The 70,992-nt window shown below is 43.0% G+C and overlaps 5 protein-coding genes and 1 long non-coding RNA gene across 8 annotated transcripts; 4 read left to right on the top strand and 2 right to left on the bottom strand.

Moving 5' to 3' along the window:
• Nucleotides 1-20,749: 20,749 nt before the first annotated feature.
• LOC311113322 lies at nt 20,750-23,372 on the top strand. Its single transcript, XR_014611006.1, has 2 exons — nt 20,750-20,899; nt 21,557-23,372. It is a non-coding gene; the product is annotated as an uncharacterized lncRNA (long non-coding RNA).
• A 2,466-nt stretch (nt 23,373-25,838) lies between these two features.
• On the bottom strand, nt 25,839-38,001 carry LOC311113291 (U3 small nucleolar RNA-associated protein 6 homolog). The gene is made up of 19 exons (XM_084156510.1): nt 37,780-38,001; nt 37,602-37,686; nt 35,699-35,740; nt 34,543-34,635; nt 34,369-34,416; nt 34,209-34,272; nt 33,272-33,390; nt 33,008-33,085; nt 32,846-32,927; nt 32,630-32,711; nt 32,248-32,423; nt 29,964-30,043; nt 29,725-29,802; nt 29,395-29,574; nt 27,934-28,014; nt 27,446-27,555; nt 27,123-27,189; nt 26,771-26,843; nt 25,839-26,427 (listed from the first exon to the last, which is right to left on the bottom strand). The coding sequence occupies exons 1-19, from the start codon at nt 37,869-37,871 to the stop codon at nt 26,273-26,275; spliced, it is 1,785 nt and encodes a 594-aa protein (XP_084012636.1). The 5' UTR covers nt 37,872-38,001; the 3' UTR covers nt 25,839-26,272.
• A 476-nt stretch (nt 38,002-38,477) lies between these two features.
• On the top strand, nt 38,478-49,574 carry LOC311113458 (polycomb protein suz12-B-like; the record flags this gene model as incomplete). 3 transcript variants are annotated; one of them, XM_084156674.1, is made up of 17 exons in its annotated part: nt 38,478-38,749; nt 39,236-39,380; nt 39,726-39,772; nt 41,827-41,891; nt 42,297-42,365; nt 42,676-42,725; nt 42,875-42,960; nt 43,081-43,315; nt 44,014-44,119; nt 44,375-44,480; nt 44,727-44,904; nt 45,395-45,483; nt 45,728-45,871; nt 46,123-46,280; nt 46,645-46,843; nt 47,185-47,285; nt 47,624-49,574. In XM_084156674.1, 16 exons carry the CDS (start codon nt 39,251-39,253, stop codon nt 47,949-47,951), a joined length of 2,091 nt encoding a protein of 696 aa, XP_084012800.1. In that variant the 3' UTR covers nt 47,952-49,574. The 3 variants fall into 3 exon arrangements, with proteins under 3 accessions (XP_084012800.1, XP_084012801.1, XP_084012799.1); XM_084156675.1 differs by having other exon boundaries at nt 38,482-38,749; nt 47,185-47,264; XM_084156673.1 differs by lacking the exon at nt 38,478-38,749 and having other exon boundaries at nt 39,221-39,380; nt 47,185-47,264.
• Nucleotides 49,575-51,269: 1,695 nt separating this feature from the next.
• On the top strand, nt 51,270-56,412 carry LOC311113349 (ATPase family AAA domain-containing protein 5-like; the record flags this gene model as incomplete). Its single annotated transcript, XM_084156564.1, has 14 exons — nt 51,270-51,444; nt 51,632-51,728; nt 51,810-51,898; nt 52,017-52,165; nt 52,480-52,651; nt 52,805-52,990; nt 53,257-53,402; nt 53,520-53,613; nt 53,699-53,763; nt 53,870-54,074; nt 54,218-54,360; nt 54,512-55,338; nt 55,536-55,688; nt 55,853-56,412. Coding segments are annotated over 14 exons (2,580 nt in total), but the record flags the coding sequence as incomplete, so codon positions are not given.
• Nucleotides 56,406-58,607, bottom strand: LOC311113426 (transcription elongation factor, mitochondrial-like). Its single transcript, XM_084156637.1, has 4 exons — nt 58,476-58,607; nt 57,829-58,304; nt 57,506-57,655; nt 56,406-57,310 (listed from the first exon to the last, which is right to left on the bottom strand). Exons 1-4 carry the CDS (start codon nt 58,516-58,518, stop codon nt 56,870-56,872), a joined length of 1,110 nt encoding a protein of 369 aa, XP_084012763.1. The 5' UTR covers nt 58,519-58,607; the 3' UTR covers nt 56,406-56,869.
• A 385-nt stretch (nt 58,608-58,992) lies between these two features.
• On the top strand, nt 58,993-68,543 carry LOC311113581 (arf-GAP with dual PH domain-containing protein 2-like). Its single transcript, XM_084156833.1, has 11 exons — nt 58,993-59,289; nt 59,951-60,081; nt 60,262-60,353; nt 60,629-60,717; nt 60,897-61,009; nt 64,641-64,787; nt 64,882-64,965; nt 65,097-65,159; nt 65,293-65,370; nt 65,524-65,752; nt 65,912-68,543. The coding sequence occupies exons 1-11, from the start codon at nt 59,202-59,204 to the stop codon at nt 65,941-65,943; spliced, it is 1,146 nt and encodes a 381-aa protein (XP_084012959.1). The 5' UTR covers nt 58,993-59,201; the 3' UTR covers nt 65,944-68,543.
• Nucleotides 68,544-70,992: the final 2,449 nt, after the last annotated feature.

Raw genomic sequence — 70,992 nt, 5'->3', positions numbered from 1 at the left:
GACTTCCCCCCTAAGTGAACAAAAATAATGACTCCCACACACTATATACTTGCAAATCAATCATTTTATTGACAAACGCAACATTTCAGTCACATTTTCGGTCAAGACATACAGAAAAGGAAGTGAATTTGTGGGGTCACATAAACAGTGTGTGTGTGGAAATAACTTGTCTGGACTTCCTCAACTCAAAGCAAAAGGGGTACTCCCGGGGCGAATGGCATTGATTTACGCAGTCCCGTTCCTGTGTGTGTGTGTTGTGACTCTTGACTGTGTGTGAGGGTGGTTTTAGCTCCAGCTCAAAGTTTTTATGGCCTTTTCCCCACGGGACTCGGCGTGTCGAACGGGATGGAGAACTCATGACTGCAGTCTGGGGCGGCACATCCCCTTCCTCTCCCCTCCTCCTCCCCCTTACACTCCCTTCTCCTCTCCTCCCCTCTCGTCCTCCTCTCCCCCTCCCATCCTTCTCTCCCCCCTCCTCTCTGTGTATCTCCTTTGTCTGATAAGAGGTTGAGCTCCACGCCCCATTCATGTCATGTGCTGCTCATCACCATCGCATGGCAACAACACACACACAAGAACGTGTGTTTATGTCTCTGACTGACTGGTAGTCTGTGTCTCGGGAATGTATTTTGAATGTGCTTGGAACTTCACATTTAGCATTTTGCCATCTTTGTGTGTGTGTATTGTATGTAAGTGTTTTAGCATGTGGGAGCAGTGGACCAGGGAGCAATCCTGTGAGTGGTGTTAGGTCCCTGTGAGTGGGTGTGTATGGTCTGGGTCGCCGGCTTTTAGTACTGCAGGGCCTCCGCTCACCTCCCTGGGACCATTCATCCACACCCACGCCTCTCTCCATCCATCCTTTCTCCATCCATCTCTAGTCTTTATCCTCCATCCATCCATCTTTAGTCTCCATCCATCCTCTCTCCATCCATCCTCTCTCCATCCATCCTCTCTCCATCCAGCCTCTCTCCATCCAGCCTCTCTCCATCCAGCCTCTCTCCATCCATCCTCTCTCCATCCATCCTCTCTCCATCCAGCCTCTCTCCATCCAGCCTCTCTCCATCCAGCCTCTCTCCATCCAGCCTCTCTCCATCCATCCTCTCCTGTGGACCAAGGAGCATTCCATCCTGTGATTGTTGCATGAGATACTGTATTACATTCAGACACACACAAATACACATTGGCACACAACAACCGCGACTACACTAAAAACACATATACACCTTCAGGGGATTTTCTCCTTGCTGTAGAACAAACAACAAGACAATTGCATTGATTTAATTAGCAAAAGCTTACGTTTTAAAGTAAAGCATTTCAGAGAGGGAGAGAGAGAGAGAGAGAGAGCTTTGTTGATCTGTCAGGTAAAGGTCGGGCTGCTGCTGGATCAGCTGGATTGATCTGTGGACATAAACATGTATGCTGGGCCTGTACACGCCTGTGATTAAGGGCTTTGGGAGTGGGAGTTTGTGTGTGTGTCCTCTGTTAAGGATCATTCATCTATGTGTGTCTGGCCCCTGGTGGGGGTTATTCAGTGTGTGTGTGTGTGTGTGTAAATGCACAGAGAGCTATTAGCTACACATTACATTGCCCCTGTATTTGATGTGTGGGATTTAAATGTGCTCTTTCTACATGGCCTGTCTTTAACAAGCCCAGTGGGAATGGGCTTTCTCAGAGAGGGCTTAAGCTCCTGGTAGGAGTATGTCTCGCCTCAGCGTGTGTGTGTCTGCGGTGTGTATGGCTGCTAGTAGGGGGGGCCATTCGCCTCTGTGTGTGTGTATGCGACTGTCAGCGTGTATCTTGTGTGTGTGTGTGTGTATGTGTGTGTGTGTGTGTGTGTGTGTGAGTGAGTGAGGAGCAATGGTCGTAACTCACAGTGACTGTAAGCAGAGGCCCTGGCAGGGTGGCCTCAGTGGTGCTGCTGCGGTGCCGGTGGGCCCTTCTCCATGTCACACACAGACCACCAAGCCTCCCTCCAACCTGATACTGCTGCCTGCCAGAGACCTGCCACAGGCCCACAGCACAGACCAGCTCAGGTAGCACATAGTCAAAACATATGGAGAAACTAACCGCCAGGCTGTGTGTGTGTGTGTGTGTGTGTGTGAGAGATGCAAATAAGGAAATAGTGGGGTAGAGGGAAGGAGAAAGGTGAGAGTGGGGGAGAGGGAGAGAGTTCAGCCTTTGACCTATGACCCACAAGTTCAATATGTCCTCCCTCTTCAACTTGATCTCATCAGGCTGTGTGGTCTTCATTTCCACCTGTCACTGGATGCTTTATGACCTTTAACCCAGCCTATACGGATAATATGTATACAGTGAGAATACATTCATTCAATGTTAATTCAACATTTGGGATAAGGATTGTAAGAGTTGAGTTTGGGTTGTGAAAGAGTTTGAGAGGTAGTGTAAGGAGGATGTCGTTTTTACCTGATAACTGCATCCGTAGTTTTGAATGTAGCAGAGACACTTGCTACCAAAGATAGCTCCTACCTTAAGATGTTCACATTGGCGGCAGTTGGTGTTCTGGTTGTTTACTTGCTGTCAATGGCAATTCCCTATTTGGTGGAGGCTGAGAAACTCCATGGAAGCCATCTGGCAAACAACTCTAAACAGGGCAGATGACATTGTTATGGCATTGTTCAAAAATACATACAGCACGGTGAGTTTCCCTACCATATTCATAGTACTTTGTAGTCGACCGAGAATACAGTACATGAGCACCACAACTTGATGACTTTAAAGTCCATCCAAACATCTCAATACATACTGTAAGTTAAAATGATGTACTCAAAACTAAGTAGGGAATAAATGTAGTGAAACTTTAGGAAGGGAAAGCAAGTGTCACTGTGTACATTGCCTTCAATAAGTATTGACACCCCTTGAATCTTTTCACATTTTCTTGTGTTACAGCCTGAATTTAAAATGGATTAAATTTAGATTTTGTGTCACTGGCCTACACAATAGCCCATAATGTCGAAGTGGAATTATGTTTTTAGACATTTTTACAAATTAATTTAAAATGAAAAGCTGAAATGTCTTGAGCTGAAAAGTCTCAACCCCTTTTATGGCAAGCCTACATAAATTCAGGAGTAAAAATATGCTTACCAAGTCACATAATAAGTTGCATGGACTCACACTGTGTGCAATAATAGTGTTTAACATGATTTTTGAATAACTACTTCATCTCTGTACCCCACACATAGAATTATCTGTAAGGTCCCAAAGTCGAGCAGTCAATCTCAACCACAAAGACCAGGGAGGTTTTCCAATGCCTCCCAAAGAAGGGTAGCTATTGGCAGAAAAGAAAAGCCGACATTGAATATCCCTTTCAGCAGGGTGAAGTTATGAATTATACTTTGGATGGTGTATCGATACACCCAGTCACTACAAAGATACAGGCGTCCTTCCTAACTCAGTAGCCGGAGAGAAAGGAAACGGCTCAGGGATTTCACCATGAGGCATATGGTAACATTAAAACAGTTACAGAGTTTAATGGCTGTGATAGGAGAAAACTGAGGATGGATCAACAACATTGTACACTACATATCCAAAAGTATGTGGACACCTGCTCGTCAAACATCTCATTCCAAATTCATGGGCATTAATATGGAGTTGGTCCCCCATTATCTGTTATAACAGCCTCCACTCTTCCGGGAAGGCTTTCCACTAGATGTTGGAACATTGCTGCAGGGACTTGCTTCCATTTAGCCACGAGCATTAGTGAAGTCGGGCACTAATGTTGGGCGATTAGGCCTGGCTCGCAGTCGGCGTTCCAATTCATCCCAAAGGTGTTTGATGGGGTTGAGGTCAGGGCTCTGGGCAGGTCAGTTGATTTTATACACCTGTCAGCAATGGGTGTGGCTGAAATAGCTGAATCCACCAATTTGAAGGTGTGTCCACATACTTTTGTATATATAGTGTAGTTACTCCACAATACTAACCTGAATGACAGAGTGAAAAGAAGGAAGCCTGTACAGAATAAAAATAGTCCAAAACATGCATACTGTTTGCAATAAGGCACTAAAGTAAATCTGCAAAAAAGATCCTGAATACAAAGCGTTATGTTTGAGTCAAATCCAACACAACACATCACTGAGTACCACTCTTCATATTTTCAAGCATGGTGGTGGCTGCATCATGTTATGGATATGCTTGTCATCAGCAAGGACTAGGGAGTTTTTTAGGATAAAAATAAACTGAATAGAGCTAAGCACAGGCAAAATTCTAGAGGAATACCTGGTTCAGTCTGCTTTCCAATTCACCTTTCAGCAGGACAATAACCTAAAACACAAGGCCAAATATACACTGGAGTTGCTTACCAGGACTATATTGAATGTTCCTGAGTGGCCTAGTTACAGGTTTGACTTAAATTGGCTTGAAAATCTATGGCAAGACTTGAAAATGGCTGTCAAGTAATGATCAACAACCAACTTGACAGAGCTTGAAGAATTTAAAAAAGAATGATGTGCAAATATTGTACAATCCCGGTGTGCAAAGCTCTTAAAGACCTAACCAGAAAAACACACAGCTGTAATCACTACCAACGGTGATTCTAACATGCATTTCATTTTCAATAAATTTGCTAACATTTCTAAAAACATGTTTTCACTTTGTAATTATGGGGTATTGTGTGTAGATCGGTGAGAAGAAAATCGATTTAATCCATTTTAAATTCAGGCTGTAACACAACAAATGTGGAATAAGTCGAGGGGTATGAATACTTTCTAAAGGCACTGCGTATATTTACTGGGCTCAGCTCAAAGCAACCTGAACCTAGGAGGGAGGGAGTAAACACGGACACACACTTCCTCAGGGCAGCACACTGCACAGTGATCTATTGGAGTTGGGTGACAGATACTGAGAATGCCTGGGCCTAAATTCAGCCCTCCACTTCATCAAAAACATCCTCCCTCCCTAGCCTGGATGAGGGATGTGTACACTTCTCCTGATGGCTGGGAGCAAGGCAAACATGCCAAGCAGCGTGTCACACTGAAATATCTCCCCGTCTGGCGAGAGGTACATACACATATAGGAACACACAGACAGACAGACAGATACACACAGGTGCACACCGAGGTACACACACGGACACACACAAATAGAAGTGCATACACACAGGTGTGTGAAAACACACACACACACAAAATCATGGTGTGACCCACATACCAGGCAACTGCATTAATAAGCAGAGAAAAAGGGATGAGAGGAGAGCAGAGAGAACCACTTCACTCCAGCCCCTTGTGACTCTACTAGTGTAGTAAATCTCACCCATCCATCCCATCCCATGTCCCACTCCACACCATTGTAAACCGCAGCCTGCGTGAGGTGAAAGTTCCGCCTTTATTTATTTGATCTATCCTTTGTTTAACCAGGCGAGTCCCACTCAGATGGTAATCTGGTTTACAAGGGAGTTGAGAGAGTTGATTCTCTAAGCTCAGTGGGCCATGACCACATAATGCTCTGTACAGTACAACAGACCTATACAGATGGCTATTTAACACATATGACCGGCCTAGATGCAGTTTCTAATGGGAAATGTCAAGCATTCACTTTACTTCTCTCTCACCTCTGCTGCTAATACTGTTCTATTCCCGCCTCTAATTACTACGCCTTTTAAACAAACCAGAAATGAATCCATTTCATTCCCTTCGCCCAATTAAACCATCCATCCTCTTACTTACGCCCACCACAGGGTTATCTTTCTCTCTCTCTTTCTCTGAATGAGACTTGACTCATTGTCCCCAGTGGGAGAGAAGAGTAGTTTAAAGATTCTCACTACTCCAGTTGACTTCCTGGAAAACTAGACCCACCGTGACTGTCTCATTATCTTTATGCTGGAGTCCTAGACTATCCCACAAAGCCAGGGCTCAGTCGGATCACAAGGCCTCTAGACGGTCTGAACCTGCGGAGGAAGAGAGAGAAAGAGGGGAGGAAGAGAGAGTGAAAAGGGAAGACAGATTAAGAGATAGACAGAGAGAAGAGAGAGTGCGGTGTGTTCATGCTATCCTCTCTGTTAACCGGAGGGCATTCGAGGCTACATCACACATCACTACTCTGTATGCTAATTGGTTGCAGCGTCTGTTACTCGGCAGCCAATCCCCCGTCAACACCTCAGCAGACACCCAGGGTCAACTTGTATGTGTGTGGGAAGGTGTTTTCTGTTGGGTATACAGTGCCTTCAGAAAGTATTCATATATTCAATAGATTTTATTCTCACCCATCTACACACAATACCCCATAAAGACAAAGTGAAAACATATTTTTAGAAATGTTTGTAAATGTATTGAAAATGAAATACAGAAACATCTCACACCCCTGAGTCAGAACATCTTAGAATTGCATTAGGCAGCGATTACAGCGGTTAGTCTTTCTGTGTAAGTCTCTAAGAGCTTTGCACACCGGGAATGTATAATATTTGCATATTTAAAAAAAAATTCAAGCTCTGTCAAGTTGGTTGTTGATCATTGCTAGACAGCCATTTTCAAGTCTTGCTATAGATTTTCAAGCAGATTTAAGTCAAAAAATGAACTAGGCCACTCAGGAACATTCAATGTCGTATTGGTAAGAAAGTCCAGTGTATATTTGGCCTTGTGTTCTAGGTTATTGTCCTGCTGAAAGGTGAATTCATCTCCCAGTGTCTGGTGGAAAGCAGACTGAACCAGGTTTTCTTCTAGGATTTTGCCTGTGCTTATCTCTATTCTGTTAATTTTTATCCTAAAGAAATTCCCTAGTCCTTGCCGATGACAAGCATATTCATAACATGATGCAGCCACCATGCTTGAAAATATGAAGAGGGGTACTCAGTGATGTTGTATTTACCCCAAACGTAACACTTTGTATTCAGGACATAAAGTTAATTTCTTTACCACATTTTTTGCAGTTTTACTTTAGTGCCTTATCGCAAACAGGATGCATGTTTTGGAATATTTTTGTTCTGTTCAGGCTTCCTTCTTTTCACTCTGTCATTCAGGTTAGTATTGTGGAGTAACAACAATGTTGTTGATCCATCCTCAGTTTTCTCTTATCACAACCATTAAACTGTTTTAAAGTCACCATTGGCCTCATGGTGAAATCCCTGAGCAGTTTCCTTCCTCTCCAGCAATGGCGTTAGGAAGGACACCTGGGTCTTTGTAGTGAATGGGTGTATTGATCAAATCAAATTTTATTTGTCACATACATGTTTATCAGATGTTATTGTGGGTGTAGCGAAATGCTTGTGCTTCTAGCTCCAACAGTGCAGTAATATCTAACAAGTAATATCTAAGAATTTCACAACATATACCCAATACACACACATCTAAGTAAGGAATGGAATTTAAGAATATATACATATATGGACAAGTAATGAATGATACAAAACTAATAATGTAAAAAATAATACATAAAAAGGGATATTCAGTGTCTGCTTTTTATTTAATTTTATGTATCTACCAGTAGGTGCCCTTCTTTGTGAGGCATTGGAAAACCTCCCTGGTCTTTGTGGTTGAATTTGTATTTGAAATTCACTGCTCGACTGAGGGACCTTACACATAATTGTATGTGCGGGGTACAGAGATGAGGTAGTCATAAAAAAATCATGTTAAACACTTATTGCACACAGAGTGAGTCCATGCAACTTATTATGTGACTTGTTAAGCACATTTTTACTCCTGAACTTATTTAGGCTTGGCATAATAAAGGGGTTGAATACTTATTGTCAAAAAACATTTCAGCTTTTCATTTTTAATTAATTTGTAAAAATGTAGAAAAGCATTTATCCACTTTAACATTATGGGGTATTGTGTGTAAGCCAGTGACACAATATCTCAATTTAATCAATTTTATATTCAGGCTGTAACACAAGAAAATGTGGAAAAAGTCAAGGTGTGTGAATACTTTCTGAAGGCAATGTATCAAAGTATTTAGAGAAAATGCCTTTATATGGTTATGGCCGAAACTTTTCAAGCGTTTCTCAGCCTTTAACCTGGTTTTTATTGGTATCTCATAATTGAAAACCAATTATCTTATGTTATGTTAAAGGGCCTTTGTGTTAGTTTAGCTGGAGAGTGTTTCACTTGTTGGAACAGGTTATTTTTAATGGAGTTCATGAACAAGGCAAAGTTGAGTTCAGTTTACTGCATTACATTAATTTTCTTCTCTCTCGCTCTGAGAATGGAGACGAGTGTTTACTCCAATACAACTTCTTTATTAACAAATTTAGATATATAAAATGGCCGTGGCAGAAGTTGCTAAAGCTTCAAAAGACTGCAGTTGTGTGGTGTGTTAAATTATAAACATTACCCGACTTTAGAAGAAATCTACAGCCAAGTTCTATAAATGGTAGCATTGATGCAACAGTTGGCTACTGAATAAAATCTATTTATTGAGAAGAAGACGAAGACAATGAAGAAGATTAAGAGGAATAATAAAAGACGAAGAAGGCAGGAACCACCTGGAATGATCTAAAGCAGGGGTCACATTCTGAGTCAAAATGCAAGCCGAGATCTACCGTTCATATTCGTTTTTTTACATGATTTAAAAAACGTAAGCCTAGGCAACAGTACTGTAGTAATGAGGTTTGTGCAGTAGGCTATAGGCCCAAAACATTATCACTGCATATTGGCTTTTCTTCTCAGACCATTTTTTACAATTATATTTCAACATTTGAGGTAGGCTATATGATCACACAGTTAATAGATCAGTTGTTGTATTACTTATTATTATTTTAGGGTGTGGATCAGCTTTAATATTGCAGATAGATTGTAGCTTCCATCAATGTAATTGTCTGCATCATTTCCAATCCCCATATATATATAATATATATACACACACACACACACACAGTACCAGTCAAAAGTTTGGACACACCTACTCATTCAAAGCCTTTTCTTTATTTTTACTATTTTCTACATTGTAGAAATAACACATATGGAATCATGTAGTAACCAAAAAAGTGTTAAACAAATCAAAACATATTCTATATTTGAGATTCTTCAAATAGCCACCCTTTGCCTTGATGACAGCTTTGCACACTTGGCATTCTCTCAACCAGCTTCACCTGGAATGCTTTTCCAACAGTCTTGAAGGAGTTCACACATATGCTTTTTACAATGTAGAAAATAGTAAAAATAAAGAAAAACCCTTGAATGAGTAGGTGTGTCCAAAATGTTTGACTGGTACTGTATATACATTATAAAATATATTTTGATTTGTTTAACACTTTGTTTGGTTACTACATGATTCCATATGTGTTATTTCATAGTTTTGATGTCTTCACTATTATTATTCTACAATGTGAAAATAAAGAAAAACCCTTGAATGTGTAGGTAATAATAATAATAATATAATATGCCATTTAGCAGACGCTTTTATCCAAAGCGACTTACAGTCATGCGTGCATAAATTTTTTTTTTTGTGTACGTGTGGTCCTGGGGATCGAACCCACTACCTTGGCGTTACAAGCGCCGTGCTCTACCAGCTGAGCTACAGAGGACCACGAAGGTGTGTCCAAACTTTTGACTGGTAGTGTATATATAAATATACATACATATACATACACATACTTATATATTAACATATCTTTTTAAAATATAAATATCAGCCCAGTTGTTGTATTACTTGTGAGAGACAGCTGAATGAGCATACATTTAAATAATTTGCTTTTTAAAATTTTACTGGGCTGATGGAGCCTGCATCTGATGGTCAGTCTCTGCGGAGGGAGAGAGCAGCAGACTGAGAGTCCTCTGCTAACACTGACCAAAAAGTGACACCGTCTTCCAGCTGATGGCGAAACCCAAGTGGCATTGCATTATTTCTGCCTCATTTCTGGCTCATGCACAAATTAATGTTGTTACTCCTATGACCAGAGAAAGTGAAATATTCCTCAATATTAAAAAAGACCCAAGCCGTTAATAATAACAACGCAAGCCTATTGATACACTTTCCTACTCATTCATTGCAGCTGTAGTGCTGGTTGTAGCGCTAGTGGAAGTAGGGAAACGTGCATTTTATGGCTTATAAAAGTGTTGAATAGAAAGTGTTGAGTAAAAACTTAAACATGAACTCACTCATAAAAACAGCAGCTCTTTGCTGTATTCGTTGACAGTCTCTCTCTAGTCATGGTTTTAAAAGTTTCAATATTTCACAGTATCAACTTTGCTGTAGCTTTCTTTCACGCCTGCTACGTTACTGCAGACACAGTAATCTGAGCCATTCGATTGGTAGGCCTATAGTGCACTTGATTTGCTCCGTCCGGGAAGGCAGGGTTTGTAGCTTCAGACATATGAAATGGTTCAAAATGGGAACACATCGCCTACCCGGCGTGCAGGGTAGCTAAATCGGGTGCACCTACCGCCAACAGCACGAGTTGAATAAGAAATGTTGGCGATCGACTAGGAATGCCTTGGAGATCAACCAGTTGATCGCGATCGACCGGTTGGTGAACACTGATCTAAACAAAGCATTCCAAAACAGGGTTTCGATGTCGAAGCACTGTAAAGCCCCTTTTTAAAGCCCCTTTGCTCCACTGCAAGCTAAAAGGGAAGTCAAGGAAGTCAAAAGATCCTACTTGCAGTGTTGGAGTGTGAAACGGACGGCCGGAGGTTTGATGCCAGTGTCAACTCCAGACGTCACATGACCAAAAGAACATCCCCACAGTGTGTGACGCCTCAGATCCCGCAGTGCTATGTACACTTCTTATTCTTGGAGCTGGCCAAGACAAAGACTTGTGGAATAACAAAAAGCAAAAGGGGCAATGAAAGATGCTGTCCACTAAAATAAAAGACATTAGGTGTCATGAAAAAACACTTGCCCTCTTTGGTTACACATGTAAAATATATTATAAAACATGGGCAGCACTGTTGGTTTTGGAGTTGGGCAGCTATGGATGGCCAGGCCAAGGGTTTCTATGTCCTGGAATGAGAGGGCGGCTCCAAGAATAAGAAGGCACATCACTAACTGCTGGGCAAGGGTCTTCTGAGGTCTGCCTTGTCACATTGTGATCCACAGACATCAATCCAGTGCCAACATAAAACAGCTCTTTGTTCGCCCTGTAGAACAATTGGTGGAGCATGGCGCTTGTAACGCCAGGGTAGTGGGTTCGATCCCCGGGACCACCCATACAGTGGGGGAAAAAAGTATTTAGTCAGCCACCAATTGTGCAAGTTCTCCCACTTAAAAAGATGAGAGAGGCCTGTAATTTTCATCATAGGTACACGTCAACTATGACAGACAAATTGAGGAGAAAAAAATCCAGAAAATCACATTGTAGGATTTTTTATGAATTTATTTGCAAATTATGGTGGAAAATAAGTATTTGGTCACCTACAAACAAGCAAGATTTCTGGCTCTCACGGACCTGTAACTTCTTCTTTAAGAGGCTCCTCTGTCCTCCACTCGTTACCTGTATTAATGGCACCTGTTTGAACTTGTTATCAGTATAAAAGACACCTGTCCACAACCTCAAACAGTCACACTCCAAACTCCACTATGGCCAAGACCAAAGAGCTGTCAAAGGACACCAGAAACAAAATTGTAGACCTGCACCAGGCTGGGAAGACTGAATCTGCAATAGGTAAGCAGCTTGGTTTGAAGAAATCAACTGTGGGAGCAATTAGTAGGAAATGGAAGACATACAAGACCACTGATAATCTCCCTCGATCTGGGGCTCCACGCAAGATCTCACCCCGTGGGGTCAAAATGATCACAAGAACGGTGAGCAAAAATCCCAGAACCACACGGGGGGACCTAGTGAATGATCTGCAGAGAGCTGGGACCAAAGTAACAAAGCCTACCATCAGTAACACACTACGCCGCCAGGGACTCAAATCCTGCAGTGCAAGACGTGTCCCCCTGCTTAAGCCAGTACATGTCCAGGCCCGTCTGAAGTTTGCTAGAGTGCATTTGGATGATCCAGAAGAGGATTGGGAGAATGTCATATGGTCAGATAAAACCAAAATATAACTTTTTGGTAAAACCTCAACTCGTCGTGTTTGGAGGACAAAGAATGCTGAGTTGCATCCAAAGAACACCATACCTACTGTGAAGCATGGGGGTGGAAACATCATGCTTTGGGGCTGTTTTTCTGCAAAGGGACCAGGACGACTGATCCGTGTAAAGGAAAGAATGAATGGGGCCATGTATCGTGAGATTTTGAGTGAAAACCTCCTTCCATCAGCAAGGGCATAGAAGATGAAACGTGGCTGGGTCTTTCAGCATGACAATGATCCCAAACACACCGCCCGGGCAATGAAGGAGTGGCTTCGTAAGAAGCATTTCAAGGTCCTGGAGTGGCCTAGCCAGTCTCCAGATCTCAACCCCATAGAAAATCTTTGGAGGGAGTTGAAAGTCCGTGTTGCCCAGCGACAGCCCCAAAACATCACTGCTCTAGAGGAGATCTGCATGGAGGAATGGGCCAAAATACCAGCAACAGTGTGTGAAAACCTTGTGAAGACTTACCGAAAACGTTTGACCTGTGTCATTACCATCAAAGGGTATATAACAAAGTATTGAGAAACTTTTGTTATTGACCAAATACTTATTTTCCACCATCATTTGCAAATAAATTCATTAAAAATCCTACAATGTGATTTTCTGGAATTGTTTTTCTCATTTTGTCTGTCATAGTTGACAGGTACCTATGATGAAAATTACAGGCCTCTCTCATCTTTTTAAGTGGGAGAACATGCACAATTGGTGGCTGACTAAATACTTTTTTCCCCCACTGTACGTAAAAATGTATGCACACATGACTGTAAGTCGCTTTGGATAAAAGCGTCTGCTAAATGGCATATTATTAGAACGGTTATGCTACACACACATTTTCCCCCTGAAATGTACTATAAATGGATTTTGCTTTGCCTTCAAGACGAAGGGGGTTTGCCAACATAAAGACCAAAGAGGAACAATCATGTTTTCTCTGATTTGAAGGAGCTCCATTGACAGTTTTGATAGGGGCAGAAAACAGTTCAACTGTCATATTAGAGGGGTTTTGAGGAAGAATTGGATTTCCCCTTACGGTCATGTCGTCCTATCAACTGAGCCAGGCTGGACAAGGAGGACTAGACTGTGGGTCTTCAAGCTGTAGCTTCATGCTGTGCTGTTGAGACCGACTGAGAGAACCCAAAGATACTTCGGAAACCATGAAAATCTCATTAAGTTCACCAGCCCCACTCAGTCCTTGAGAAGACTACAGGAGGCCATTTGAGGTAGCAAGGTGGTCTCCCTTTAGTCCTTTCCATCGTACTGTGCAGAGATTTGAACGGTTGAGCATCTGTGGCTTATTCTACTAAGTATTTTTTAGCGTAAAAGTTGTCTATTAGTTACTGAATGACAGGGATTTTGTGCATTCTTGCCAATACAGACCCCCTGCCAACATTAGTTTACTGTGAACGCTTAATTCAACGGCCACAACCATATCTAAAGCATCAAGCATCATCAGACACATGCCAATCGCCCAACGGAGTGCTGGACACATTGCACAATGCACGTCAGGGGCCTCCTGGTTTTGCAATGCAAACTAAGAGAGTCGGAAAGGTTTGCTAACATGCATCGTTGACCCCAAATTGCCAGAAAACAACTACAAATCTCTCAGCACCTCTCCAATGGCTGGTTGGCGAGGACAAGGAGTGAAGAGAAGTGTATAAATGGTCTTCCATAATATTTGGGCTGAATGAGGCAGTTTTCTCTGAAAAACTGGCCCTATATTCACAGAATGGAAACACATAAGCACTAACGTTAGCACTGAATATGAATATGAGGTATGCATATACGCAAACAAACTCACCATGACAAACTGGAAAAGGTTAGCCTGCCCATTAGCCTGCAAAGCATTCATTCCATGCTTTGTCGGCGACTCAGCGCACAAGCCTCCACGCCAACAAGCAACTTGACATTCCAGTCCATATGAAACAAAGCAAACAGTGGGTTAAGGAGCCGCCAGAAGTGCAGCATTAGTGTACACAGCCATAAGTCAAGAGATCTGACCAAGATAAAAATTGACAGGACTCCTGTTTAAAAGGCAGGGAAAGCCTAGGAGAACTGTTTAGCTGACCTTTCAACTCCTCCTCCTAAACTTAGGCTCATTGTGCAACATTGGGCTCGGCATCTTGGTTGTTTACAATGGCGATATATGGAGCACAGGCGGATTAAATTGTTGCCTGCTGTTAAAATACATTGGATTTGTTGATGCTGGTGGGTGGACTCTGTTTAGTGAACTCTCCAATTAAACACAATCAGGCTATTTCAGAATGATGGGAATTTACCAAGTATTATAAACACTATCCAGGTGATTGGGAGTGAGACCTTTAATGATTAGTAGTTACTGGAGGAAATTACCATTGTGGAGATGCAACACATGGTTAAGCCATAGCTAAGTCGTTCTATTTACTCTGGGTTGTCCCCATCATAAAGCGTCTCAGAGTAGGAGTACAGATCTATGATCAGTTTTTTGCCTTTTAGATCATAATGAATATGATTGTATGGACAGGGGGGTCCTGATCCTAGATCAGCACTGCTACTCTGAGACGCTTTGTGAATACGTGCCCAGGTCTCAGACACTCAGTAGCTGGTTGGCTGAAATCAGGTTGGAAAAGTTTATTTATAAAGGGGGATACAGCGGAGGGTGAAGGTGTGCTCCACTTTCTCGCCCGGCGTCTCTGCCTTTGTGTCGGTGTGTTTGTGTAGGATTTGAGTGGCTCTTCAAGTGTTGGAGCTCCATCAGTTAGGCCCACACACCTTAATCATGGCACCCATAGTCAGTGAGATCTGGGCCCATGCCGCCGCTGAAGGGAGCCTGGGCTCGTCCCATGGGTGTGCCCTTCTCTCCTGTTGAGTCATACATCACACAACACCAACCCCCCTCCATGGAGACACACCCACATGTTACCTCCTTCCACAGTGACATCACACAATACATGCACACCACAATACATGCACACTGCACACAATACACTCACCCAACACACACCAGCCCCCACCTGTCGGCCGACCAGCCCTCCACCATTGGCCATTATCAACACCTGAATCACCACTCACAGCTTGGCTTCTTTAGGCCTGATGACTCACACTAGAGGGGGTGCATAGAGAGCCCATGGTGCATGACATACAGGTAGTTCTCTCACCATTCACCTTCTCTTTCTGGAAATGTTTGTCATCATCACTCAAAGGAACCTTTGTTATTCGAAAGGATTTCTCCAATGACAGAGATGGAGGAGCATCATCCCTCAAGAAAGAAACAGGAAGAACTGGACTTTAAACGGCCCAACTCACCTCCCCCTCCCATCTATAGTCATCGGAGACATTTACATTTTAGTCATTTAGCAGACGCTCTTATCCAGAGCGACTTACAGTTAGTGAATACATTTTTTTTTTATACTGGCCCCCCGTGGGAATCGAACCCACAACCCTGGCGTTGCAAACGCCATGCTCTATCAACTGAGCTACATCCCTGCCGGCCATTCCCTCCCCTACCCTGGACGACGCTGGGCCAATTGTGCGCCGCCCATGAGTCTCCCGGTCGCGGCCGGCTACGACAGAGCCTGGATTCGAACCAGGATCTCTAGTGGCACAGTTAGCACTGCGATGCAGTGCCTTAGACCACTGCGCCACTCGGGAGACACTTCCCAAATCTTCAAGACTTTTGTAATGGAATATTTTGACAGCATGCAATGCTTAATTACTTTGCTGGAGTTGCAGAACTTCAAACCTGCACCGACTTGCTGTAATAGAAATACAAAATTCATTAAATAGGAAGGGGGGCATGACTTTGTTTCAGTGCGAGGACAAGAAGATACTACTCTGTTCTGTTCCTCTTCAATTGAAACCAATGGCCCTTAGCCATCTTACCACTGCCATTACCATTGTGTCTAAGGACAGACTTCTACAGAGCCTCTGAACCTAGTAGAGCACAGTGTCTGTCCTGTGATAGCTGTATGAGATTCCACATGCTCTGAGTAATTCCTCCCTCCCCCCCTCCCTCCCCCCTCCTCCCACACTCCTTGTGCGGTGCGTGGCCCTGAGTCATCAGCTCAGCCAGGCACCCCACACTTTCCTTCCCAGCCCCTCTCTGGCTGTGGCAAGGAGGACGGCGGATTCACCGACCAACCGAAGATTCACGATCACTGAATAGCCTCCGAAGGTGATGAGTCACCCCCACGGCGGAGCACTCCTCTCCGTCTCCTCCAGCCAGCCTCCCCCTCTCAGAGAGTTCTCCAACCCCACCACACCCCACCCGGATCAGATCAGAATCCTCTGTCCGTCTCTCTGTCTGACCCTTGGCGCAAAGTCAAGACACTGAAGGACATATAGCTCACTTGTCTGCATGTTAAACAATGGAGACTGGGGTGATAATGACATCCTAAGGCCAGCCTGCAGGGTACATAGCTGTAATTAGTGAGGATGAAGATGTCTATAGTTCTGTCTGGCCAAAGTGTGCTCTGATCTCGAATCATCCCACTCATCTAAAGTATCGTGATGCTGAACGTAGCACCTTGAACGAGCAGTGAACTTCGGATAAGAACATCTGAGGGCAGAGTTGCGTCTAACTAGATTTGTTTGACTAATTCATTGACAAGTTAGGAAAGCACCCTGACGACGGTCGTAATGTCGAAATGCGTCAGTTGAGAATAAGAAATAAGCATTTTCTATTCCATTTTCAATGCCCTCCAACTTGCTCCAAGACTGTCTGAACATCTTTCAGTGACGTGACAATGTGACCAATGGATTTCATAGACCTTGTAATGTGTCAGTATGAGTGATTCGCTCATAACATAGAGACTTGTTCTAATAGGAGATTTTGTTGACCATTGCAAGAGCAATAAGGATTTTTAGGGGCATTATGACTGGGTTAATAAAACACAGCTGCCCCTAAAAGTCCCTCACTTTTCTTGCTGCCTTTTTCTCTTTCTCCCTCCCTCTCTCTCTCTCTCTCTCTTTCTCCCTCTCTCTCTTATGTCTCTTCCAAACTTTTTGAGATTGAACTGTAGCGTTTACTGGCTTGTGGACTGGCTGAGGAGTGGGTTCACAGCTTTGATTAGTTGGGTACTAGCAGAAATATGGCTGGATCATTCGGAACAACAGAGGTGAAAGAAAAACCAACCGGCCGGTCGGTCGACCAACACATTAGACTTTTGGGTTTAGATGGATGGGGCTAGAGGGTTGCATATTTCACACAAAGCAATTTATGAATTGTATATTTATAATGGCTGAGTTTTATTAGGATTAGCGTAGGCGTTTTAAAAGGAGTTGAATGAGTTCAGAACTTCAGAGCTTCAGTCTTTCTCAGGAGGGTCCCTAGTCTAGTTCATTAGCTCTTCAGCTTTACTGTAGCAGACAATGTAAACACAACCTAGGCCAGTTGAATTAGAGGAGTTTGCTGTATTCACAATTACTACGTAATGACAATATGTTACATATGTTATGTCTTTTGAATTGCTGTATTTAAGTTGGAAACTCAACGAACAAATCCAATGACCTGACATACCTTGAACAAGCATTCCCTGGCATATACTCACAAATGTACTGTAGGCCCAGGCCTAGTTACAGCTGCAGTCTGTGTTAGAGACTGATATGGTCTGGTTAAAGTGATTACAAGGACTATTGCAAGTGGCGAGATGAGCCTGACTGGACCTGGAACAATGTAAAATGTCATTGAGAAAGGCTTGGCAGGCGGTAGGAGTGAGCACTGTTTACATCCCAACTTTAATCAGTACTCTTGGTGGATATCCCAGATATCTAGCATAGCCATGGTGCTTATTCAATCCAGGCCCAGGCCCGTGTCACCAGCCTCACAAGCCTTCCTACTTAGGCCCTCTACTCTCTCATACTCATACTGGCTGTTTTCCTGGTTGGTATTGAGGAGTTGTTGTGTCATGCAGTGTTTTTGGTTTAGTTTTTGTACTGAGTCATTTCATCTTTATGGTAGTAGGATGTAAATTAGCATAGTCCTACATATATCTTAAAATGACCTGAAACAGAGCAATAGGAAAGTTAATGATAGATTACGCCCTCAAACTAAGTGAGAAGCTATGTGTTTCAGTTTTTAATCGATCTAAACTTGAAACTCAGTTCACTCTTGATGTGAATTTTTATGATGATTATCATTTCTCCAGTTAGAAGATGATACATTTGACAAATGCTAATCTTATAGGTCTATTGTCTTTTATGCTTATACTGATGATAAACTAATTAAGTGTTAAAATAAGGTCACTGATGTGAAAAATAGTTAAACAGAGCTGACACATCTGACAATTGCAGCTTATCACAACTGTAGCTTAAAACAGCAGGCTTGTATAAACAAAGTCTGTGTTAAAGGAGTGAGAAGAAAACGGCCTACTTAAACTGTAAAAAAAGAAAAAAAAGAAAGAAATGTATTGATGACATGCATTTTAGTCAGATGGTGGGATAATAGGCCTAAATAGTAGAGGTTGTAATACAGTACTATGACAATGATCATCAGATATATAATAATGAGGTATTATTCCATTCAACTTTAAATAAAACACATGATTTAGCATAGGTCTTACCTATGTGTCATTTCAGCATGTAGATGTCACCATCAGCATGCCTAATATTAATTACATAAAGCATTTAGGGTATAGATGCTAAATACATTACTGGGGTATGTAGGCTATGACATTCGGCTAGCGAAAATATGTCTGAGACTAATTTGGTAACTGACTTCAATGCTACCTTTATGACTTCAACACACTTTAAGCATATTAGAAGATGGACTTTTCTCCCCCTCAGTTGCTTTCAACTTTTATCTTAGACATGAAAGTATGGTCAAGTAGACTGTTAAGAGATATCATAAAAGTTATTGCATCTTTGCATGAGTACGTATTTTATGGGCCATTCAAATACTATTTCCAAGATGTAGGTCTGATACATGTTGAGATGAGCACATTTAGGCCTGTCATAGAGATTTAAGCCCACATTTCACATTTATAAAACATATGGACTTGATAGGATATAATCTAAAAGCAGTTATAGATCAGTGTTGTAATAGGGTATTAAATAGTTTTGCTGCTGACTTGTCATCATTTGTAGGACAATCTTATTACAACAATGAATAAAAAAGCTCAATTTGACCCCCTCACTTCTAGAATAAGGAACAATATAGGCTATATATTAATTGTGTGTTATAATTGATATTTTAATATCAATCCCTGTGAGGCCCTTAAACTAGGCCTGTGCGTTTTGCGCAAAAGTTACAATTGGTTTGGTTGCCCATGTTCAGGGCAGTGTGCAGTGCATGTCGTCTCCCCAAATTGCATTAGTGCGAAATAGTTCACAAGTACAGAACCTATATTTTGTCAGTCCACTTGCAATATATTCTGAACGTGTTGGTCACATGAGCCAGAAACTGGGACTTTGTAGGCCAGTTGAATGAATGAGGACTCACCTTGCCCGCAAAGACCCAGCCTCTGGCACACACTGATTTCAGAGCACTCTATAATTGTGTGAGGAATTAATTGTGGCTTGTCCTTGATTTGTAAAAGTGTATTATGATGCATAATGATGAACAAAATAGGCTAAATCCTGGTATTTTAGCATTCATTCAGTATATCCTATTCAAAAACGCAGTTGGCACAAATTAATTGTCCCAATATTGTCGACTACTTCCTATCCAGACAAGAAGGCGCAACAATAAATTCAAAGAAATCTACAGAACCATAATAGGATATTCATATTCACTGTTTGACTGAGCTAACGTTGTCTTTACCTGATATTCTCCAATGTCACAAACATGTTGAGCATAAACGCGCAACGCGGTAGGATCCGTGATGTCTCTCGTCCGCATCCGTTGGACAGCAAGATGACTTCGCGCAAAACCCTCGCTTGATGAGGAGTGTATGGGAGAGATTGGAGATGCGTGCGAAGTTGAAGTTCGCCACCACCGCCCCTATTTTTGATCAGTTGCGCTGGTATTGCACAATCCCCAAATTTAGAAATAATATCCTTTGGGACGAATTGCACCATTTCCTTTCAAAATAACTTGAAATGTTGTTTTCTCCAAAACAAGAACTACGCAACAGTGTAGCCCTCGTGCCACGGTGCCAGTGATTCCCCAAAGCTTTTTTTTCTATGGATAAATGCGATGTTTTCCAGTCTGAGAGACCCCGGTGCTCACGCACCGCCGACTGTCCTCAAAATATCCATTCTCTGGAAACGGACTTGCTGATGTTATTGCCCTGTTGTAGGCTATATGACCACGACATCGCCAAGAGCTGGAAGGTTTTGATATATGGTGTTGCGTCCTCGTGCTGGGACCTCCCCAAAATTGACTTCTGCTAAGTGGTAACCTGGTTATTTTGAGCGCGTCACTTCGACTCGTCTCCAAGTTATAGGTTTCCATTGCCAAGGTTGGGCGCAGCAATTGTACTGATATTGTTATAGGCTACTTATTGATGGAATAGACATTCATAGAAATCGGCAAACTATTGACAACACAATGAAAGAAAAGTGGACACATTCCTGTGGTTTCTCTCTTATACGAATTATACATTTATTTTGCCCACATAATAATGTCGTCAAATTGGCATATTATAGAGTAATATCCCTGGTGTCCGTTATTAAGAAACATTTTAGATTTAATGTAAGCATGGCAGGAGCCAATATTATGATTTTATATGATTATTATATTGGCCCATAATTTCCCTTGCGCTCCTTTTTCTTTTGGTGGTGTGGTGCGACTCCTCGTGGCAATAAATTGGGCATTATTGTAGCAGCAAGAATGAAAAGGGCTATAGAGCACGCTCTACTTTCTGTGCGTAATGACGCACTTTGTGCAGGAGCAATGTCACAGTCGCAACACCAAGACAGCGCCACCGACTTATTCTAAACTGTATTATGATTTTTATAAACCACAGCTACGGATGTTCATCCTTATTCCAACAACGATTTGCATAACATTGCCAATCCCTCGGTGAGTATTATTCGTTTGTGCTTAATAGTCGAATGATGTCGCGCTGGCGAACTTTGGCTCGAGTTTCGACCGAAGGATGATGTTGATTAAGCTGTTTTAAAAAAAGCTCTTGTTTTGGCCAAGTAAATTATCGCAATCAATATTATTTTATCTCCCTCCTTTGTCCTTTCCTGTTAAATATTTGCTCAATGCCATTGGTTACAAGGCCATAGAAGCTTATGAATATGGTGCCTCGATTTGCGCACAAATGCTATTCAAATCGGTACCAGTTTCGAATGGTTTTCTCGTGGGGAACTCATCACTAATCAAATGAGTTTCACATTCATCGTTTTATTCCATCGCCAAAGTTCCTTATTTACTAAGACGAAGATTGTCATGAGGGTCCAACAGGCTATCTCTGCGCGCTGATGTCAGACAGTCAGCTGGTGTTAGTCTAGGAGGCAACATAACAGCTGGACATTCTGATAAAGATGAGAATGATACCTATTCTAAAAAGAAAACAGCAATCATAACATGTTGTGGATGATGAATGAATATCATATTGATTGTGCTACTAAACTCAGTTTCCCCTCTTCAACTAGCCATATGACCTCCATTTAAGGGGTCAGAGGTCACCATATTGTGCCCTGTGTGTACCTATCTCTCCTTCCCCCGCAGTGAGGGCCGTGTAGTGGGGCCCGTGAGCGGCAGATGAGGCTGGGGTCCAGCTCCAGCGGCGCCCTGTGGTCCCCCAATGGTCTCCCCCACCATGAAGGCACTGGTGGATGCCGTGTGGGCGATGTGGAGCATCGGCGCCTCCGTCTATGACTACATCCACACATGCGCCATGGAGGAGCGCATCCACACGCTGGAGACTGTCATCACCATTCACCAGTGTGTCATCGCCGCGCTGACCGCTGGAGTGGTGGTGCTCTTCACCTACATACTGCTGAGGAAGCACTGAGGGGGAGTGAGGAAGGAGAAGCCGATCAGTGCCCAGGAGGCAAGTTGTGAGGACAACACTGGATTACCATAGTGATCAGAAGCATTGAGAGTGTGGGGCTGGAAAGTCATCCAGAGCCCTGGAGAGGCCTATCGGCCTTATTGGATGAGATGGAGCAGGACTTGATTAATAAGAGATGTTGTCTACTTGCAATGTTTTTGGCTATTTGGCCTTTAGATCGACTGGCAATTCTACCATTCTACTGCAGAGGTGTTGCCGGACACTTAGTGTGTCTCAGTGAGTCAACGGTTTCACTCACTTTGCACCTATGGAAGAGGAAGACATGGGCAGAGATGGGCAAAAGATGCATGAAAATGAATCTTGTTACAAATACAAGATACTCTAAAGACCAATGTATCAAACTAAAATACAAAATACTTTTGCAAAGTATTGTATTTAGAATGTTTTTATTTATTTATACAAAATAAATTTGCAAGTACACGCCTCCACTACAACAACATTCTTAGCAACGGTAACAAAAAAAGTCACTGTGGATAAATGTCTGCTAGATTACCTAAATGTAGAAATGAACAATCGCAAAGCACACTGGGTATTATTATTGGCCTTGTTTTGTGGGAGGAGCTCATTAGAATAATACCCAGCATGCTTTGCAAGCGTACATTTTTACATTTACATGTTGTTCATTTAGCAGACACTCTTATCACACCATAGTGCCATGACTTCTGATACCAGTGCAGGGTGAAAGGGGGCCACAAAATGTTGAACTGCTATAAAATAGAAATGGTATAGAAAAGTATTTTGAAATTTGAAAATACAAATTACAGGTCTCGAAAGTATCTTGTTACAAACTACATTGGATTGTAGTTCAGGCCGGTGAAATACAAATTACTCAAAAGTAATTGAAATATGAATTTCAAATACATGCAAGAGAAATACTGCCCATCTCTGGACATGGGGATGCTAAAACCACAGCGACACCTCAACCTGCAGTCTGTAATCTAATAACGCACTAAAGGGATGCTAACTATCATTAGACTGCACCTCAATGGTTTGCCTGCCTTAATATGCCTCAAGTGGTTTCACTCCCCAGATGGAATAACAACATTAGTTAGTTCGGTTTTCATGTTGGCACTAATTGCTTATACCCCCCTGTATGATGCATTGGAAAGCTGTAAACTGGGGATTCCCTCTTCAAAACCATGATTGTACTAGGTGCCAGTCCAACAGTCTATACTGGTCTATAATTGGAAGTCTTGGTCATGAAGATGAAAGCATTCACTCAGAGGTTAACTATTATATCACCCAGTGAGGGAGAGTGGAATATCATGGGACGGACTGAATGTATTCTCAAGAAGCCTTATTTGTTGGATGTAGAAAACTGGCCTTAAGGTTCTCCTATGAATTCCTCTGTAAGAGAAGGAGAGTTTCTGTGAAACATTCAAAGGTCAATAAACTGGTCATCATGAATGCCATTTAGTACAGTACATGTTCTTTGATAAAACAACTTTAAAGCATGTTTATTTGATTACTTTAAATAATTGTAGATAATCTTGTAATGCAAGACTTTGTAGGGGCATTTCATGGCGTTAGTTGAACATGGCTACAGCTGTGACGGTTACGTCACTGGAAAGAGTATTTAGAAGCATCCTTAACTGTAAAATGTGAATCAACCTGAATGTTTTGGTATTTTGGCACATTGGTTATAAATACTTCAGTTTCAGTAATGCTAGCTCTTATCATTAAAAAGGTATTAAACACATTGTTGGACTTAATAACATATTTATGGCCGTTTTTTATAAAAGTGCAATGTTATATAATCCATTTAAATTGTACATTTGCTACAATATATGATGAATGCACAATGTTTGCCCTATCATCTTGTTCAGATTGCCAAAATGGGCCTCAGTGAAATGTTTCAGGTAAATCAAATGTGACTTACTGGTGACAAACGGCCTCCATGGCAACAAAACATTTAATCACTTGTGAATGTACAATACCAGTCAAAAGTTTGGACACACCTACTCATTCAAGGGTTTTTCTTTATTTTTACGATTTTCTACATTGTAGAATAATAGTGAAAACATCAAAACTATTAAATAACACATATGGAATCATGTAGTAACCAAATAAGTGTTAAACAAATCAAAATATATTTTATATTTACATTTTACATTTACATTTACATTTTAGTCATTTAGCAGACGCTCTTATCCAGAGCGACTTACAGGAGCAATTAGGGTTAAGTGCCTTGCTCAAGGGCACATTTACGTCATTTAGCAGACGCTCTTATCCAGAGCGACTTACAAATTGGTGCATTCACCCTATAGCCAGTGGGATAACCACTTTACAATTATTATTTATTTATTTATTTATTATTATTTTTTTTTGGGGGGGGGGTAGAAGGATTACTTTATCCTATCCCAGGTGTTCCTTAAAGAGGTGGGGTTTCAAATGTCTCCGGAAGGTGGTGAGTGACTCCGCTGTCCTGGCGTCGTGAGGGAGCTTGTTCCACCATTGGGGTGCCAGAGCAGCGAACAGTTTTGACTATTTGAGATTCTTCAAATAGCCACCCTTTGCCTTGATGACAGCTTTGCACACTCTTGGCATTCTCTCAACCAGCTTCATGAGGTAATCACCTGGAATGCATTTCAATGAACAGGTGTGCCTTGTTAAAAGTTAATTTGTGGAATTTATTTCCTTCTTAATTAGTTTGAGCCAATCAGTTGTGTTGTGTCAAGGTAGGGGTGGTATACAGAAGATAGTCCTATTTGGTAAAAGACCAAGTCCATATTATGGCAAGAACAGCTCAAATAAGCGAAGAGAAACGACAGTCCATCATTACTTTAAGACATGAAGGTCAGTCAATCGTGAGTTTTCAAGTGCAGTCGCAAAAACCATCAAGCGCTATGATGAAACTGGCTCTCATGAGGACCGCCACAGGAAAGGAAGACCCAGAGTTACCTCTGCTGCTGAGGATAAGTTCATAAGAATTAACTGCACCTCAGATTGCAGCCCAAATAAATGCTTCACAGAGTTCAAGTAACAGACACATCTCAACATCAACTGTTCAGAGGAGACCGTGAATCAGGCCTTCATGGTCAAATGTTTTCAAAGAAACCACTACTAATGGACACCAATAAGAAGAAGAGACTTGCTTGGGCCAAGAAACACAAGCTATGGACATTAGACCTGTGGAAATCTGTCCATTCTGCAGCGATACGCCATCCCAACTGGTTTGGGCTTAGTGGGACTATCATTTGTTTTTCAACAGGACAATGACCCAACACACCTCCAGGCTGTGTAAGGGCTATTTGACCATGGAGAGTGATGGAGTGCTGCATCAGATCACCCGACCTCAACCCAATTGAGATGGTTTGGGATGAGTTGGACCGCAGAGTGAAGGAAAAGCAGCCAACAAGTGCTCAGCATATGTGGGAACTCCTTCAAGACTGTTGGAAAAGCATTCCTCATGAAGCTGGTTGAGAGAATGCCAAGAGTGTGCAAAGCTGTCATCAAGGCAAAGGGTGGCTACTTTGAAGAATCTAAAATATATTTTGATTTGTTTAACAATTTTTGGGTTACTACATGATTCCATATGTGTTATTTCATAGTTTTGATGTCTTCACTATTATTCTACAATGTAAAAAATAGTAAAGATAAAGAAAAAACCTTGAATGAGTAAGTGTCCAAACTTTTGACTGGTACTATAAGGATCAGGAGAGTGCAATGTTCTGACTGCAGATAAATGTATTGTATAGAGCTGAATCTGTTAACTCTGTAATCAAGAAAATGTTTTACAAAGCACTGGTTGGTCAGTGGACCTACTGCCATCCCTAGGCTCCAGTCTGAGGAAGCAAGTCAGGGGTCGTTCAGGGACAGGGTCATAATACTCACATGTATGTAAGTAGTCATGTGATGCACTGGTTATTGAAACGATAATCCCATGTGCTACAAAGTGTGATATTGACCTACAGACAGAACACAATAGAAATAGGAGACTATGTTGGGATGGTTTTATTTAAAGTTTACAGCGACAAAGTTAATGTTTGTAAATACATAAAATATTAAATCCTTACTGATGTTACATTAACATAACTCTTCAAAAATGGAAGTTGTAAACTTGCATGAAACACCACGTTGTATACTAAATGCAAGGAAATGTAAAGTACAAATTTAACTCTCCATATAAACAGAACAGCTTGTTATTACCGTCTCTAGGTATTAGTTGCCCTTAACCACAGATCTAGGATCAGATTACCCTATCCCCAATCCTAACCTTAACCATTAGGATGATCAAATAGTTCTGACCCTGTATCAGTGGTTAGGAGGAAACTCTACCTACTCATCTGAACTTCAGTTGCACAGTAAGCTGTTTCCCACAACACTGTTGGAACAGTCCACTTCTTGGACAGAGGGGGGTCAGGTGTGTTCTAGATGTGTCCAGTCTGCAGCAGGGTGTACTGGGCAGTGAATCTCTCCACACTCTCCCCCTCCAGCAGCTTCATGGCTCTCCAGTGGATCTTCCCACAGTTTTCTGGCTGGCCGCTTGCCCCCAGCTCCTCTCTGATGTACTCCAGCCACAGATCTGGAGGGAAAAAGCCATACAGACAGTCCTGAGTGACCATCTCAACTTAATTTGACCAGGTTCAGCATCTCTGGTCCCAGAAAACTACAGGATGTAAAGGTTTATATTCCTGCCATACTAAAACACCTCAATCAGTTAATAAAAGTTCCTGTTGAATCAGTTGTGTTAATGTTGGGCTCTAATAAAAGCCTGCAAACCCTGTAGTTCCGACCATGTATATCTTGTTCATTCTTCTACTGGCCTATTGGAAGTCTTTTAGTTGTTAGTGTAACAACTGACATGAAAGAATCCCTGTGGGACTTATTTTAAATGGGCTGCTTTGAATGTGTTTTCAGAATCTCACCATCATCTGTGGAGCCGAATTCCCTCAGGGCTCTCTCATAGAAGTCCCTCAGGTTGCTCATCTTGGGAGTCTCCTAAAAGAACAGTCACATCATTCCAGTTAGTACACCAGCCTTGTTAACGACCATAAGAGTTGTCTATGCAACACAAACAGATCTGGGAACAGGCTTACAAAATCCTAACAGTGTGAATAGTTAAACCCTTGATACAACATGTTCTACATGAAGCCACAACAACATGTGTTGATATTGGAACAACAGGCTAGTTTGAGACTTGGTTGGTTGCCACATGCATTTGTCTGAGCATGGACTTGGGTTCTTGTTTCCTCATACATTGTGACTTGACACACTTACTTGATCTTTCTCAATCTGGATCATTCTGGTGAAAAAGGCCTTGGAGAAGGGCCGGCTCTCATGCAAACTGGAAAATAAGAGAAGGTAAAATTACATTTAAAAAATTGTCAAAATGCTTAACTTAGTAAATGCATAGTAATAAGTCATCTACATTTACATCATTTAGCAGACACTCTTATCCAGAGCGACTTACAAATCTAAAACGAGGATACGTTGTACAAAATAAGTACTGTGAATTAGAATCACCATTGTAATGATTTGGCCTTCAATACAGAACTGGTGAGAAAAATGAATAATATAATATTATTATTAATATTCAGTACCTTGTGAAGGTCTTCCTGGCTTTCTTGTAGCCTCCGGCCCTGTAGGACCAGTCAATGTACTTTTCCTTTATCTCCATGGAAACGGCAGGCACCACAGACAGCAGACCTCTCTGAGAGCAGAGGAAAAACAAACTGTTACAACTAATTCTCATCCAACCAGGCAACATTGTATGTAAGCAAATATGGCTGCGTTTACACAAACTGGTGTTTTGACCAATCAGATCAGTTCTGAAAAAGATCTGATGTGAAAAGATCTGATGTCATTGGTCAAAAGATCAGAATTAAGCTGCCTGTGTAAACACAGCCTATGAGGCACTACTGCTTTTGCACTATGACACAATGGAGGCCAAGAATGACATAGAACCAGAAAAAGCTTCGTCAAAGCACTGTCTGGACGGAGATTCGAATTATGACAAATGTAAACTGGCATTGTATTGAAATGTCATAACAGACTAATGTAATTTGAGAGGTTGGGTTTGGTTCTGTACCTGAAACAGGGCCTCAGTTTCCTCTGGGCTCTGTGATGTCATGCTCCACTCCACCTGCAGCTGCCACAGGGGCAAACTCAACTGTCAACAGACAAGAACAGGGTGGTTAACATCAGGTAAGATGCTCCTTTTACATATAAAATATTTTCATGGGTTGCTGGGCTGGAAAAAGTGTTACCAGTAAGTACGGCCTGCACACTCCGATGCTCCAAACATTTTTGTAAGATACTCCTTTTCCCATAAATCTTAGTCAGAATGTTTTTTACATTCCAGAGACAATCCCATTGGGCCCATATTATTTCGCAACTCACACCCCGGATCAACAATGTCTTTGTGACTACATAATTACAAAACGAAGTGGAGGGTGAACATACTCCCCCCTCACACAGTCAGACCCTTCTCGTGAGCCGCCCCTTACATTGCGCAACACCCATCATAACAATGAATGACTAGCTATAAAATCTATTTCGCGATAAACTACCTGAATTGATGCGATAATGAATAGAACGATATGTTTACAACAATGTGCACCACAGTCTTATTAATGATCCTTTATACTACTACTACTAGTTTGATGGTTGTAGCCATCAGTTGTCCCCTAAACAATCACCCATATTAGCAAACTTATTTCATTTCAAACTTCACATTTCTCTAGTATAGGCTACTTATCGTAACGATATCAGCAAAATGCCTACGATAAGTGATCGGTATGGTCAGTGTCGATAATTGGTTTATCATCCCAGCTCTACTACATACTACCCACTGGGCACAGACGTCAGTTCAGCGTCTACTAACGTGAAATCAACAAAATGGATTTAGGTTAAAAGTTGGGTGAAAAAAATTGCAAAATTCCCTCACATTGATTACTTTTTTCAAATCCAACCAGTGTTCCATGTTGATTCAACGTCATCACATAGAATATTTTTGTTGAAATGAAGTGGAAACAACGTTGATTCAACCAGTTTTTGCCCAGTGGGTACAAAGCTCTGCGCGCTGACCTCCAAACACGACACGGCGAAGCGTTGGAAAAACCTCTGACTGTGGGCTGGATTCAATTGAGCCCACAATAGCAATGTTAATGCAGTGTCTTTGTAAATAATACTGCCCGTGCAGGAGTCTTATTCTGAAAACTAGAAGAATTTACATGTGAGGAAAGTCTACCTGGTATTAGTAATAGGTTTTTGCAGTACCTGAAGAATTTCTGTGAGGAAAGTCTACCTGGTATTAGTAATAGGATTTAACAGTACCTGAAGCAATTATGTCATGTCATTTGGAACTACCACGTAAATACTGCACTGTGGGTTTGATTGAATTGAGCCCATCCAGTCATATTGGAACTGGTTTTTAGCAGGGAATAGCAGTCATTTGAGTAAGTTAATATGCTGTAGGAAAGTATCTGGGACAGAGTTGGAGCTGCCCCACTTTCACAGCAGCACTTAATGACTGTGTGTGTGTGTGTACCTTGGGATTCACGTGTGTTAGGGCATCCTGGAATAGCTTGCCCGTGGCGCCACTCCCCAGATGCACCATCGTCTGCAGGGCCAGGCACCACACGTCCACAGATTGTCTGTAGCGCTGGGTGGCTGCCATGGCAATCGCAGCAGTCTGCTCCGAGTCTCCTGATGAGAGTAAGACCTGCAGCTGAACAGACGGATGGAGGGACACACAGCCACAGGAAACTGTTACATGTTGTATCCTATTGGTTGCTATGCTGTATGTTTGTACATTAGATAGCCTATGTTGATACAATTACTGTCCTAGATTTACTCTCGTCATAAGAAATCTTCTTACCCAGTTCTTGTAGAAGTCCTCCTTCAGCAGTGAGGAGTCGTGGGCACGCTGAAGCACTGCCAGCAGCCTCTCCTGCCTCTGAGGGATGCCAACACACACAGGTCAGATTTCAGTCTTATAGAACCCTACACTCATTTCACTAATATACTAGTCATATTAACATTAGATCATCAATAACCTATCAATATTCTTCACTAAAAAGTGCTCATCAGCAATTAGTCATGGCTTGAAATGTTGACCTTCTCCTTCAGCTCCTGGACATTGGTTTTCCTCTTGAACCTCTCCAGGCAGAAGGACACGTAGCACGCCCACATGGCCTCTGGAACACAGCAAAGAGAGACCAGTCATCACTAGGGCTGTTGCGGTGACTGGCAGTCATGAGTCATGACGGCAGTCAAATTCCACATGAACGTTCAGTCATGGTAATCTCCTCCTATGCTCTCTGTACATGAAAGGCATCGATGTGTTGGTAGTACCCAACTCGCTAACGATGTCAGGTCGCTAATGGCCTGGTACTAAGCGCTCTATTGTCCCTCTAATCACTCTGACATGAATGCAAATGAAGGCTACATTGTTTGACCCCACTATGATCGATCAATTTCAAGAAAGAAGTTCAACAACAGATTAAAACTGAGTGGAAAACATGGTCGTTGTGGATCTTGTTTCAAAGCCAAACATATAAAGGGTCAGCATTTTAAGGTGATGATTAATTCAAAGCATTTAAGATGTCGCTTGTAGAACACTATACGCATATTAGAGCTTATGCATACACATTACATTTCACATTTACATTTTAGTCATTTAGCAGACGCTCTTATCCAGAGCGACTTACAGTTATAGGCCTATATATGAGCCCAAGCCTGAAAAAAAGCCTGAATTAAAATGATTGTGCAGTTATACAATACATAGCCTACTGCATATTAAGCACAGCAGAAAAACAAATTATATATATAATAAAAAATATAAAGATTTATTTGGTACATCATTTGGTGTAGGCTCCAAACTCTAGTAATCACCTTTTGAGTGTGGACTGTATTATTATGCATATTGGATGGACTGGTTACTTTATGCTACGCTCCAAACTTTATACCCATCAGTCTGGGAGAGAACCTATAGGCCTAGGCCAGTGTTTCCCAACCCTGGTCCTCGTGTAACCCCAACAGTACACATTTTCGTTGTAGCCCTGGACAAATACACCTCATTCAACTCATTGAGGGCTTCATGATTAGCTGATAAGTTGAATCAGGTGTGCTTGTCCAGGGTTAAAATACAAATGTGTACTGTTGGGGGTACTGGAGGACCAGGGTTGGGAAACACTGGCCTAGGCGATGTGTTGGTTCATTGATTGTGCAGGGCGGCTTACAGAGTAGTGAACCTACAATTATAGTGAATTTACATTAGATTTTGAATAGCCGAATAAAATTAATAGGCTGACACATGGCCTTTAGCTACAGAATATCTCACCACCATGTGTTTCCAGTTCCTCCTCTCCTTCATTCCTTTCTCCAGCACGCAGAGAGAGGAGCTGTCAGCAGTTTAATGAAATATGTTTTGTTGATTTTGATGTTTCAGGCACATAGCGTGAAATGAGCACTATCAGCATGGTTTGCAATGCAAACTAAGCAATATCAAGCTCTCCTATCATAGCACAACTAGCTCCATGATAAATCATATGCTTATCAAGCGCAAAGAAACGATATCGGAGGGGGACAAGTAGCAGCAATCTCGCATCACATCTTTTGCCACTGAAAAGCGCCGCTGTGACCCCGCCAGAACTGAGCAGTTAAAACAGCTAATTACTGTTTCAATGAATGATTCTCAAATGGCTTGTTTTTTGTTGACTGAATATATAAATGGGGCAATTTGATTTCAGTTCATATTTAATTACTTAACCTACCTTTATGTAGTCCTTTTGATTGCTAACAGAAGGCTTCTACAAGCAAGCGCCACTGCTGACGTAACTACCTTTTTTAACATTGTGTTCCACGATATAATATAACCAGTTGATATTACGGTTTCAACGAATTCAAAATGCACTGTTGGTATATAAATAAATGGCACAAAAAAAACCTTTCCAGTGTTCTAAAAATATATATATTTATTTAAATACTTGAGTACTAGAAAAAAACGAATGTGAGTACTCGAACAGTAAAAAAAAAAAAGTCTAAATGCCCATCCCTAGTTGTTTGTGACCAACATGAATCAAAGCAGTGTCTCCTGGAACCCAGACGACACTATTAGCCTGCCAAGCCTAGGTTTGGGATGCAAATGCAACTTTTCAGGTCTCAGGCAAGGTTACCCATCACGTGAGCGTAGTCCCCGAACCTCCTCCATTACACTTCATCCAACTCGTCACTTGTGTTGAGTTGTATCGCGTTTACACGTGTCGAGGTCTTTATTTGCATTGTGTTGTGTCTACCTATGTTAAGTTTTGTGTGGCGTCTTACCTGTGTGTTTGTAATGTGTTGTGTTTTTGTCTAACCTGTGTTGATGTGTGCATTTCTGTTTGTTGTGTGTACGTACCTGTGTTGAGGCTGTTGAGGCCCTCCTCGTAGACCTGGCAGCAGCGCTCCTCTCTCCTGGCGATGTCAGAGGCCCGCCCCTTGGCTGACTGAAGCTCCTCCCCCACCGTCGCCTCCAGCTCCCGCTTGGCCATGAAGTCCCACGTCACTGAGTCGTCTGTGTACTTGCTCTGCAGGCTGGGGACAGGACATTCAGCATGGTCAGTGTGTGTTGTGTCTTGTTGAATAATGAATACAGAGATCAGTAACCAAAAATTGTTTTAGATGACGCTGTTTGTTTTATGGAATACCAGGCACGTTATAGAAGCTATCACACTCAGTGTTTGTGCTAAATGTCACAGGGAAAAGCCAACACTGATGAACAAAGCAAAGATGAGCCTTACTCTTGTATAATGGTGTCCTGTAGTTCTTTAGTGAAGTCAAAGATGGCGGCGATGGTCAAAAGAGACAGGATGAAATCAGCTCCTGTGGACAGCACAGAGAAATCCATTAACATCTCCAAAACACTGTCTCTACTCTCTTAATAACCAAAGTAGGCATACAGATGACTGTTAGGCAATACAATGGCATAGAATACAATGCAATGTAAAACAGCTCACCTTGGATTTTCCCAGTAGCATCTCTGTACACCACCTCGGACAGTTTGCCACTCATGATCTCAGGGGAGAACTCATACTCTCCCTGTAGAGTGGAAGAGGACAATCAGTGACCCAGTACAAAAAGAAGAAACTCAAAAGGTGTGTGTGTGTGTGTGTACTCACCACATCTATCTCAGCCTGCTCCAGCTCCTTCTGTTGCTTTCTCAGTTTCTCAGCGTGCAACAGCTCCATACGGAAGTACTGTTCAGGTAGAGACATGGGTATCAAACATCCTGGGGGTTTTAAACAGTGGTCCTGCTACATTTCAGCTTTGTGTGCATTCAGTGTTTGCTGCCACAGCACTTAGATTTCCATAGCATTTTAGCTTCAAGCCTAATGTGGTAATTCTTCAATTAATTGAAAATCAAATGCCATCCAACTCCTTACCTCCTGGTAGACCTTCTTGCTTTCCGGGTGGAAGCGTAGAGCACGCAGGAACAGGTGTCTGGCGCTCTCTGAAGAGTTTCTGTCCTCCAGCTCGCTCTTGGCAGCCATGATCCAGAGGGCTGGAGAGGCAATCAATGATTCTGCTGACTAGGCACTGTCTTCCACTCAAACAACTGGAGCAATGATAGGATATGTCGTGTATATAGTGGTCCTTTGCAGCTCAGTTGGTAGAGCACGGCGCTTGTAACGCCAGGGTAGTGGGTTCGATTCCCGGGACCACCCATACGTAAAATGTATGCATGCATGAATAAGTTGCTTTGGATAAAAGTGTATGCTAAATTGAATATTATTATACACTGAGTGTACAAAACATTAGGAACACCTGCTCTTTCCATGACAGACTGGCCAGGTGAAAAGCTATGATCCCTTAATGATGTCACCTGTTAAATCCACTTCAAAATCAGTGGAGGTGAAGTGGAGGAGACAGGTTAAAGAAGGATTTTTAAGCCTGGAGACAATTGAGACATGGATTGTGTATGTGTGCCATTCAGAGGGTGAATGGGCAAGACAAAAGATTTAAGCGCCTTTGAATGGGGTATGGTAGTAGGTGCCAGGCGCACTGGTTTGAGTGTGTCAAGAACTGCACCACTGCTGGGTTTTTCTACGCTCAACAGTTTCCCGTGTGTATCAAGAACGGTCCACCACCCAAAGGACATCCAGCCAACTTGACACAAATGTGGGAAGCATTGGAGTCAACATGGGCCAGCATCCCTGTGGAACGCTTTCTACACCTTGTAGAGTACATGCCCCGACGAATTGAGGCTGTTGTGAAAGGGGTGCAACTGAATGTATTCCTAATGTTTTGTACACTCAGTGTGCATTACAATGACATATGCCATTGATGTGGTATGTCACCATAGTATAATGAGAAATCTACCTGGTTTCTCAGGATGAATGGCAAGCATGGAGGAGAACACCTTGCTGAGTTGACCCTTTGTGTTCTATTTGAGATGATAACAAAAAGTACAGTTTCAGCACCAGAACACAACATTTATTCAACGTTTATCAGTTAAGAACCCAAGATAACTTAAACTTACCCATTTCTTACAGAAAGCAATGTGAGAGAGCCACAACTGCACATCATCCTGCAAAAAGAGGATGTCTTATTATTGGTCTGTCCACTGACTTCTTTGGTGCCTTCTGCATAGCGCTGTTTGAAATATTCAACATCCCGTAGCTAATAGCTATGTCATATAGGGCTTGTATAGTACCTTCCATTTAGTTGTGGCCCTTCTGAAAATGTTGTTGATCCTCGAGATGATGGAAAACTCAATCTCCTCTCTTTTGAACTGATAGCCGATGCGCTAAAAATGAAACATGAGGAACAAATATGAACTCCTGATACAGATATTCAATATTTCATAGAACTTCAATGGACTTGTAGTCATTCATTGGTTGTAAACTCTAGCATGATACTGAAAGTGGATATTATTATTATTACTGGATTCTGTGGTTGCCATGGTGCCGTAAGGCAGCCTAAACAGAGAGCTCTGTATATTTTGTACATAATTTAGATGATTTTAATAATATATATTTTTTCTATCCTTTTTTTTGATAAGTCATTGAGTGTTGATTAGATATATCTGGTTGTTTTTACCCATGGAGTTGAAGGACTGATGGCAAGTCTGCATGTTTGGCTAGGCTAGCTAGATTGCTAGTTGCCGGCTAACGTTTGTATTTAAAAGACGCATCAAACTCAGCACCGGCTTCTATGATAGGCCTTTTCACACTGCATTGTTCTTAGTATTGTACAGAGATCGAAATTTAAAAGTGGAACATTGTTTCTGAGGTCGGACAGGCATACAGCTAGGCTTATATAGACCCCTGCCTTATGAGACCTGACTGCATTGTGGAAATGGCAAAGAGTTCGTAGTGAGCATGACTACTGCTCTGGACTGATGTGTGGTGAGCTTTTTTTGTGCTATAGTAACTGCAGAGACATCACCCAAGTGGATGCACATCCAGAGAGGTTGAGCTAAGGATGACATCAGGGCCATCAAGCCAACTCCATCACCTGGCATCACAGGAAGGCTACAGAGAGGCTGAGGACAACATCAGAGCTAGCAAGCCAAATGAAATGCATCATCAGGTATCACCATCATCAAATAATCTATCTTAATTTCAGTGGGTTGTCAGAAACACTAGCCTCTGCCATGAGCTGGCAAACTCTGTTGTGAGGGAACTCTCCGAAGCTGGCTTCATCAACGTCACTTTAATTGTTTTGTTAATCTACCTAATTGTTATTCTCTTTATTTGTAGGCCTATACTACAATTCAAGTTTTAGCTGCGAATGTGTAGCCTACAAAATGAAATGACCCAATGAAACAAATCCTTCATATATTATTACATATGAGATTCAAAACTTACCGATCTTCTCTTCTTTATCAGCTCTAAGACATTGATTTCATACTGAAATAACAAAGAAATAACACAGATTAATACATTGAATAATTAAGCAATAAGGCACCTCGTATGGCCAATATACCACGGCTAACGTCTGTTCTTAATCGCAACGCAGAGTGCCTGGAGACAGCCCTTAGCCGTGGTATATTGGCCATATATCACAAACCCCCGAGGTGCCTTTTATTGTTATTATAAACTGGTTACCAATGTAATTACAGCAGTAAAAATAAATGTTTGGTCATACCCGTGCCAATCAGCATTCAGGGCTCGAACCACACAGTTTATAATACTTGTTTTTGATTGCCCATACACACATTCTCTTGCTTTATGGCTCACATCAACAGCATAATCCCAGAAACCCTAGACCCACTCCAATTTGCATACCGCCCCAACAGATCCACAGATGATGCAATCTCTATCGCACTCCACACTGCCCTTTCCCACCTGGACAAGAGGAACACCTACGTGAGAATGCTATTCATTGACTACAGCTCAGCATTCAACACCATAGTGCCCTCTAAGCTCATCACTAAGCTAAGGATCCTGGGACTAAACACCTCCCTCTGCAACTGGATCCTGGACTTCCTGACGGGCCGCCCCCAGGTGGTAAGGGTAGGTAACAACACATCTGCCACACTGATCCTCAACACGGGGGCCCCTCAGGGGTGCGTGCTCAGTCCCCTCCTGTACTCTCTGTTCACCCATGACTGCATGGCCAGGCACGACTCCAACACCATCATTAAGTTTGCCGACGACACAACAGTGGTAGGCCTGATCACCGACAACGATGAGACAGCCTATAGGGAGGAGGTCAGAGATCTGGCCGTGTGGTGCCAGGACAACAACCTCTCCCTCAACGTGACCAAGACAAAGGAGATGATTGTGGACTACAGGAAAAAAAAGAGGACTGAGCACGCCCCCATTCTCATCGACGGGGCTGTAGTGGAACAGGTTGAGAGCTTCAAGTTCCTTGGTGTCCACATCACCAACGAACTATCATGGTCCAAACACACCAAGACAGTCGTGAAGAGGGCACGACAAAGCCTATTCCCCCTCAGGAGACTAAAAAGATTTGGCATGGGTCCTCAGATCCTCAAAAAATTCTACAGCTGCACCATCGAGAGCATCCTGACTGGTTGCATCACCGCCTGGTATGGCAACTGCTTGGCCTCTGACCGCAAGGCACTACAGAGGGTAGTGCGTACGGCCCAGTACATCACTGGGGCAAAGCTCCCTGCCATCCAGGACCTCTATACCAGGCGGTGTCAGAGGAAGGCCCTCAAAATTGTCAAAGACTCCAGCCACCCTAGTCATAGACTGTTCTCTCTGCTACCGCACGGCAAGCGGTACCGGAGTGCCAAGTCTAGGTCCAAAAGACTTCTCAACAGCTTCTACCCCCAAGCCATAAGACTCCTGAACAGCTAATCATGGCTACCCGGACTATTTGCACTGCCCCCCCACCCCATCCTTTTTACGCTGCTGCTACTCTGTTAAGTATTTATGCATAGTCACTTTAACTCTACCCACATGTACATATTACCTCAACTACCTCAACTAGCCGGTGCCCCCGCACATTGACTATGCAACGGTACCCCCCTGTATATATAGCCTCCCTACTGTCACTTTATTTTACTGTATATATAGCCTCCCTACTGTCACTTTATTTTACTTCTGCTCTTTTTTTCTCAACACTTTTTTGTTGTTGTTTTATTCTTACTTTTTTGTTTAAAATAAATGCACTGTTGGTTAAGGGCTGTAAGTAAGCATTTCACTGTAATGTCTGCACCTGTTGTATTCGGCGCATGTGACCAATAAAATTTGATTTGATTTGATTTGATTCACTGTTCTTTTTTTATTTGGCACTCACCTGAATGTATGCAATGAAGTCAACTTTGGTTATGATCAATCGATGCAGTTTGTATTCTAAAGCTGTCGCCCTTTTTAGCATGGATCTGTAATTGGGAGATGAATATGATGTAATACAACTTCAAAGATTGTTGCTACCATTGCAAGGTAGCTAAGCAAAAGGGTGTTCTTAATCTTACTTGATTTCTTTTTTGCTGAACAGTCCCACTCTCTCCAACTGTTCCAACTCTGGGATTTGATTTTCTATCCGCTGTTGGACTATCTCAGCCATCGTCACTTACTTGGTGCTTTAATTTTGACTGACTTCTGTTATAAATGTTTTTATTGTATTCCGTAAAAACAAGATAACAGTGAACTAAATTAACCCAATCACATCTTTCACACGTGTGGAAGTTGTGAACGATGTACTTCCGGTTCCGTGCTTCAACTTCGTCCGTGCAGAAACGTGAATTTACAATAAATTACGGCTTGACAAGCGAAAACCTTAGCATTGGTTTTTATTATTAGACCATGCATTATAAACATGTGTAACTGATAATGGTCGGCATTTACATAACAATACATAACATAGACATAGTACATTTCCTATCATTAGTCTTCTGGCTTGCACAAGTTCAGAACTGAGCATATTTGGCAACTGCTGTTTCTGCAACAAGTGTATTGATTTATAATTGACACCAGAAATATGCGAACGTCTAGGCTGAAAAGTAAACAAGCTTCATGAATCATGCCCGGTGGTTGGAACGATTTCCCGCAAAATCGTTGAAAAGCAAGAGAAAGCGAGCGGCAATTTGCCTCTTCCACCGAACTTGATGGTGTCACTTGCAGTTGTGTCTGCCCAATCACAAGTCTCAAATTCCATTTTCGAATTTCTATTGGATGAGAAGTATTTCTAGATGTCCAGTAAAGACCACACGATTTTAGCATTACGTGTAGCTCATCTGCAGTTTTAATGTTTTTCATATAATCAATAACATAATCTATTATTTTTATGTAAATATGATTGATGTACTTTACAAGTCGACTTTGTGTGAATAGTTGGAGGGAATACTGGACCGCAACATTTGGGATTTCTTCTCGTTAACCCACTATGCTAGTTTAGCTAGCAGCAGCTTGCTTCCTTGCTAATTTCATGGGTTGCCTGTGTTGGTGAGTCTCTAGCTGGCTAGCTAATCTTAGCTAATGCTAACAAGGTTAGCTTCAATGTTGTACAGTCAGATAGCAAATAATAATTTTGTGTTTTACCCGTTTCGAATATCACTCCCACACATTTACTAGCTAGCTAGTTTGTTATAATTTAGGAAATGTTGACCATTTGTTTATGCTAGCTAGATAGCCTTGCTGGCTAACTAGCTAACAAAAATCCAGATGCTGGAATTTGAGACATTACGGTAGTTAACTAGCTAACTAATGTGTTTATCTCTATCTTTCTTACAAGAAAATGTATGTGTGTAGTTAGCTATGATCTTTCATTTTATTATGGGATGCTGAAATGGAAAAATATGTTATACAAAGCCTGTACTAAAGTAGGTTAGGTAGCTTGCTAACCCAACTAGCTGATATGATTATGCTTCCTTTGTTTTGAAAAGGACCATAATAATGTTAGTTTCATCTGCATGGATGCCCCATGTACAGCATTCAGGTGAAGTAATGAGTGGGAGCAGTTGTAAAGCGAACGGCGCCGTCTACCCGGCCTCGACAACTGTAATGACCACGGTGAAGAAGCCGAAGATGGAGCAGATTCAAGCCGACCATGAGTTGTTCCTACAGGCCTTTGAAAGTGAGTTGCAAGACTTTTTACTTATACCAGGAAGTAACGATTTTAAGCCAGGTGGAAATCTTAGAAAATAACCAATTGAGTATCATTTGGATTTTGTTACTGTTGTCTACTTTTCTCACAACTAATATCAATGACACTGACTAATATGAGGCCTATCTCTGACTAAATTTGATTAGAAAGTGGGCCTGGAATGATAACATGCATAGGCGATATATCTGTGCGGCTCTGCAATACTATACAACTCTGTGAATACATTCATACCACAATTCTATTCAATAACTGACTAAAATCATTACAAATAAGATTATTGAGCAGGCTATGATTATTGTTATGATGTATTTGCAGAGCCAACTCAAATCTACAGATTTCTCCGCACAAGGAACCTGATTGCAGTAAGCCAATATTATATCCATTATATACATAATGTACAGTCTTTTCAGAAAGTATTCACACCCCTTGACTTTTTCCATATTTTGTTGTGTTACGGCCTGAATTGGATTACATTTAGATTGTGTGTCACTGATCTACACGGGGCGGCAGGTAGCTTAGTGTTTAAGAGTGTTGTGCCAGTAACTGAAAGGTCGCTGGTTCTAATCCCCGAGCCGACTAGGTGAAAAATCTGTCTGTGCCCTTAAGCAAGGCACTTAACCCTAATTGCTCCTGTAAGTCGCTCTGGATGAGAGCGTCTGCTAAATGACAAAAAATGTACAAATGTAATACACAAAATACCCCATAATGTCAAAGTGGAATTATGGTTTTAGATTTTAGATTTTTTATAATGAAAAGCTGACATGTCTTGCGTGAATAAGTATTCAACCCCTTTGTTATGGCAAGGCTAAATAACTTCAGGAGTAAAAATGTGCTCAACAGGTCAGATAATAAGTTGCATGGAATAACTCTCTGTGCAATAGTGGTGTTTAACGTGATTTTTGAATGACTACCCCATCTCTGTACCCCACACGTACAATTATCTGTAAGGTGCCTCAGTCGAGCAGTGAATTTCAAGCACATATTCAACCACAAAGACCAGGAACGTTTTCCAATGCCTCGCAAAGAAGGGCACCTATTGGTAGAGGGGTTCAAAAAAAGAAAGGAAAAAAAGCCGACATTGAATATCCCTTTGAACATAGTGAAGTTATTAATTACACTTTGGATGGTGTATCAATACATCCAGTCATACAACGAAACAGGCGTCCTTCCTAACTCAGTTGCCGGAGAGTAAGGAAACCTCTCAGGGATATCACCATGAGGCCAATGGTGACTTTTTAAAACCGTTCCAGAGTTTAATGGCTATTATAGAAGAAAACTGTGGCTGGATCAACAACATTGGAGTTACTCCACAATACTAACCTGAATGACAGAGTGAAATGAAGAAAGCCTGTACAGAATAAAAATATTCCAAAACATGCATCCTGTTTGCAATAAGGCACTAAAGTAAAACAGCAAAAAATGTGGCATAGAAATTAACTTTATGTCCTGAATACAAAGCGTTATGTTTGGGACAAATCCAACACATCACTGAGTACCATGCTTCATATTTTCAAGCATGGTGGTGGCTGCATCATGTTATGGGTATGCTTGTCATCGGCAAGGAGTAGGGAGTCTTTTTGGATAAAAATAAAAGGAATAGAGCTAAGCACAGGCAAAGTCCTAGAGGAAAACCTGGTTCAGTCTGATTTCCAACAGACACTGGGAGACAAATCCACATTTCACAGGACAATAACCTAAAACGCAAAGCCAAATATACACTGGAGTTACTTACAAAGATGACATTGAATGTTCTTGAGTGGCCTAGTTACAGTTTTGACTTAACTAGGCTTGAAAATCTATGGCAAGACTTGAAAATGGTAGTCTAGCAATGATCAACAACCAACTTGACAGAGCTATAAGAATAAATAAAAAAGTATGGGCAAATATTACATTTTTACATTGACATCATTTAGCAGACACTCTTATCCAGAGCGACTTACAAATTGGTGCATTCACCTTATGATAGCCAGTGGGACAACCACCTTTTTCCCCCTTTTTTTTATGGGGGGTTGGGGAAGAAGGATTACTTTATACTATTCCAGGTTTGGAAAGATCTTAGACTTACCCAGAAAGACTCACAGTTGTAATTGCTGTCATTGTAACATGTATTGACTCAAGGGGTTGAATACCTATCTATTCAAAATATACTCGTGTTTTATTTTCCATACATTTAATTATTTTTTTTCGAATTTTTCTTCCACTCTGACATTATAGTATATTGTGGACAAAAAATTCAATCCATTTATAATCCAATTTTGTAACACAACAAAATGTGGAAAAAGTCAAGGGGTGTGAATACTTTCTGAAGGCACTCTATATATAATAATATATATATTCATGTAATTTTCTTGATTTCTTTCTAATTTTCACAATGTCTGGTGTATTAATGATTAACCTCCAAATGCTTCCATTTTAGCCTATATTCTTGCACAGGACTCTTACCTTCATGACCCACAGAAACACTCGAACAAATGCTAAAAGGTAACAAATTGTTCACTGATTGATCTGAAAGGGATCCGATGATTTTTATATGGTAGTAAGAAATGGTATAAAGTAGAACCTTAAAGATAAGAACCTCAAACTTACAGACTGGACGGTAACCAAACGGTCAATATCAAACCGGGACATGTATTAAATGCAAAAACAAACTTATGTAGGCTACACACAATGGTACACCTTGCTTACACGTGTAAATACGCAATCTATATTTTCTATAACGGTAGATGCGGTTATCAAGAGAATTTCAAAGTTACGGACGGCCATTGTACGGACCTCCAATCCCGCCGTGTTCATATCTTTGAGGTCCTACTATATTTTTTTATCTCATCAAAATTAAAGCCACTTCTAAGGGCCTAATTTGTGCTGTGGCTGAACTTGTGTGCTCAGGAAAACGTTCAAGGTGGATGACATGCTGCTCAGAGTTGAGAAGATGAAGGGAGAGCAGGAATCTCACAGGTAACAGTTAGGGGACATAACATATTATAAGATGAATTATACGTTTTAATAGTTCATACATGCTTATAATAAGTTATAAAGTCTTGTCATATAGTTATAGTTTTCTTTTCATGTGTTTTATTTGAGGTGTTTTCACTTTATTTAGACAGTAAGGAAATCAGAGGTGGAGACTGGCAAGTAGGAGAGAAACAGTGGGAAGGGTGGGGATCGAACCCTGTTCTCTGGTGGGGAGCCTTATGTGACTTTTGCCTGGGAGTGTTACCACAGCTCTGCCACTATTCTAACTGTGTGTTACTGCTTTTTCTTCTAGCTTGTCCTCGCACCTGCAGCTTACCTTCACTGGATTCTTCCATAAGGATGGTATGCCCACCAATACTCTCCTGTTTGCACCATGTTCAAATGCAATTTATTTGTATGCCTTATACCAATGTGTTGGTGTGATATTTTACAAAAACAGAAGAGACAAAAGGATGAAACATGACACCTTTTTCACTTTCTCCCTCTCACAGAAAAGCCATCTCAGAATTCAGAAAACGAACAAAGCTCGGTCTCTCTAGAGGTGCTACTTGTCAAAGTCTGCCATAAAAAACGAAAGGTAAAAACCACGCTTCGTTTCTCATATTGTTTCAATCAAGTGAAATAGTTTATAAACCAAACTCCTAACTCAACTCCTAGTTAAATCCTGACTTTTCTCCTTTAACATTGTTTTCCATAGGATGTCAGCTGCCCGGTGAAGCAAGTGCCTACAGGTAAAAAGCAAGTGCCTTTGAATCCTGACTGCAGCAACCAAACCAAGCCCGGCTCACTGCCCTCCCTGCTGGTGTCCAGTAACGAGTTTGAGCCCAGCAACAGCCACATGGTCAAGTCCTACTCGCTCCTGTTCAGGGTCTTACGCACCGGGAGGAGGGACATGAACGGCCTTGTGAACGGCGAGGCAAACGAGAACATAGGTAAGTAGTTGCAAAAACACCCTCTGGGATGTTGGATGACTCACTAAAATTGAATGTCTGTCTCTGTTTGTTTGGAGAGAAAACAGATGAGTTGTTGGGAGATACCCATATATATACAGTACCAGTCAAAAGTTTGGACACACCTACTCATTCAAGGGTTTTTCTTTATTTTTCCTATTTTCTACATTGTAGATTAACAGTGAAGACATCAAAACTATGAAATAACACATATGGAATCATGTAGTAACCAAAAAAGTGTTAAACAAATCAAAATATATTTTATATTTGAGACTCTTCAAAATAGCAACCCTTTGCCTTGACAGCTTTGCACACTCTTGGCATTCTCTCAACCAGCTTCATGAGGTAGTCACCTGGAATGCATTTCAATTAACAGGTGTGCCTTGTTAAAAGTTAATTTGTGGAATTTCTTTCCTTCTTAATGTGTTTGAGCCAATCAGTTGTGCTGTGACAAGGTAGGGGTGGGATATAGAAGATCTGAGAGAGAACAGATTAGTTGTAGGGAGATTTTATTTATATATATATATATATATATATATGTATATATATATATGTATATATATATATATGTATATGTGTATATTATATTATATGGTGGCCATTTTGTTTTGATGATGTGGCATTATTTTCTTGAGCCAAATGTCTCATTTTTGTTTGTTTGGTTTCTTTGCATCGTTCAGATCTGACAGAGATGCCCAGCAGAAAGAAGAGAAGCTCCGCCCACAGAGAAGATGGCGAGACCACAGAGACCTTTGTTGCACAGATGACTGTCTTTGACAAGAACAGGTAAACAACATACCATATATGGCAAAATGCTAGTCATTTATCCCCAGGTGGCAAATGTCATTACCAAGTTGCTGCTAAAGCTGCACTCTGACCTCAAGGATATTTAGCTGCTTGTGAGTGCCTTTTAAGGTGCTATAAACTCTGACCCCTATTTCTGAATTGAAACCATGACTGCATATATTCTATAACTTCACACTCAATGTTAAATGCATTACTTAGAGCGTATAGTTAATAAGGGACCTCTGTCATGTGCAGGAGATTGCAGCTGCTGGATGGGGAGTATGAAGTGTCCATGCAAGGGATGGAGGACTGCCCCGTCAGCAAGAAACGAGCCACATGGGAAACCATTCTGGATGGGAAGGTGAGTGTGCCAAACTAGCAGGCTTTGGTTCCAGCACTAAACATTTAATTACACTAATCAAAGTCTTGATAAGCAGTTGAGTAATTGAATCAGGGATTGTTGTGCAGAGCTGAAACGACAGCTTGCCCAACCAGTAGCTCTCCAGCACCAGGGTTGGTGAAGACAACTATACTATCAGTAGGACACCCCACATCGAAATGTGTGTATGATGGTACTGCGACAATGTTTCCGGCTCTGCTCCCACAGAGGCTTCCACCGTTCGAGACGTTCTCTCAGGGACCCACGCTGCAGTTCACTCTGCGCTGGACAGGCGATGCCAGCGACAAGTCCACAGCCCCCGTGGCCAAGCCCCTAGCCACACGCAACTCTGATGGCTCCAGCCCCATGGAGAGCAGGCCCAGCACACTGAAATCTGCCCCGCTGGGTAAGAGACACAACACACTCAATAGCAACTTACTTGGCTTTTACCCTAAAGGAACAACACATTCTAACCTCCCATTAGATTCATTCACAACAATTTCAGTATACTGTTCTCTTGCCTTGACGTGACTCTAATTGTGTGTAGCTAAGGCTGTGTTTACACAGGCAGCCCAATTCTGATACTTTTTTCATTCATTGTTTGGACCAATCAGATCAGCTCTGAAAAATATCTGATGTAAAAAGATCTGATGTGATTGGTCAAAAGGCCAATTAGTGGGGGGAAATCAGAATTGGGCTGCCTGTGTAAACGGAGCCTTGGTCATCTAACCAATGCTAGAGCCATTAATATACTATGACTTTAACTTTACAATAAAATTGACCAGACCGACATGCAGCTGCATCACAAGCATACTAGCATAATAATGTCCCTAAGATGGTTTGTGCTATCTATTAACCTCTGACTCCTTCATCTCTCCCTCCCCTCCCGGTTGTAGCTGTGAAGGCCTCTGTCAGCACAGACATTCAGATGAAAAGAGAACAGATCCTGTGTGAACCCAGGCAGAAACTGCGTATATTTTACCAGGTCTGTTCATGCACCAATATGAAATGTTTCACAGCGCTTTACATAGTAAGGGGGAAACTCACCTCAGCCATCACTAATGTGTAGCACACGCCTGGTTATGATTATCATGATACACCTCTAAGTACAGGGGAAGAGTAGCGTAATATACTTAAATGTAAAACAAAATCTTGTTTGAGCAGAACTCAGAATGGTTCAGTTTATTAATAAACCATTAATGAACTTCCATCTTTTTGTCCCATGGCAGTTCCTGTACAACAACAACACGCGGCAGCAGACGGAGGCTAGAGACGACCTCCACTGTCCCTGGTGCACTCTGAACTGTAGGAAGCTTTACAGCCTGCTGAAACACCTCAAACAGTCCCACAGCCGCTTCATTTTCAATTACGTGGTGAGAGACTGGGGCTTTGTGTGTGTGGGTGTACAGGATTCACATGTTTGAACGTTTTCCTGTTTACCATTAACCTATGCTAATTTGGTATTTTGATGAACCCTATACAGGTAAAAAAATAGTTAAGAGTAAAGAGATTTTAAAGCCATCTACTACCAAGTACTTGGCATACTGTATGTTGAATATTTGAGTTGTCAAGAATATTGATAAATAGTTATTTGAATTGAATTGATGTCCCCCTGTGTCTCCAGCCTCACCCTAAAGGTGCTAGGATAGACGTGTCCATCAATGAGTGCTACGACGGCTCCTACGTGGGCAACCCCCAGGACATCCACAGCCAGCCCGGCTTCGCTTTCAGCCGCAACGGCCCCGTCAAGAGGACTGCCGTGACACATGTACTGGTGTGCAGGTAAAGAAGGCGTCTCCTGTCTCCACTTTCATCTCACTGGCTCTCACCCTCAGTCATCCAGTAGCAAGGATTGCATGTCAGAATCAAAGCACTGAAATAAAAAGATTAACTTGGTTATGTTCAGCCTCCTGGGTAATCATGTGAAAGGATTTTTGGTTTTGTATTTGCTGTATGCTTAAAAAGTACAACTGCAATTTTGATTGGCTAACGTATTTCATATATCCTCACTTGGATGGGACCATCACAGCCATATAGCTAGCTGAGAATTTGTACACGTGTACCATTTGTCCACTAGCTTGCCTGCATGTGTGTACCTAACCTAACCACAGCCTCTAACCCCTAATGCATTGCTCCTGTCTTGTAGGCCCAAACGGACAAAGCCCAGCCTGTCAGAGTTCCTGGAGTCTGAGGATGGGGAGCTGGAGCAGCAGAGGACCTACGTGAGCGGACACAACCGTCTGTACTTCCACAGTGACAGCTGCATGCCCCTCAGACCCCAGGAGATGGATGTGGACAGCGAGGACGAGAGAGACCCAGAGTGGCTGAGAGAGAAGACCGCCACGGTCAGTCCTCTGCTCACATTGTTACTCAGACCCAGATGATGTATAATGGAGTAGAACACAAGAGAAAACATAACAATGACTGCCTGATGTTTAGAAAGAATGGCCCATATCCTAACTTGGGAGACATGCATGTCAAATGAGTATCCCATTGATATCAATGTATGATTTACATGAAAATCGAGCATCTCAAGATAGGATTACACCCTATATGAAGCCAACAGAAATGAGTGTCGGCTTGAACTACAGCTGTGCTTTGCTTCTCTCATACTAAAATGTACCTTCTGGTTGTGTTGGTAGATGTTGGTCTTTGCGTGACTAACGTATGAGTGTTCCGCCCACAGCAACTGGATGAGTTCACAGACGTCAATGAGGGCGAGAAGGAGGTGATGAAGCTGTGGAACCTGCACGTCATGAAGCATGGGTATGTACCTAAAAGCTGTGGGTATGTATCTCTAATCACTAGCCTCTTACGGCACTATAGTAGATCACTTAGAAATACACATACAGCCACATCACCTTGAAGAGTTTACCTCTTAACATGTGATATAAATGGTGTGTCTAAGTAAGGATAAAAACAGTAATCCTTATGTTACTGTAGTTAGATCATTTAGAAATCCACATAAAGCCATGACACTTTGAGAGGTTACATCTAACATGTGATACAAATAAAATAGGATAATGTATTTAAAAAGTTGTCCTTAATCTGACTCATTCTCTCTAGTAAATCAGTATTCTAACCTCATTTCCTCCCGTTGTGTTCTGTTTCCTGTCCGTATCTAGCTTCATAGCCGACAACCAGATGAACCAGGCCAGCATGCAGTTCGTGGAGAAGTGCGGCGCCTACATCGCCCGCCGCAATCTATGCCGCAACTTCCTGCTGCACCTGGTCAGCATGCACGACTTCAACCTGGTCTCCGTGGCCACCATCGACCGTGCCATGTCCCGCCTCCGCCACATCCAGGAGGAGCTGCCCAACGCTGGGGCGGACGACCAGGCTGACCGGGCCCTCATGGAGGGCGCCTGCAACGGCACCGCAATCGCCTGCAGCTCTGGCGGGGGCGGTGGGACCAAGCACGGCAAGAGGACAAAAAGCTCCGTGACTGACTGATGAACTGATGACATTTGGTGGCAGCAGTCGATCCCACCCATTCATTTCATTGTTATAACTGTCACCCTTGGTGCTTAGTTAGTTGGGAGGAAGACATCAATGGATGATTGTCTTGAATTGACTCAAAACATACAAATATAGCTACACACACAACACAGGCATATGAAGACTCACTATAATGTGAGGTTTTACCAAGTCATTATGCACCGTGAGCCAGTTGAGTGATTCTTGGTGGTTTCGGGGGTGTGAAGAAACTGGGGGAATCACTTGAAAGGTATTGTAATCATGGTTTGACTGTCTGTTATCACATTGTAATCAGAAACTGTATTGAGTGGATATACAGTAAGTGATGCATATTGAGAACATTGTCACTCCTAATGATCTGTATTCCATAACCCTGTCTGTTTGGCTCTAATGATCCTTTTAGTTGACTATTGTTTTAGCACTTGGTAATAATCTGTATTAGTGAATTGTTTTAAACTTGAGTTGAATCACCATTTTGTTTTTACTCTGCGCAACTGCATCAATTGTCAGATGCACCGTCTGTCTGTCTTGAATCCCCTGAAACCTTATTGGGATTTTATTTGTTTTGATTTGATGTATGTTGTTTCTCATGTTTCTGTTGATAATATCTTGAGTAATGGAGGATCAGTGGACTCTGATATTTTCCAGAAGACCAGATGCTACTCTCTGCATCCATAGCTTGAGGATATTAAGCCAAGATGCACCACAAACTGCCAGCACATTCACTCTTTCATGTAGACTGCTTAGCTCTTCTACAGGGGTGTGTTCACTAGGAACCAAGCGGAAGCAAACGGGACAAAGCAGGAAGGGACCTACCTGCATTTGTCCAATAGGAAACTCTTGTTTTTGTTGCAAAACGTTTTCTGTTGTGAAATGTTTTGCTACTGTGTGTACTAATGAATGCACCCCAGACAACAGGACTACAACCTATGGACGTTTTATGACATGCTGGAACCTGTATTATGGTTAAATTGGTTTGATGGACATTGGGAACTCAAAAGCCGTTTTTGATGTTCATTTATCTTCTTAAACGGGTGAGCTAGGACGTGTTGGACAACACTCCTTACAGACACTTTGTATACATTGTAATAATGTCAATATCTAGCTATATCCCATTGTGAACCTGATTATCACTGATTATGGACATGTAGGATTTTTCTTCAAAGGCAATATGCTGTTTGTTTATTGGAAATGGGTCCTAGTTGATACGTGTCTATCCTACTATTAGGTTCCGTTTAAATGCCAAAGGGGGTGATTTTCAGTAAAGTCTCTCAGTTCTGCGTACATTTTTTTTAAACATAATTTCAAATCTTTAAATGACAAGTGGTGTATAAGCCTTAGCTGTATGTTTTTGAGTTGTGTGGGTGCACAAATTGAACAAAAGCAGTAGTTTTGGTGCTTCGTCGAACACCTTTTCCATCAACTCCATGGACCAGTCTTTTACTCCCTCGTACCTTTATGCACGTTTTTGATCGGCTGGATATAAGGGTAGAAAACAATCAGTTCACCATATTGTCAAACCACCGTTGAAGTCGTGAACTATGTTATAAACTTTGGATATGGGGATTTTATATTTAAAATAAAATACATTTGACCTTGTCAGTTTTCTTTATTAATCTAATATCAACATTCATGAAAAATATATTACATTTTATGTTACAAAATGTGTCCATTTAGGTTAGCCTACAACCACAGATTTAGTTATTTACATGAAAACATTTTTATACAATTTCTGCAACTAACGTCACAGTGCCTAGGGGTGGGACCAAATATTAAATGAGCTAGTACTCAAATTACTGTCAGATTGGCCGATCTGGGTTTGGCGCGTCTATGTGAACATACGGAAGTGGTAAGTTACACAACATGTAAACATTTGGCTGCATGTGCTGGTTTATGTTTTAGGAAAAGCTAAATTCTGAAATTATTAGCGTAAACGTGTTTTGTATGTTTAAAGTTTTTCTCGATAGGCAGTCATTAACTTGTTCAGAAGCTCATGCCAGAAAGTAAAGTTGTCTAGCTAGCTAAATCTGTGTTTTTACAATGTGTCAACGGTTGTGAAAGTGCTACTTTATAGGTAACTATCTAGTCCAGCACCTTACGAAGACAAACGTAAAAGTAACTTTCATTTTGTCTTTCAATTCTAGTGAATGATATGAATGCCCTATTGATGTGATGACAGTCTTCAGAAATAATTTGATACAGAACGATGTGGTTATCACCCCTGCTTGGCCATGGAGAAGAAGAATGGGCTCCCAAAATCCAATGACATCACAAAGTACTTCAGTATAACCCCACAACCTCTTGGGAGGAAGAGACTAATTTCTGAGCAGGTGAAAGAGAAACCTAAGATGGCGCCTTGTCATATTGGGGGGTCTTATGATGAGGTGCCTCTCTCCGTGTCAAGGTCAACCAGTAGGCTGCACAGACTCAAGCAGAACAGATACCCCAAAGCAAGAACAAGCCTCGTCAAGGATAGCCCCTGCTCAGACCCTCCTAATAATGTTATAGTGATTTCAGAGTCAAGCTGCTCCAGTGCTGACACAGCATTCAGGAGCAGGGCAGTGATGGGGTCTGTGGACCTGGCTCAAGTCACTGGCCAATGCCATGGAGCAGGAGTTGGACTTACATCTGGCCAGAATGAAATACCATGTACCCTCACAATTCAAGCAGCGGTGCAGTCTGCCCCTGGGACAGCCAGGGTCTCGGATGAGAAGGTGGCATCCATTTTCACCAGGAAACGGGACACTAATAAGGCGAATAGTCCCCAACACTCACAGAGACGGATTTTGAATTGGTGGTCCAGCTCAACACTTAAACGCAGCCAGACTGAGAGGAAGGGGTCAATTACTTCTGGCTGGAGAGATACGTTGTCAGGGTCTGTCTGCAAGGGGTCTCTTGAAGAGGTCAAAGTGTCTAACCCACTGTTCTCAGTCAGAAGAGTCTTCACTATGCTGCTGAAGAAATACAAAGAGAATTTACTGGAGTCGGAAAGTCCAGGTAAGATTGAGAAACTGTAGTTACCTCTATTCTATCTGTGTCATGTTCTTATTGTCATGTATACAGTCTGAATCTGATACAAGAATATGGCCCACACAGTCTTACTGATCGCCTTTTCTTTCAGAGACAGAGATAGGCGCTACATCTCCTCCTAGCTCTGTAGGAGAGAAGAGGAAACATCAGAATGAGAGGGAGGACCCTGAAACTGTACGCAAGCGCCAAAGGTCTAGCCTGGGGTTAGAGGAGACCAGCTTTACTGGGTATAGTCCCTCTTTAGAACACCAAGTCAGGGGGTCTCTTATCCCCTCTTCCAGGGGTCAGCCTAGAAGAAGCAGGCTGAGCCGAACACAAAGACTCAGGCAGCAACAGCACGAGAGTCAAGGTCTGGGGATAGGTCATGAACTGACCCCTAACCCACCAAAATCTCCTCAGAAGGTCTATCCTGCCCAACCACAGAGATGCCAAAGGAGAGGTGATGATTCCTAATACAGATTGTTGTTGAAACTACAATGTATTTACTTTTCTTTGTCCAATTTTGTATGTCCTAACTGTGTATGCCCCAGACCACTAGAATACAGAGGTGCTTTAGCTCTGTCATTGATTGGGATCTGCCAATGGCCTTTAAGATGTGTACCATTCTTTATTTTTCTGTTGTGAAGTTCACAACATTGAGGATTTGCTGTGGACAGAGAAGTACCGCCCTCAGCACTCCAGTGAGGTAATAGGCAACCCTACCTCTGTAAAGAAGCTACACAGGTGAGTTGCTAACACCACGGCTAGCTCCTTCAATGTTTAGCTTTTATAGTCTTAAATGCATTTCCTTATTTCTGTTTGCAGTTGGTTAAAGAAATGGAAACTGAGAGCTGACTCTGAAGAGATGAGAAAAGAGCGGGAAAGGAAGCTAGAAGAAAACGCCAACAGCAATGGTAAAAATTGGTGGAACAAAAAATAGTAAAATAAAACCACCTACTGTATCATAAAAAAACTGTGAATCTTCCATGAATAACATTGATTGTAGTGTTGACCTCCGGTTTGGCTGTGCAGACTCGTGGGACTGTGGTGACTTCCAGGGAGAGGCTGGAGTGGAGGAGAACGGGGAGGAAGATCTGTGTAGCACCATGCTGATCACAGGACCTCCAGGAGTGGGCAAGACAGCCTCAGTATACGCCTGCGCTCAGGAGCTGGGCTTCAAGGTCAGTGTGAGACTACTTAGAAGACTTACAGTCCCATTCACATAGGACCTGCTGATTGGTGTTAGAATATGGTACAAATACATTCCTCTATTTTTAACTTTTAAATTACAGTTTGTGGATAATCAGATAAGATGGGTAAAGCCGAGAACCAGGAGAGGCCTGCACATGTTCATTCAGTCATATGATTCACAGAAACAGGTTAGCTTTCATACGGGTGTATGCAGTCATCTTCTAACCTGTGGGTGCAGTATGACTAGTCAGTGTAATATATGTAAGATGGCTGTCTTGACTGCTCATTTCCTTGGCCTCTCCAGGTGTTCGAAATGAACGCTTCCTCCCAGCGCAGTGGTCGCGACGTCCTGACTCAACTGAAAGAGGCCACCCAATCTCACCTGGTGGAGATCCAGGGAAGCACCACCCTCGAACCATCTCATCTCAGGAGCTACAACAGCAACAACACCTCAACTAAATCTGACACAGTAGCTGGTAAGCACACCCCGCAACTGAAAAGTATTTCATTGCAGTCTAAGCATAACCATCTACTGAAAATCACTTATTTAAAGTGACAGGAGCTATTTTGTATAGTGTTTGTCCAATGGAGAATGTGGGTTAAACCTATTTTGTGCTCTCCTCACACAGGTAAAGTGGCCTCTCCCAGAAAGGTTTTCTCATCCTCTAGGAAGGGGCCTCAGCCCCCTTGTAGCTCTCGCCATAAGATGGGTGGCAGTGCAGCCTCCATGATGCTGGCAAACTTCTTCAAGAAGAAGAGTAAACCAGAGATCATAGACAGCCCTTCATTATCTACAAAACAGGATGAACCCAACAGTTAAGAAAAACAGGAAACACCTTGAAAGTTTAGTTAACCACATATCTTAGGAGGCTGGTGGGAGGAGCTATAGGAGCACTGGCTCATTTGTAATGGCTGGAATGGAATCAATGGAACGGAGGCGAAAATGTGGTTTCAGTATGTTTGATGTGCTTGATACCGTTCCATTTATTCCATCGATTACAATAAGCCTGTCCTCCTATAGCTCCTCCCACCAGCCTCCTCTGGTGTGGCTTTGTTTAATCGTTGATATTATTTCCTACAGTTTTTGTCTCTCTCAAGACCGTGACCGTGAAGAAGGCAGATATTATTAACCCTAGGTTAGTCAGTCAACTGTCACCAGACATTGAAGAACCACCAACAGGTAGACAGAGTAAAAGGATGTCCACATCACTCATTCTATTTGAAGAGGTAAACCACACAACAGTCAGTTGTTTTATTTCAGTTGTATAGCAGTTCTAGGTTGCAGACTTGACTGCATAACTGTAGTTTTAATGAAGTGACCAAGCTGCACCTGCTCTCCCGCAGGTTGATGTCATATTCGATGATGATGTGGGATTCCTCACAGCAATCAAGACCTTCATGACGACAACCAAGAGACCTGTGATACTGACCACTAGTGGTGTGTGTGTATATATACTGAATAATATGAATTCAATCTGTATTGAAAATGTGAAGTTGAATCATAACACGAAAACTGTCTTCAGATCCCTCCTTCAGTGCAAAATTTGACGGCGACTTTAAAGCGATCCTTTTTAAAACACCTTCAGTGGTAGGTAAAGCATCTAGGCACCATTGCATCCCCTCAACTAATGTGCATGATATGATATGAAGCTGCTACTCCATTTTGTTTCTGTCTGTGTCGTGCCCCCTCCCAGGTGAATGTTTGCAGTTACCTGCAGCTGCTGTGTCTGGCTGAGAACGTAAGGACGGATCCTGGGGACATCACCTCTCTGGTGAGCGTGAACCAGGGAGACATCAGACGTAGCCTACTGCAGCTGCAGCTCTGGATCTGCAGTGGAGGAGGACAAGTATCTCAGAGGGCAACCCCACTGAAGGACCCTGCAGGTGGTGTGTATGGAAGTGAGTAAGTGATGACTAACTATTAACTGACTAACTTCAATGGCTAGGTGTGTTGGTATATCACATGTATTGTGAACCCTTAGTTTTCTTGGTCCCTGTCAAGTCTTACAATTGAATCACTTGATTGTTTTGGTGAACCCTAGCTCTGGGTGTTGCTGAAGTGGAAGACAGTGCAGTGGGTGAAAAGACTTCTCCCCGCCATCCTCCCTGTGATGTGGGCTGCACTCAGAGCATGCTGGGGCTCCTGAACTCTGACCACAGCCATGACCTGCAGACCACTCTAAAGGCACGTCACCTCGGAGGCCCTGTGGCCTCACAATACTGATCCACAGGGATTTAAAGAACTTTAACTAGATGAACATCCAATGCTATTATTCAGGTAACAACATTGAATGACAGTCTAACTGTATGAGGTGCCTTTCTCTTTGATTCCTCAGTGCCAATCCTGGGCTAAACCAGACATTGTCAAGCTGATGGAGATCCTTACTGAGAGCTGGAGGAGAGGTGTAGCTCTGCTCTACTCAAACCTGGAGGTCCTCCTTCCCCTACCAGTCAGGACCCAGCCCAGTCCTCTCCTCGCCGCAAAGAAAGTGACTCGCCCTAGGCTTCAGAGTGAGCCAACACCCCCTGACATCCACCCCCACCCTCAGGTCCCACTGATCCTGGATCAGACCAGTCCAGTTAAGGTGTCCTCTGGCTCCAGGCTGAGGAGAAAGAAATGTGTGCCAACATCTGATTCCAGATCAGCTCACAGCATGTTAGTAAAGCCTTACAGAGCCTCACTGTCACTGAGGAGTACTCATCCAAGTGCATCAAATATTACTGAGACTGTTAATGACAAACTTCTAACTGAGAAGAAGGCAGATGGGTTGGTGTACCACTGCTTAGGTGCAATAACTGACTTTATGGACCTCATGTCCTTCATTGATATCTCTCTACCGAGTGAGTGTCCACATAAGGCAGGTCCATGCAGGCCAGGGGCTTTTCTCTGGACAGGGGCAGAGATTAAGGATGGACTGCTAGATGAGATGAGAGAGGAGGATCAGGGCTCCTGGAGGTGGGGTTGTGAGAGGACATTGGAGATCAAGGCTGCAGTAGAGGGCATGGGCTTCCAGAGGTGCCTGGCCAGGGTGTCTGGGGTCTGGACTGGATCCCAGAGGCTGGAGGGGGAGCAGAGGGGGAGGGTGATGGAGAAACTCACCCTCCCTGTCGCCCCACACAGACAGGGTTTCAGGGTCAGTCAGACCACTTCCTGTGATCCTAGGTGAGTGCAGTCTCCTGAGTGTTCTATCTGGGAATTTTTTCACTCTGTAAGAAATGCATTGGTGGCTGTTAGTCAGAAATTAGCATTATTGCAAACAAAACCTTCTGATATTACGTTACACTGAATATATAACTTTCATTGTAAAGCTCCAGTTCCATTGAGTCACTGTGGTATCTGAACATCAGTTTGTCTTCCAGCATGGTCCAAAGGAGATATGACATCATCAGAACCGTCCTCTCAAGCAGAGCTTTCTGCACCTTGGGAAGCAAGCAGGCTGTTGCCGTGGACTACCTGCCTGTCCTCCGCACCATCTGCCAATCAGAGAGAACTCAGGAACAGGGCCAAGGCAGGTGAGTCAATACACTGCATGAGAGCAGGAGGTGCACCTTATTCATTTCTACCAAGAGAAAACAAAGTTGGACCAAAAGCAGTTATAATTAAATAGATCGCTTAGATTACTTAAAATGACCGATTTTTGTTGTATGAATGCTCTTTCTGTTTCTTTTTCTCCTAGGTTTCTGCATTACCTCAGCAGTACTCACCTGGGCCTCCCTAAGGCCACTGTGAGACTCCTTGCAGATGATTTCCCATAACAATGACCATTGAAGTCAGCAAGACTACACAAACAGATCTGAAACTACTAGGCAACATGTCTGGCTCTCTACACTGCATAACAGGGAGGTTAATGCTATCATCTCCCTATGTTAATGACTTATGATTTAGTGAATGTAGCCCATGTGTCTTCATAATAATAATAATATGCCATTTAGCAGACGCTTTTATCCAAAGCGACTTAGTCATGCGTGCATACATTTTTGTGTATGGGTGGTCCCGGGGATCGAACCCACTACCTTGGCGTTACAAGCACCGTGCTCTACCAGTTGAGCTACAGAGGACCACGATGATAGTTTGCTGTATATCTATTATACTGTACATTCATTCATGCTTTTTTTTTTTTACATGAATTGAATGAGTGAGAAGTTAAGTTTCTACTGTATGCATTCAAAATGTATAACTGAAATATGAAATCATATTTTTATATTTATGCATAACAAAATAAAAACATGTATTTGTTACTTTTTATTTCACTCGGGTTCAGTGAGGTGGTGTTTAAAATCTGAGAGGTATTTCAGTCAGAAGACATTATAAACATTTGTCCGTGCAGGTGGTCGCATGTGACATATCACTGTACACATTCAAGCCTGTTCTGCTTTACTATTGTCCCTGACATAACATTTCTATTCATGGGAAAGTGAAGAAAACATGACGTGTGGTGTCTGTATGAGGGGAGGCTTGAGTTCAGCTGTGGGGCCTGAACTGAGACCTCATGTGCAATACCATCTGAGTGTACCGGTTGGAAGTGTTGTAGTATACATTTAAATATAAGATAGCATCAACATCCATCAAGCCTCCAATATGCATGTCTCTCAGGGTAGCTCTGTGACCTTTGACCCACCAGGTCACACATACTGTACACATTAGTCAATCGGTCTTTGTCTCTGAAAATGGAGCATGGAAATTGTCTCTAACATTAACTCGATTCACTGAGCAGCTCGTAAAACGCCACAGCCTGCAAAATGGCGTCACACAGCTCCTCCCCCCGACTCCGTCCACCCATCTGGAAGGAGTTCCTGTATTTCACCAACAGGTTGTGAGGGAATGTCACCCTCGGAATCTTCTGAGTCACTGACTCCGTCATCATATGTCGCACCGTCTGGGCCCCGCTGGTGCGTGACTCGCCCACCATGAGGTCAAAATGGCGGCCGACGGCGGTGCGCATCATGTTGAGCACCTTGGGTGGAGCGGTGATGTCCGGCTGGGTGTAGCGGGGCTCCAGCAGGGCGAACAGCATTGCCTCCACTGTACGCATGTGAGCCATTACCGGGTACAGGGCGGTGTTCTGGAGGGAGATGGACGGCTTTTCCACAACGAAGAAGTCAGCCGTGGGGAGGTGGGATACCACACTGGAAATCTGGTGATGTTATGGCACATAATGAGATGTGATTCAGTACAGGAGTTAGGCTATTTGGATATTACAGTCAATGATTATGCACTAAGCTGCAACCTAGCCCTGAGACATTGCTGTAGACTGACACCATAGTCATGCCTCAGGGCTAACCTACTTAAACAAATGCAAGAATACCTCGGTCGGAAACATTCAACTTACGTCATCCAAGTAGGCAGAAGCCATGTAGGTTCCCTTCAGGAAGTTGTGGCAATCCTCATGTTGCCACTCCAACACATTCATGCCACGATCCATGTGCGCCCATGCTATTTTATTCACTCCACACACAATGGACACTATGGAATTTGCTTCCTGGAAGAAAGACAAAAGTGGATTAATATACATGTAATAACACTGACATGTAGTATTTTTGTGGTGACGTGACTGAGGGGGTACAGACAGCGGTGACTGACCCTGTGGGCTGCCCTACCACCTGTGCCATCAACGTCCAGACCTCAAGGCCATCATTAGCTAAATCATCTTACCTCTAGCCAGGTCCTTTCCACCTCTGGTCTGATGAACTTGGCTAGCTGGACCTTTATTTTTCTTTTCTCCTTCTTCTCCGGAGGGTTGAGGATGGAGTTGAAGACAATGACAGCACTTTTGTGTTTCAGAAGCGGCACATTTATGACGCTTTCGAGATTTTTAAAAGGTCCATTTCTAGTCCTGTATTCCACAATGTTGACAGACTTGCGGCCACGAAGGAGCTTGACAGCGGCGAGTTCCGACTCTGCCGCATTGTTGAGGAGCTGCAGAATGACATCTCGCTGCTCTGACGTGTAGTATGCGTCCAGCGACTTGTTGTCATCATTGCAAGGAGTAATAGAAGAAGAGAAGGTGCCATTCAGGGTTTCAAAGCCTGCTACTGGGATCCGACTCCTCCAGCAGCACGTGCAGTTGAGATATCGGAATTCTAGTTCGGGGAGCGAGCCCTGGGGTCGGTAGAATAAGCCACACTGCCCTGCAAGAATAGAGGGGAAACATACAATAGGTGCGGAAAATACATTGCGAGTGATTGAACGAATTACATGAACACCCCTCATTACAAACACAAGAACCAGCTAACAAATAGCACCGGACAAAATTGTAATTAAGAAGTTACGAAAGACTTGAATAAAACATTTGTGCATACCTCTCCGGGCGACTAAAGACGTAAATCGCCTTGCAACCCACATTATAATCGTGGTTTTAGAGGTAATTCATCTTCTAGAAATCAATGCAGGTTACAAAACGTTTGCCCTTTAGTTGTTTGCCGGTCTCACGCCGATGCAGAAACAAGGTTCATGCATAATTTGTTCCTAGGCACTTTATGTTCCCCCACTCTCCAGGTTCTTTATGCTGCATGTGAGATCTCACTGACTTTCATCTCAAGTGCAAACTTCTTCAAAGCTGACTTCGTTTTTATTAAGATATTTTATTTAGTTAAATGTCAATATGAATATGAATAAATGTTGGTGACATTATTAAAACATTAGATATTATCTCGATATATTTTGTTGGAATATATACCATACAATCAATTACGGTTGTTTTTCTTAGATATTACTATTCTGTCAGGCCTACTTGTCTTTTTATAAATAATACGTAATATGGTAACGCCTTTTTCACTTCCCCTGCTCATTGTTATTTGAATAGTGAGTGTTTGAGTGGAGAACAATAAACTTCATGTTGCTATGCCAGTGAGAAAAGGAAACGTCGGGCCAGTGAGCGCGGTCAAGGGCAACAACAAAGACAAAAATGTCCTGACACCTGTTGTAAAAGTAATACATTTTAACTGAATGAAAAGACATGGACCTACGTAAAATAAGCAATTTGTTTGTTGGGACTTGATTGAGGCAGAAGAACAGTAGATTTACTTATGGCAAGTCCGGAGAGAAATAAGCAGATTCTGCTTAATCTGGTGAAACAGCCCAGCAACGACCATTGTGCCGACTGTGGGGCCCCTGGTAAGTTATATTTAATAAAATACATGTTAAACCATGTTTGATAGCCTCTAACATTTGACATGTTCAGGCAACCATTGTGGCTAGGATATGATACAGATAGGACCTATAAAACAAAAGTTTAAAGTAGTGAAATATTGAAGGACTCCCAGACAGAAGCTATGTGACTATTTCATATTGATGATAGACTATTTTAGTGTGGTTGTCTATTGTTCATAGAATGTGGAGCATGAGAAAATACCTAAGCCATGTAAGACATGTGAGTTGTATTTGCATTTGCTTTTATTTCACTGTATTTCACTGCTGGTAATGTACTTACTCCGACTGTGATGTGGTTGTCTCACCTAGCTATCTTAAGATGAATGCACTAACTGTAAGTCGCTCTGGATAATGACTCAAATGTAAAATGATTACAACCATGGCATGTTTTAAAGAACCTCTTTTGGGGGAAGTTATAGTTTATTCAGTCAATGATCACAGTGGTTCCTCCTTTCCAGTAACTCTCTACAGCTCAACAGCCAACCTGAGAAAAACAACCAATCAAGGCGTGACATACTACAAAGTCCAATATACTGTATAGTGGCCTGCCTCATTGTTCACAAACTATAGCAACATGGTTCAAAGGTTACAGGCTGACACAGTATCATATTACTGCTATTCACAGAGCCAGACTGGGCCTCGTACAAACTTGGTGTGTTTGTATGTGTGAACTGTTCGGGGACACATCGGGACTTGCCTGCCATCAGCCGGATAAAGTCCATACGCTTGGATTTCTGGGATGATTCCCTAGTGGAGGTACAGTTTAACATGTCATAGCCCAGTAGTGTACCAAGGACCATTACACCTTGAAGGATGTACTCTCATGTATACACAATAATAGTCACAATCCCTTTGCTGTTATGCTATTATGTTATTATTATGTTATTATTATGTTATTATTATGTTATAACGTTCCTATTATGTTTCTAATTGTAGTTTATGAAGACAAGGGGTAACGCTGCAGCCAATGCCTTCTATGAGAAGTGTGTTCCGCCATTCTACTACCGGCCACAGGAGAAGGACTGTGTGTGAGTGGGACTATATCAATGTCTTCATTCACTCACTCAATTTAAGGAAGTGTAAATTGTGATGACTTGACAGTTGTTCATTCAGTGGAAGGATGTAGTATTATTTCAAGAGAAGAGGAAGAAATATCTTGATGTCGATTAGCCTACAATTGATTGAGTTGGCAGATATTGCAGGGTTTGTGGTTGAAGTTGAGTCATATATTCAACACAAAGAGTTTGTATATTTAAAATAATCATTTTGTATTTAAATCTTTCACCTTTTGGCTTCCTGACAGTGTTCTTAAAGATCAGTGGATACGTGCTAAGTATGAGAGGAGAGAATTCACAGGAGATAATAACTTCCTTCAACAAGGTTATAGTTCAGGTAAGTGCTAAATGTTGACAAGCCTTCATGGATAAGTCAATTTATTTGATTAAAATTGTCTAGGAACATAAGATATTTCCATACATCTCTGTCTACAGAGCAAGGCATAGAACCAAACGTGGCAAAATACTGCGTATACTAACTAAATCAATGTTTTTTATTGGTTGGATCCCATTCAGGAATTTACGAAGGAATTCTATGGAAGAAAGGCAAGGACAACAAGCAGTTCCTGAAAAGGAGATTCCTGCTCTCTGAAACAGACTTCACCTTGAGATACTTCACCAATGAGGATGTAAGTAGCTTCTCTCCATCCTCTTTGATCAGATAACCCAGCTAACAAAATGTAGTCCTGGGGATGTTCCCAGAACGTTATTGAAAAGTCACAGGGAATGTCCCATGTTACTTAAAACAATGGGACTCCCTAAATCTCTCTCAGATCATTACCAATCCCATGAGATATGACCCCAAACACCCAGAAAAGGCTACTCTCCTTGATGTTATCCTCACAAATAATCCTGATAGGTATCCATCTGGTGTTTTCTGTAATGACCTTAGTGATCACTGTTTTACGGCCTGTGTTTGTAATGGCTGCTCAGTTAAATGACCTGTCCTGATTTGTCATAGATGCTTGCGGAAAAACTTTAATGAGAAACCTTCCTTCATGACCTGGCCTCTGTAAATTGGTACAGAATCCGCTTGATCCCCTCTGTCGAAGACGCTTGGACCTTATTTTATTGTTAACAAGCCCATGGTTCGACCGTGATCTGGCAGAGTTACTCCACCTCAAGGACACTATTTGGCGAAAGGATCGGCACACAAATACTCAGGCTGACTGGCTGTCGTTCAGGCAAATGAGAAATAGTGCGCTCAGGCTATCCGGAAGGCCAAAGTCAGTTACTTTAAGGAGCCGTTCTCTCTCTGTGGGTCTAACCCAAAGAAGTTCTGGAATACAGTGAAAGACCTGGAGAATAAACCTTCCTCCTCACAGTTGCCCATGTCCCTTAATGTGGATGATGTGGTTGTTACTGACAAGGAGTGTATGGCTGGGCTCTTTAATCCTCACTTCATTAAGTTAGGATTCCTCCTTGCCCGTCCAACACTTCCTCATCTCCCAGCCATTCTAGCCCTGATGCTCCTCCGTCTTTTTCCCCTTCCTTGCTACACAGCTTCTCCCTGCAGGCGGTCACAGAGTCTGAGGTGCTAAAGGAACATCTGGGTCAGATTGTTTAGATCATAGGTACACGTCAACTATGTAAATCCAGAAAATCACATTGTAGGATTTTTAATGAATTTATTTGCAAATTATGGTGGAAAATAAGTATTTGGTCAATAACAAAAGTTCCTCAATACTTTGTTATATACCCTTTGTTGGCAATGACACATGTCAAACGTTTTCTGTAAGTCTTCACAAGGTTTTCACACACTGTTGCTGGTATTTTGGCCCATTCCTCCATGCAGATCTCCTCTAGAGCTGTGATGTTTTGGGGCTGTCGCTGGGCAACACGGACTTTCAACTCCCTCCAAAGATTTTCTATGGGGTTGAGATCTGGAGACTGGCTAGGCCACTCCAGGACCTTGAAATGCTTCTTACGAAGCCACTCCTTCGTTGCCCGGGCAGTGTGTTTGGGATCATTGTCATGCTGAAAGACCCAGCCACGTTTCATCTTCAATGCCCTTGCTGATGGAAGGAGGTTTTCACTCAAAATCTCATGATACATGGCCCCATTCATTCTTTCCTTTACACGGATCAGTCGTCCTGGTCCCTTTGCAGAAAAACAGCCCCAAAGCATGATGTTTCCACCCCCATGCTTCACAGTAGGTATGGTGTTCTTTGGATGCAACTCAGCATTCTTTGTCCTCCAAACACGACGAGTTGAGTTTTTACCAAAAAGTTATATTTTGGTTTCATCTGACCATATGACATTCTCCCAATCCTCTTCTGGATCATCCAAATGCACTCTAGCAAACTTCAGATGGGCCTGGACATGTACTGGCTTAAGCAGGGGGACACGTCTTGCACTGCAGGATTTGAGTCCCTGGCGGCGTAGTGTGTTACTGATGGTAGGCTTTGTTACTTTGGTCCCAGCTCTCTGCAGGTCATTCACTAGGTCCCCCCGTGTGGTTCTGGGATTTTTGCTCACCGTTCTTGTGATCATTTTGACCCCACGGGGTGAGATCTTGCGTGGAGCCCCAGATCGAGGGAGATTATCAGTGGTCTTCCATTTCCTACTAATTGCTCCCACAGTTGATTTCTTCAAACCAAGCTGCTTACCTATTGCAGATTCAGTCTTCCCAGCCTGGTGCAGGTCTACAATTTTGTTTCTGGTGTCCTTTGACAGCTCTTTGGTCTTGGCCATAGTGGAGTTTGGAGTGTGACTGTTTGAGGTTGTGGACAGGTGTCTTTTATACTGATAACAAGTTCAAACAGGTGCCATTAATACAGGTAACGAGTGGAGGACAGAGGAGCCTCTTAAAGAAGAAGTTACAGGTCTGTGAGAGCCAGAAATCTTGCTTGTTTGTAGGTGACCAAATACTTATTTTCCACCATAATTTGCAAATAAATTCATTAAAAATCCTACAATGTGATTTTCTGGATTTTTTTTCCTCCATTTGTCTGTCATAGTTGACGTGTACCTATGATGAAAATTACAGGCCTCTCTCATCTTTTTAAGTGGGAGAACTTGCACAATTGGTGGCTGACTAAATACTTTTTTCCCCCACTGTATATGCAGATGATACAGTCTTATACTCAGCTGGCCCCTCCCCAGATTCTGTGTGGAATGCTCTACAACAAAGCTTTCTGAGTGTCCAGCAAGCTTTCTCTGCCCTTAACCTTGTTCTGAACACCTCCAAAACAAAGGTTATGTGGTTCGGTAGGAAGAATGTCTTACTGACACTGGTGGCTGCTTGGCGTGATGGGTTTTCAAATCAAATCAAATCAAATCACATTTTATTGGCCACATGTGCCGAATACAACAGGTGCAGACATTACAGTGAAATGCTTACTTACAGCCCTTAACCAACAGTGCATTTATTTTTAATAAAAAAGTAAAATAAAACAACAACAAAAAAGTGTTGAGAAAAAAAGAGCAGAGGTAAAATAAAATAACAGTAGGGAGGCTATATATACAGGGGGGTACCGGTGCAGAGTCAATGTGCGGGAGCACCGGCTAGTTGAGGTAGTTGAAGTAATATGTACATGTGGGTAGAGTTAAAGTGACTATGCATAAATAATTAACAGAGTAGCAGCAGCGTAAAAAGATGGGGTGGGGGGGCAGTGCAAATAGTCCGGGTAGCCATGATTAGCTGTTCAGGAGTCTTATGGCTTGGGGGTAGAAGCTTTTATCTCTACCATTTTGTCCTTCGTGCTGTTGTCTGTGCCTAACAATGTTTGTGCCATGTTTTGTGCTGTTACCATATTGTGCTGCTGCCATGTTGTGTTGCTACCATGTTGTGCTGCTACCATGTTGTGCTGCTCCCATGTTGTGTTGCTACCATGTTGTGTTGTTGTCATGTTTTATGCTGCTACCATGTTGTGCTGCTGCCATGCTGTATTGCTACCATGTTGTTGTCATGGTATGTTTTTGTCAAGCTGTGTTGCTGCCATGTTGTGTTGTTGTCATGCTGTGTTGCTGCCATGTTGTGTTGTTGTCATGCTGTGTTGCTGCCATGTTGTGTTGTTGTTTTAGGTCTCTTTATGTAGTGTTGTGGTGTCTCTTTTGTCGTGATGCGTTTTGTCAAAAAACATTTGTTATCCCAGCCCACGTCCCCACAGGAGGCCTTTTCCCTCTTGCTAGGCCGTCATTTTAAATAAGAATGTGTTCTTAATTGACTTGCCTAGTTGAATGTTAAATAAATGTTAAATATAAAATACCTGAGAAGGGCTCATTCAAATGCTGCCTGTTGTGTATTATTGACCCTAGTCGAAGAAGCCCAAAGCAGTCATCTCTATAAAGGACCTCAATGCCGTGTTCCAGCCGGAAAAGATAGGTCACGCCCACGGGCTGCAAATCTCATACCTGGACGAAGAACGGACCAGAAACCTGTTTGTTTACCATGACAACAGCCAGGTGAGAACCAATGACAAAGCTCAATTGAAACGTTGTCATGAAGACGTCTAGAGATTTAAAGACTTGGGGTCAAATTTCTCTTTCCTACTTTTAGGAAATTGTGTCCTGTTTCAATGCAATTCGGGCCACCCGGTTTGCTTACCTCAAGAACGTCTACCCTAATGCCAGGAACAGTGACGTGAGTACAAACTGTTTCAAAGTAGAAGTCTGTTATTGCCGTAATTGACATGATATGTCACAGGTGATGTCACCCTTTCAAGGACTCCCTCTGTACAGATCTGTCTCCCTTCTATGTTTTTGTTTGTGCAGCTTGTACCTTTGATAACCAGAAGTAGCGTTAAAGAAGGCTACATGGAGAAAACAGGTCCAACGGTTAGTAACCCATCTAATTCATTGAACATAGTGAAGTTTTCAATTGATAGACATCGGGAGCACCAGAAACTCAACCTGTATGATGGTCAGCCAGGGCTGATTCTGTGTCTTCTGTTTCTGTGTCTGTTCTCAGCAATGGGAGCCATTCAAGAAGAGATGGTTCATCCTAAACTTAACGGACAGAAAGCTGTCCTACTTCAAAACTTTATTGGTACTGACAACAGAGAATATGCATAAGCAAAAGATGAGATTTCATCTAATTTATTTGCCATTTGTATTTGTGGAGAATAATGTTGTAACTAGTGTGTGTGTGTGTGTGTTTGTCTGGCTGTGTCTGTGTGTATGCATGTGTGTCCGTCCATAGGATGCCTTGGAACTGGGAGCTGTCTTCATCGGCACAGAGGTCCATGGCTACTCTGTGAGGGAGAGCCAGCCTAAGGGGAGCCGCGGTGGCAGGTGGAGGTTCGGGGTCACCTTGGAGACGCCAGACAGGCAGTTTGTCTTCCTGTGTGACCAGGAGCAGGACCAGAGGGAGTGGATAGAAGCCTTCAAACTAGTCATCTCCCAGCCTATGCTACCACAGCACTACAACAGTAAGAAGACAATTCACTGTTCACCGTGTTTACAATGTACCAGCAGCATGAGACTTACGATTATTGTAAAAGTGGTCAATGACAGGAAAGAGTCATTTTGAATAGCTGAAAGATTGTATTTGTTTTTGTTGATTTTTTTTTCTTTATTTGTTATTTCAGCTGAGGCAAACATGAGAAGGATGAAAAAATGAATGGAGTGTAAAAACCTGAGGAAAGGAAAACTAAATTTGCAGGAAGAAATGGCAATATGTGGGGCTGACTGCCTGTTTCAGAAAGCCTAGCAGTGACATACGGAGGCTTCTCACAAGAGGTGATCAATGAACTCTTCAATGGAGTCATGTTTATTGGAAACTGATGAGAGGCTAAATGAACTGAGGCTAAAGAGGCTAAACGAATTGAAGAGCTGCCAATGAGGATAAGCACTGGTAATCATTCCAAACCACCATCATCCAGTGCACCTTGTAAACCAGTGACAGGACTGCCTATTATGAGATGGGAACTGATGGCATTGTCGGGGACATTAGGAATGTAATAAATACTTTCTATTAACTAATGTGCATACACACTGAGTGTACAAAACGTTAAGGACTCCTGCTCTTTCCATGACATATACTATCCAGGTGAAAGCTATGATCCCTTATTGATGTCACTTGTTAAATCGACTTTAATCAGTGTAGACGAAGGGGAGGAGACAGGTTAAAGAATAATTTTTAAGCCTTGAGACAATGGAGACATGGATTGTGTATGTGTGCCATTCAGAGGGTCAATGGGCAAGACAAAAGATGTAAGTGCCTTTGAACAGGGTATGGTAGTAGGTGCCAGGCGCACCAGTTTGTGTCAAGAACTGCAACGGTGCTGGGTTTTTCATGCTCAATAGTTTCACGTGTGTATCAAGAATGGTCCACCACCCAAAGGACAGCCATGTTGGGCCTGCATCCTTGACATCTTGTAGAGTCCATGACCCGATGAATTGAGGCTGTTCTGAGGGCAAAAGGGGGAGGGGGTGGTGCAACTCAATATTCCTAATATTTTGTACACTCAGTGTAAATAGAAAGCGAGAGAGCGCGATACAACACTTTAACATATCTATTAGAGTTCATTTTTTGTATAATACAGTTATTTTATAATACAGTGTTTTATTATCTTTGTGTTAATTGCAGCCTACTGTTATTTAAATTATTTTGTATGTCCTGTCTGTGTCATTGTTGCATATGCCAATAGCACACACCAGGAAGAGTGAGTTATTTATATCCATATAGAGCACCCCTCAAGAGGCAATAGATTCTTTAAGTTGTTATTATACCTGTGACACTGTGATAACTACAGTAGCAATTACTTTGTAATTGCATTATGTGTCATTATGTGCCTGGACTGTCTTTACGACAATGTATACATGTACAAAGAGGCGGTCCCCACCTTCGCCAGTCCACCTCACCCCCCAGAGCAGCAGACCAGCCACCAACTCCCTGAGACAAATCAGATGCTCCTTTAGATCTGCATCTGGTGGCGCCTCATAGAGACTGGAGAACAGTCAGCAACACTGCCCCCCACACCACCCTTCACCACTTCTCTACCAGGAACTGCATGCAGATACACTGAGCTATGCCCAAGCCGTACGCAGTCAAAGAAGCCTGATGCAGAGTTTGGAGCATCGCCAGCCACACTGCCCTCCACACCACCCTCTTCAATTCTCTCTACAACTCCCTCCCATGCTACCAGACCTGCCTCAGCACATCTCTACCAGACCCGGCCCGCCTCAGCACATGTCTATCAGACCCGGCCCGCCTCGGCACAGCTCTACCAGACCCGGCCCATCACAGCACAGCTCTACCAGACCAGGCCCACCTCATCTCAGCCCAGCTCTACACAGCACCGACCACTACCCTAGGGTCTGGCAAAACACTGTTGAGGGTAGTGCACCACATGATGCAGTCCACACCGTGAATCATTCACATCATCAGCCCTCATATGCTGAGAGTTTGGAGCTTCGCCAGCCACACTGCCCTCCACACCACCCTCCTCAATTCTCCCCACAACCTCCCTCCCAGGCTAGTTTTGGTTACCCTCCCTAGTCTGGGACACTCCTGCCCCCCATGGAAGCCCCAATCCTGCAACAGGAGCCACACCAAGGCCTCCTGTACACACCCAGAATTGGCACTCTTTTGGTGGGAGCTTCATCCGGGTGGACTGAGCTCTGCCAATACTGCTCCCCCAGTTCCCGCCCCAGCCCCTGCATCTAGCGACTTGAGGGACGTCTGTCAGATGCTCAGTCTGCTCTGCTCTCACGTGGTTGGCCAGGGACCTTGGTAAAGTTTCAGCTCACTCAACAAATAGCTGCAGATGGCCTTATACCTGTTAGCTCTTATGGGAATGAGCTGAATACCCCCTCTGACTTTAAATATTGTAGGGGGCTTGGGCTAATGCACCTAAATGTGAAAAGTATGATTACAATTTTTTACACAATTAACATTTGGGTTGTCACGCCCTGACTCTGAGGACTTGTATTTGTTGAGTCAGGGTGTGTATTTTCTGTGTTGTGTTTGCTAGGTTGTTTTTCTATGTTTAGATCTAGAATGTGTAGATCTATGTTGGCCGGGGTGGTTCCCAATCAGAGGCAGCTGTAGCTCGTTGTCTCTGATTGGGGACCATACTTAGGCAGCCTTTTGGCACCTGTTAGTTGTGGGATCTTGTTCCGTGTTATGGTATGTCGGTGTGCTGCCTTGGACTTCACGTATCGTTTGTTTATTGTTTTGTCGTTGTGTTTATTCGTTAATAAACATGTATGCATATCACGCTGCGCCTTGGTCCGTCCCGTCTATAAACGATCGTGACAGAAGATCCCACCAAACGAGGACCAAGCAGCGTGTTCAGGAGCAAACACCGGGAATTAAACAGGAGGTTACTTTAGTAGATGTCCTCCTCGGTTGGGGGAGAATTACGGAGGAGGAGGCCGTCCGCTACCGGAAGGCGATGAAGGAGGATGCCCAGGTAGGAGAGGTGAAACGGCGCCAACAGTGCCGACGACGGAGACCCGAGAGGCAACCCCAAGAAAATGTTGGGGGGGGCACACGGTGTGGACGACGAGGCAGCAGGAGGCAGCGACAGGGCGATTCTGCAGGTTAGGAGAGGAGGCCACCAGGTTACGGGGGCTATTGGTTCAGAGGGAGAAGGAGTTATTTGGTCAGAGGGAGGAGCTACAGGAGGCTATAAGGGAGAAGGAGAGTGTAGAGGCACGGCGAGAGGAGCTGGTTAGGCAGCAGAAGGAGGGTTTATAAGAGAACCCAGTCCCGCTCCTCGCACCAAGCAAGTGGTGCGTGTCGCCAGTCCGGTCCGGCCCGTTCCTGATCCCCGCACTAAGCCAGTGGTGCGTGTTCCCAGTACGGCCCGACCCATTCCTGCTTCCCGCACAAGGCCAGTGGTGTGTGTTCCCAGTACGGTCCGGCCCGTTCCTGCTCCCCGCACTAAGCATGTGGTGCGCGTTGTCAGCCCGGTCCGGCCCGTTCCTGCTCCCCGCACCAAGCCAGTGGTGCGCGTCGCCAGCCCGGTCCGGCCTGTTCCTGTCCCTCGCACCAAGCCAGTGGTGCGCGTCGCCAGCCCGGTCCGGCCTGTTCCTGGCCCTCGCACCAAGCCAGTGGTGCGTGTCGCCAGCCCGGTCCGGCCTGTTCCTGCCCCTCACACCAAGCCAGTGGTGCGCGTCGCCAGCCCGGCCCGGCCTGTTCCTGCTCCCCGCACCAGGCCAGTGGTGCGCGTCGCCAGTCCGGCACGGCCCGTGCCTGTTCCACTGGTGCCTGGTCCGGCACCGGTCAGCTGCTCCACTCCGGAGCCAGAGCAATCCGCTCCACCGGGGTCCAGTCCAGCTCCGGTCAGCGGCTCCACTCCGGAGCCAGAGCAATCCGCTCCACCGGGGTCCGGTCCAACTCTGGTCAGCTGCTCCACTCCGGAGCCAGAGCAATCCGCTCCACCGGGGTCCAGTCCAGCTCCGGTCAGCGGCTCCACTCCGGAGCCAGAGCAATCCGCTCCACCGGGGTCCGGTCCAACTCTGGTCAGCGGATCCACTCCGGAGCCAGAGCAATCCGCTCCACCGGGGTCCAGTCCAGCTCCGGTCAGCCGCTCCACTCCGGAGCCAGAGCAGTCCGCTCCACCGGTGCCTGATCCAGCTCCGGTCAGCGGCTCCACTCCGGGAGCCAGAGCAGTTCGATCCACCGTCGTCGGGTCCAGCTCCAGTCAGCGGTTCCAGTCCAGACCCAGACGTCAGCCCCTCTCCAGGTTCGGGGTCTCCCACACCAGGGTCCAGACAGGGCTTGGTACGTCGTGGGAGGAAGGAGAAGCAGCGCGCCGAGGTCCAGACCAGACCAGGGGCGCAACAGGGAGGTGGAGAGTAAGTGGTGGTCACGCCCGGAGCCGGATCCGCCTCCGAGGCGGAATGCCCACCCGGCCCCTACCCTGTTATGTTTATGTGGCGCGGTCGGAGTCCGCACCTTTGGGGGGGGGGGGTACTGTCACGCCCTGACTCTGAGGACTTGTATTTGTTGAGTCAGGGTATGTATTTTCTGTGTTGTGTTTGCTAGGTTGTTTTTCTATGTTTAGATCTAGAATGTGTAGATCTATGTTGGCCAGGGTGGTTCCCAATCAGAGGCAGCTGTAGCTCGTTGTCTCTGATTGTGGACCATACTTAGGCAGCCTTTTGGCACCTGTTAGTTGTGGGATCTTGTTCCGTGTTATGGTATGTCTGTGTGCTGCCTTGGACTTCACGTATCGTTTGTTTATTGTTTTGTCGTTAATAAACATGTATGCATATCACGCTGCGCCTTGGTCCGTCCCGTCTATAAACGATCGTGACATGGGTACAGGACTTGTGTCCTGACATTCCGGTTCTCTCGGAAACATGGTTAAATGGTTCTGTCTCTGATAAAGGCATTGAAGTAAATTATTATAATTTAGAGATTTCTTGGGTTGAGCAGTCTCAAATATATCTTTTTTTTTTTATGGTGCACAAGACACCCATCTGATTCGCGCCTGTCTCAGTGGACTAATCCATTGCTGAGGCCACGGGATGGGACAGTCCATCACTCTAAGACATGTGCTACTGAAATTGTATATGGTTATAATACGTAAGAACAATGGTGCAACTAGGGTTGCACAATTCCTGGAACTTTCAATAAATTCCCATTTTTTTCTGAAATCCCGGTGGGAGGATTATTGTTAAATTAAATAAATATGGTTCAACTAATTATGATTAG

The sequence above is a fragment of the Coregonus lavaretus genome (assembly GCF_964263955.1).
Source record: "Coregonus lavaretus genome assembly, chromosome: 40".
NCBI classification, from domain to species: Eukaryota; Metazoa; Chordata; class Actinopteri; order Salmoniformes; family Salmonidae; genus Coregonus; species Coregonus lavaretus.
Note: the sequence above shows the minus strand (reverse complement) of the source record. Positions and strands in the feature narration are given on the sequence as shown.

Bases quoted from the DNA above. Each gene is read 5' to 3' on its own strand.
- LOC311113581 (XM_084156833.1), top strand. From the start codon at position 59,202: ATGGCAAGTCCGGAGAGAAATAAGCAGATTCTGCTTAATCTGGTGAAA. The intron at 59,290-59,950 runs GTAAGTTATATT...TGCTATTCACAG, and splicing joins TGCCGACTGTGGGGCCCCTG to AGCCAGACTGGGCCTCGTAC. The intron at 64,788-64,881 runs GTGAGAACCAAT...TCCTACTTTTAG, and splicing joins TTTACCATGACAACAGCCAG to GAAATTGTGTCCTGTTTCAA.
- LOC311113291 (XM_084156510.1), bottom strand. From the start codon at position 37,871: ATGGCTGAGATAGTCCAACAGCGGATAGAAAATCAAATCCCAGAGTTG. The intron at 29,575-29,724 runs GTAAGAAGATTT...CCGTCTGTTCAG, and splicing joins AGGACTTCTACAAGAACTGG to CTGCAGGTCTTACTCTCATC. The intron at 27,556-27,933 runs GTACAGAACCAA...CTCTGCTCTCAG, and splicing joins AAACTGAGGCCCTGTTTCAG to AGAGGTCTGCTGTCTGTGGT.
- LOC311113426 (XM_084156637.1), bottom strand. From the start codon at position 58,518: ATGTGGGTTGCAAGGCGATTTACGTCTTTAGTCGCCCGGAGAG. The intron at 57,656-57,828 runs GTAAGATGATTT...TCTTTCTTCCAG, and splicing joins TGGAAAGGACCTGGCTAGAG to GAAGCAAATTCCATAGTGTC. The intron at 57,311-57,505 runs GTAAGTTGAATG...TAACATCACCAG, and splicing joins CTTCTGCCTACTTGGATGAC to ATTTCCAGTGTGGTATCCCA.